This window comes from Humulus lupulus, chromosome 2, assembly GCF_963169125.1.
Source record: "Humulus lupulus chromosome 2, drHumLupu1.1, whole genome shotgun sequence".
Classification (NCBI taxonomy): Eukaryota; Viridiplantae; Streptophyta; class Magnoliopsida; order Rosales; family Cannabaceae; genus Humulus; species Humulus lupulus.
This window is the reverse complement of record NC_084794.1, coordinates 242,634,312-242,706,400: the sequence shown is the minus strand read 5'-3', so window position 1 is coordinate 242,706,400 and position 72,089 is coordinate 242,634,312.

Below are 72,089 nucleotides of genomic sequence, written 5' to 3'. Positions count from 1 at the left end.
TATTTTATTCATTTTAAGAAATAAAATAATTAAATATAATAGTATCACATTCATATATATACAAAAGTTTATAAAAAATAATAAAATATTTATAACTTGATGAATAGTGTTTCACTACATATAGAGAAATACTATTCATTTAGGTAAAAAAATATAACTTTACATCACCCATTGGAAGACTATTTAACAATTTTTTCTCTATATTATAAAGAATTAGACATTTTACCTTCTCTATTGGGAGTGCTCTGTGCTACTTTAAATATTTTTTATTCTTTTTTCTTTCTTTATCTCTTTACTATTTTTTTTATGATTTTTTCTTTTTTATTTGTTATTTTTTTCTTATTTCGATTTATTAAAGATATAATATTTAAATGATGTAAAAGAAAATATAGTAAATTTGATGTATAATATAATATAAAATTATGATGAAAAATAAATAAAGTTAAGTTTTTATGAGGTATTTTAAAAAATAGAGTAGATAAGTTGATGTGAGTGCTCTAAGAGGGGTAACGAGTTGGAGCCTCTCAAAATTTTAAATATTTAAAATATTCTTATAAGTTTGTACAATTAATTTTTTATATTAAAATTTCAATCATAATAATGATATAATCTATTTGAACAAAATAAAAAATAATGTTTAGAAAGTCTTAGAAATTAAAAATTAATCATATGAAATTCTCTCCATAAAAAATTAACATCGTCTTAAGCATATATATATATATATTTATTAGGGGCAAGCATGTACATTTACTTAATTTTATTTAAAAAAATTATTAAATATATTTATTAAGTTTTTATAATTATCATATAAATTTTAAATAAATAAATAATCATAATATATATATATATAAAACAGTGAGATCAACATACTAAAGAAAAATTAAACATAAGCATTGTTTATGATTTTAAAATATATATATATATATGTGATAACATTTTAGATCATAAACTACACTGTTTAATGTATAAAATATTCATGATGTTATTCAAATGACTCATTTATGTTGGAGAAGAAACTTGTTTATTCTTAATAAAAGATAAATGTTATTCTAATTTCTTATGTATTATATATTATTATAATAATGATATTATATAATATTTGAATTTATATTAATATAATGAATAATGTTGATGTCGTTTTTCGTCAACTTAAAAAAGAGAGCAATTAAACAAGAAAATATCAGAGGAAATGAAAGAAGATGAATACAGGAAATTTTTACGTGGTTCAGCAGTTAAATCTGCTTAGTCCACGAGTCTGTGTTATTAGCACTTGGGAGCTTTCTGGAAACTTTTCAGAGAATAGTTGCCCAGGGTTTTTTCTCAAGATTTCAGAATTTATGTCCTTTACAAATGGAGTTTCATGTTTCAGAATTCATTCCCACATATTTCGGGAAGATATTCTGTAAATCAAATAATATAATGTTATTTAATGCATTATTTCCTACGTACACGGAAGCATCCCATAAAACATGGGATCGGATAACAAATTGGATAATATCGCTTAAACATTGGGATTTTACAACAATAAATACATTCATTAATTTAATCGATTATTTCAAATACGGAATTCATTACATCTCTGAGGCTATCAGTCAATCACGAGCTCGTTACCTAACTTCGCCTACACTCAGAACAAGTAACCACTGACGAAGTCATCACATTCGAGTTTACACTTCCCGGGCTTGAACCATCTCATCTGACAAGAGACACCAAGGGAATATATATCAAACCATGGTTTATTGCGAGCTCAAAGCATATTCGAGGCTACACACCTCAAGCTTTTTGAGGTCGTTATTTACAACAAAGCGGTCTGACTGAAGGATCACATGACGATCGCGCATAGTTCGAGCTTACACCTAACGAGCCTAGATTTCGGGATCATAACTTCTCATGTTCGAAATCTGGGTTTAACATTTTGCCCCATCAAAAGTATCAGTTCGAATCCTATGAGAAGGAAACTTTTGAACTGTCCTTCTTGGAAACTGTACCATTAATTGTACTCGAGTGTGGCCACGCGTCAGCCAGGGATTGATTAATCAGAGTACTTGAGTGTCTTTTGTACCATGCCCATGTCCATTCGCCTGCCAACTTTATGCCGCCATCACTTTTTTTGTACCTGACCGTCAGATCAGATACGAAATCTGGTTAATGGCTCAGATTAGCCTGACCGTTGACATTCCTTGGGGCCTATAAATATGCATGTATCATCTCTTTCATCTCATTTTCGTGTCTTGAGTTTTCAGAGAAACCAGAACTTGAAGTCTATTATGTTCTTGCATGTTTTCCAAACCACGCAAACAGTCTACCTCTAATATATTCGACTCGGTGAGGTCCTCCCTGTTACCAACACTTCAGTCAGCGATTTCTTTGTATCCACAAGCTTCATTGTGTAAGTCTCTATTCTTGACCCCATACGTTTATATATATTCTGCTTTTATATTTTTGTGTTCGTGTTGGACCATAAGCATATTTACTAGTTTTTTCACTAGTTTTATAAGAATTTAGTAATCTCAACCACATTGTTTAGCTGATACTACGTAGACTTTGGGTCCAAACAATTTCTGATATCCTGGGTTTCAAACCCAGATTTAGTGTAGAGGATGCAAATGTAGATGTTTTTTATTATTTTTTAGACTACGGATGATGTATTGTGTAGACCAAGAAATGGGGTACTGAATTAGGGTTTTAAATTGCGCGTTTCCCAAAATTAGCACCTTTTTGAGTAATCGTCAACTTTTTCCCTGAAAATCTGGGATTCTTTAAAACAAATCCACTTCCCCTCCTTGGCGTTAAATACACGCTCGAAACCTGACTCTTTCAATAGCTCAGGTTTCTTCCGAGTCCGATCCCGTTCTTTCGACCGAGCTTATTCCATAGTTTTGAGCATTCGAGCTCGAACTATCTTGAATTATACCTTTTATTTCTTGTATGCCTAGCCCTTACCCCTTTCTTTCTTGCTAGATGTTACAGTGAGAAATGGCGGGGGTCAGTGCTCGCAACTCCCTATTCTCCATCAACTGCAAGCCCAGAATCGCCATTTACTCGAAATCAGCGGCTAATTCATGAGCACAAAGTGCGGTGTGACCAAGAAGATATCTGAGCTCACTACCGGCGTCAAATTGATGAGGTTGAAGAAAAGAAAAGGAAGAAACTTGAGGTCACGATTCATCTGGATCCCAATCTTAGACCGATCCCTCTCGACCCCAAGCTCAAAGTAACGGTTGCCTTCAAGCCGGGCGATCTCAAATTCTCACTGATGGAAGAATCATCAAATTGTCCATCCACCTTACAGCCGACTACCATTCCCACCTTGAGATGGGAGTTCTTCGAGGTTGAGCATTATTGGAGCTCGGTTTCTTCGTTAGGACAAATCACAAACATCCTAGCTCGTCACGGCCTAGGATTGTCAGGCTCACTGAGGTGTTAAGCTCCTACCTCGAATGAATGGGGCTGCAACGCCCTGGGAGACGGCCATCCTGACAATAAGCTGAAGCTCGCGGCTTGGAGCCACGAGCATATGATGGCAGGGGCCTTGTTGCCCTTGAAATCCTTTTTTAAGGACTTTCTGGATTTTTTTGGGCTCGTGCCCTTCCAGCTATAAACCAAATCATACACGGTCTTGTCAGCTCTAAGGTCGCTATACCACGAATTGAGGTGGGAAGGACCTTCACCAAGATAGATCCTATGTAACGCCCTGGATAGCCAGGAGCGCTACACTGTGTATTTATAAAGGTGCAGGACTTGCTAATCAAGTCATTTAGTTAAAAAATGTGTCACTGAAACCATTAATGTGCTAGGGTTAAAAGATTTTGGTCTCAAAAGATACCTTTCATATAACTAAACATTTTTACACATGGGATCCCAAAAGGAACCGCGTTTAAAAGTTAGTTTACAAAATTTCCAGAGTACAAACAACTACTAGCCACTCTAAGGGGAAAACAGACGTTTATGGTTCTCCTGTTCTTGTCTCCCCCTCAACCGTGGCGGCTGAGTAGCTGATCATGTACATTTTTCTCTCAGAGCTCTCCGAATCAAGGCTGATCAAGCTTGCCCTTGCCTTTACCTGCACCAAGAAATACCCGTGAGCCAAGGCCCAGCAAGAAAACATAACACTATATAACTAACAATGATAACGATTGAATAACCCTTTAAGCATGATCATACACTTAACATACCACATTAATCACATAGCATGTTGATAAAACCAAAGATTCAACCACTCAACACTCAGCTATTCAGCATGACAAATCCACTAATCAATGATAACAATAAAATCACATGATAATCAGGGTCGACACCTTAGGTCGCACCCTCTGTTTACCCCACTGACTCCAGCCCGCTTAAACCGAGCTCAGTGCATAATAAGTTGTCCTCAGCTACTAGTGACCGAGACGCGCCCTATGCGCTAATGTAAACTCTGGCACTCTTAGGCCGTTTGTCTATTATTTACATGGCACAATACCATCCTTTATAAAGCATACAAAACAGGGAACCCTTAGTCCCATTATAAATCCACAACCGGGCGCAGTTTTCTTACCTTTAGTTTCCAAGTGTACTGGTTACGTGAGATGCTTCTTGAGCACGATCCATTTTCCGAGCCCCTAGATTATACCTAGTCACAACCAAGATAGGGAATGCCATTAATAATTGTAAAAGGGCTTCTAGATAAGGTTCTAGTCTCCGGAACACCGAATTCCACCAAGCACGATAGTAGATTTGATCCCGAGCACCCTAGGTTAAATTCCCATGCTTAAAATCCCAAATTCCCTTAAGGGTCGTGGCTCAAGCTTCCTATGTCGCGGCATGGCCCCCAAAAAAAAGCCCATCCACGCCCTGAACCAGACACGAGCCGCAGCCCTACAGGCCTCATGCCGCGGCCCGCCCTCCTTCCTCAGCATTCATCAGCCTCAGAGGGTCGCGGCTCAGCAAGAACTATGCCGCGGCCCGACCCCTTAGAACCCAGAAAAACCTCCATTTTTAACTCTCAAACCTCACTCAAAGCCATCCAAAACCATCCCAATAATATACCACAATTATCACAAACATTCCTGCATGATTTCAGAAGCACAAGCCAGCAGAAACCTAAGATAGAAACTCATCAAAACACATTTTCAATTGCTGAAACTCACATACTCAAGAACACTAAAACCAGTCATAAAAACTCAAAATTTAAACACTAAATCATGAATTGGAGCTTACCTTCTCTGATGAACCAACTCTCTAAAATATTTCTGAGCTAACTCCCAAGTTCCAAGCTTCAATTCAGTCCTTCAATGTCAAAATCCATAAACACCTCAAACCCCAGCCATAAACACAGAATTAATCACCATGCATAAAGTTTATGAATTACCTTAATTCTGGTTGAAATCCTTAGCGGAACACTAGATTAATCCTCCAAGACTTCAGCTCAATCCACTGAATTCCAGCTGAATTTTTCTTAAGTTCTAGTGGTTTCCCTTGAGAGAAAAGAAGAGTGATAAAACTGATGAAGGGGGAGGGTCGGTTTAAGGTTCTTCTACTGTTTTCTCAACTTTTCCTTAGTTTAACCTTAGTTAATTAAGTCAATCCCGAGGCTCGGGGTAGCGGAAACGTCCCCGAGAGCAAAATGGTAAAATTCCCCAGTATTCCCACCTAAGCTTCCTAACCTCAAATATATCTCCAATTATTGATTTCCATAATCCGATAACCTAAATAACCATCCAATACCTGAAATACCCCTTGACTTGCCCAAAGTCAAGTATTAAGCCCCGTTGTGACTTTCCCACTAACTAGCTCCCTAGGATCGCCTCAAGTCGCATACTGCAGATTTACCCACATAATAATGTGGTTCTCACAATTATAGCATATAATCATATTTACATTCATATAACCATACAAGCATACTTATCATAAAATCATGCATTAAACTTTAATAATTCACACATAAACCAATTATGCCCTCCCGGCACACTAATCAAGGCCCTTAAGCCATATTAATTATTTTGGGTCGTTACATCATGTATCTCTTTTGTCTGAAAAGCAACCCCAACCGAGCTCGGGGAGGAGATGGTTTCTACTATCTGTCGAGCTATCCCAGGGAGAAGAAGATCTTCGAGGACATGCCCAACCATCCTCCTAACTTCAAGCTGGCCTTCTTTTGGACAGACGACCTGGCTCCCTTAAAGTATTATTCATTCAGACGAATCCATAAGTATATGATTCCATTTCCTTTCATGCTCGATTTTCGCTTAGGATCAAACTAATCAGAATGTATTCGACTCTTCAGCCAACTATCACCATCCTACTCCTACAGACGCGATGAATGAGCACAAAGAAACCTTGCTCCAGCTTCCATACGGTAGGCGATCCTTGTCTTATCTTCTTCACGAAGATAAGCTTCGAGCCTACGGTCTTTTGGACCCGGACTAGTCAACAGACGATACCGCCAAACTCGAGGAGGAGAAAAAGGCCACCTCCAAGATAATAGAGGGTGAAAAGGCTCGTCTTCTCGAAGAGTTTAAGCAGAGGAAGGATCGGGTAGTTGACATGGCCATGTACAGGATTTGGGCCAACAACGCCGATCTCAACACAAGCTTCTTGGGTACCTTTGAGGATGAGCTTCTGGCCAAATGGAAAGCTCAGCTAGAGGCGGAGGAAGCTGCTCAGGAGGATGCTGAGAAGGCTAAGGGGGATGCTCCTGCTTCCTAGATCTCGATCATGGGCTGCATTCCTTAAATAATTTTGTAATAGTTTAGAGCCTTTCTTTTTTATGCCCTTGGGGCAAGAACAATTTACAACTTGTAAAAGAGCTATTTACATTTTAACGCCCAAAATGTGACTACCACTAAGCGGTGATTGTAGTATAATTGGGCAGTCGATCCACAACGAGGTAACCTAAAATCAAAAGATTAGTAGAAAATAACACAAAAAGTTAGTAACAAGAAATAAATAAAATTGTAAATGAAAAGAGGGTTGAGATTTTGGTATTGTCTTTTTGATAAAGTAATAAAATGAGATAAGTGAAATAAAGGTAAGATGTAATCAAGAGTTTGAGAAAAGGAAAGGTTTCAAGAATCATCCATATGCTTGTTTAGTTACTTGGTTACTTGATTTACAAAAATACACAAGTAAATAGTTCACATCCCAACATTTACTTGGAAAATATAACATTAAAGTCCATATATTTTTTCTAACAAAAGTCCATTTGAGTTATAAAGTTCTTTACTTTAAAAGCACAATGTTAATCTTATGAAAAATCTAAAAATAACAAAATACCCAAGGGCAATAATGCAATAGAAGATTAGACATAAAATTATGTATCAATATTACTTTTACTAATTAGAAGCACATAGAAAGAGCATGACTAATTCTATTTACTATTAGCATAAGTAAATAAAGATAACAAAATAAAGATATAGATGAAAGAACATAAATAACTCAAATATATTACATTAAGAACATAGTAAATCAAAGAAGCAAAATAACATCACTAGCATATGGAATCATCCCTAACCTTCCTAGGAAGATTAGGTCATTATGCTCATGATTCTCACAAAATTCTAAGAAGAAAATATGAGAAGAAAGTGAGTAGAAATTTTGCTATAGTTTCTTTAATCTCAAAATTACATACATAGTGTGAAAAATGAGTCCCTATTTGTAGAGGGAGAAAATGACTAAAAAGAAATTAAACAACAAAATGGGGTTTACAAAATAAATCTGAAATATTAATAATAAAATATGATTTTGAAAAATCAAATCTTATTTTTAATATTAACCTAGCTATTTTGGTGTATGGTCATTTTTCCCTTTTTTAAAATACCACAAAAACATGGTCTTTAAAGCTCAAAATAGCAATTTTGCAAAGCCCGATACCCACAAAACATGCGTTGAAAGTGGCTGGTGACACAAGAGGGTTTTTACCCATTCTCAGCCAATGGGAAAATGCCACGTAGGCAGCTGGCTGGGAAAGTTGGGTCCTGAAGGAAGATTGGGCCTCGGGTCGTCAGGCCTGCTGGAAGGGAGCTGAAACTCTTGCATTTGGGCCACTGGAGGGTGCTTGGGCTTGGTTGGACTAGTTTTGCTAGAGAAGTCTTTGGCTGTGCTATGCGTTGGAGTGAAGCTGCTACTGAAGGACTTGGAGGACAGTTGTGGACGCGTGGTGCTAGGCGAGTGGCTGGCAGGCTAGCAGCATCAAGCGGCTTGCAGGCTCGGCGGCTGGGCTCGGCTTCAGTGGCTGGGGAGGAAATTGGGCCTGGGCTTCTCCTTTTGTTGGGCTTTAATCTCAAGAATACCATTTTCTCTTCTCTTTTTGTCAATTTTAACTATTTCTTTCTTCTATCTTTTTATTATTGTCCAAATGCAAATTATTTCGTGAAAATTAAACAAAAATTAAATCAAAAATTAATATTTTCAATTAAAACAAATATTACAATAAATTCATGAAAATGTTAATTAAAACTTAATTTCTTCTACACTTTTAAACTAATGAATTCTCATTTTTGAGCACTAATCATAAAGGTTTGCTTTTATGTTCGTTTATTCGTACAAACATATCTGTAGGATTTAAGCTCGAGTTTTAATACATTCATGCACAGTTTATTCGATATATCCACGTCCGATCTCGTTATTTGTCAAGGTCGGAACTTACTTTTACCATGCACTCGAAAGTACCTATATGATGTGTAAGATAGGTAGTTTAGTTATATCCTGTTTTTCTAGTCACTTTTCCTCGTCCTCGAGTAGTTCCCCAAGGTTGTGAGGTCGAAACTATTTTTTGCAAGATATTCCAGCCTCGATCTCGACTTAATTCGAAGTGGGTTTATTTATAATCCATCTTTCTGTCGATAAGTTTTAGCTAGTTTGTTCCAAACTTATTTAGCTCGTGTCTGGTTTATAATCCATACACTTATAATTTCGTCCAAATAATCTTAGCTCGCGCATCTGGTTATATCCAGACTTTATTTTTAATAATTTGGTTATGTCCAAATTATCTTAGTTCCTGCATCTGGTTATATCCAGACACTATTTTTAATAATCTGGTTATTTCCAAATTATCTTAGCTCGCGCATCTCGTTATATCCAGACACTTTATTTTTAGAATACACTTTTAACTTTTATGTCGGGTTAATGGTCCAGACATTTGTTAGTTTTTGTGTATGCTATGCTAGAGTTATTTATTTTTTCAAACTAATGGTATATATACCACTGATGCCCCCATAATATCCTATGAGTGAGATCATAGGTTATTAAATTAAGAGAGTTTGCAAAAAATACAACACACTGAAATAAAAATGACTTTTAGTCAAAATTGAACACTTTATTAACAAGAACTTTGTAAAGATAGACAAGCATGGTTACATGAGACATCATTCCTACACTATTGATAGTAAGGTCATAGATGTTCGCCATTGCAAGCTCGTGGTACCAATTCTCCATTTAATCTCGCCAATTTATAGACGCCAGGTCGAATAACTGACTCGATTTGGTAAGGTCCTTCCCAATTAGGCCCAAACACGCCAGCGGTCGAGTCCCTCGTAGCTAGGAATACACGCCTTAACACCAAGTATCCCAATCCGAACTTCCTATCCTGAACATTTTTATTAAAATATCGGGTAGCTCGCTGTTGATATGCTGCATTTTTCAATTGAGCTCCATCTCGCCTTTCTTCAATAAGGTCCAAACATACTTCGAGCTGGGATTGGTTCGAGGCTTGATCATAAGCATGGCTACGAATAGTGGGTATTTTGACCTCGATTTATAACATGGACTCACATCCATATGCTAGGGAAAAAGAGGTATGTCCTGTGCAAGTGCGAGCCGTAGTTCGATATGCCCACAAAACTTGGGGAAATTCCTCTGGCCATTTTCCCTTAGCTTCTTCCAACTTTTTTTTCATAGAACTCTTGAAAGTCTTATTTACTGCTTCGACTTGGCCATTTTCTTGGGGATGGGCAACAGAGGATAAGCTTTTTATTATCCCATTTTTTTCACAAAAGTGGGTGAATAATTCACTGTCGAATTGAGTACCATTATCTGATACTATTTTCCTTGGCATTCCATATCGGCAGATGATGTTTTTTACCACAAAGTCCAAGACTTTTTTCGAGGTAATCGTTGCTAGTGGCTCAGCTTCGATCCATTTTGTTTAATAATCGATCGCGAACACCGCATACTTAACTCCACCTTTTTCGGTTGGCAAAGAGCCTATAAGATTGATTCCCCACACTGCAAATGGCCATGAGGAAGTCATCATGGTTAGCTCGGATGGAGGAGCTCGCAGAATTGTAGCAAATCGCTGGCATTTATCGCATTTCTTGGCATACTCGAATGCGTCTGCTTTGATAGTGGGCCAGCAGTATCCTTGTCTTATAATTTTCTTTGATAGGCTATGCCCCCCAGTGTGGTCTCCACAAAATCCTTCATGAATTTCTTCTAGGATTTTCTTGGCCTCGGGTGTGGTCACACATCGGAGGAATGGCATAGAATATCCTCTCCGATACAACCTTCCTTCCACAATAGCGTATCTGGGAATCTGATACATCAGTTTCTGAACCTTGTTCCATTCTACTGGGAGAATGCCAGTTTCGAGGTAATCGACTATTAGGGTCATCCAGGTTGGTTATGAGCCCATCATGCATACATCTTCCTGTTCAGGCTCGCTAATTCTGGGAGTCGACAGGTGCTCAAAAGGCACTACATTTAGCTCATCGACCTCGTTGGATGTGGCGAGTCTGGCTAAGGCATCCGCATTTGAGTTTTGCTCTCAGGGAACCTGCTCTATCGTATAGAACTCGAAATGTTCGAGCGTCGCTTTCACTTTTTCTAAATATGCGGCCATCTTTGTACCACGAGCCTGATATTCCCCTAGGATTTGGTTAACAACTAACTGCGAATCACTGTAGCAATGTATTGCCTTGGCCTTGAGCACTTTGGCTATTCAAAGTCTTGCCAATAGAGATTCGTACTCTGCCTCATTGTTAGATGCTTCAAAGATGAATCTCAAGACACAGCGAAATCGACTTCCAGTCGGAGTGATTAATATAATCCCTGCCCCGATCCATTTTTGTTGGAAGATCCATCGGCGTAAAGTTTCCACAGCTCGTGGGCTGGGATTACAACTTTGTCATCAGACACTCCCGTACATTCCATAATGAAGTATGCCAGGGCCTGCCCTTTTATGGTCGTTCTTGGATCATATGTGATCTCGAACTGCCCGAGCTCAACTGCCCATTTTAACAATCTGCCTGAGGCCTCTGGTTTGGACAAGACTTGTCGTAGTGGTTGGTCAGTTAGCACGTGGGTGGGGTGTGCTTGGAAGTAAGGTCAGAGTTTTCGAGATGAGTGGATCAGGCTGAGAGCCAGTTTTTCCATTATTGGGTATCTCGATTCTTCCCCCAGTAACCTTTTGCTGACATAATACACTAGTTTTTTCACCTTCTCGTCTTCTTGGACGAGCACAACATTGATGGCATGCTCGGTTGTAGCGAGATACAAGTATAAGACTTCTCCTGTGATAGGTATTAAAAGATCAGGGGTTCTGGAAGATGTTTATTTAGTTCCTGGAATGCGAGCTTGCCTTCCTCTGTCCATTCGAATTTTTTGCCCCCTCTCAAAAAGTTGAAAAATGGCAGACATCGGTTTATAGATTTAGAGATAAACCTACTTAATGCCGCCATCCGTCCAGTTAAGCTTTGGACATCTTTATGCTTTCGAGGTGAGGGCATGTCGATTAACGCCTGGATCTTGTCAGAATTAACCTCTATTCCTCACGCGTTCACTATGAAGCCCAGAAATTTCCCCGACGATACTCCAAAATAGCATTTTTGGGGGTTGAGTTTCATGTTGTATTTCCGTAGCACGACAAAGCATTCTTTGAGGCCGTCCACATGGTTATTGTTATGTTTAGATTTGACTAACATGTCATCAACATACACTTCCATGTTATTACCTATCTACTCGGAGAACATCTTGTTTACAAGCCTTTGGTATGTCACTTTAGAATTTTTAAGCCCGAGAGGCATGACATTGTAATAGTACAACCCGTTATCTGTTACAAAACTCGTATGCTTTTGGTCCGGTGCATGCATGGTGATCTGATTATATCCAGAATAAGCATCCATGAATGACATAAGACTGTGCCCAGCCGTGGCATCTACGAGCTGATCGATTTGAGGTAGGGGAAAGCAATCCTTAGGGCGTGCCTTGTTGAGATCGGAGTAGTCGATGTAAGTTCGCCATCTTCCGCAAGGTTTTGGAACCAAAACCGGGTTGGCAACCCAATCAGGGTAGAAGGCGTCTCGTATAAATCAGTTTGCCTTTAACCTGTCGACTTCTTCCTTCAAGGCTTTCTTCCTATCATCGTCCAGGAGTCTTCATTTTTGCTGCTTCGGGGGGAAGCTCTTGTTAATGTTAAGTGCATGGCTTATCACATTCGGACTTATCCCTACCATGTCCGAATGTGACCACGCGAAAGCATCCTAGTTCTCCCTCAAGAAGCAAATTAATTGCTACTTGGTTTTTTCTGAAAGGTTTTTCCCCACCTTCACAGTTTTTGGGGGATCAACTTCTTCGAGCTTGATCTCTTCGAGCTCCTCTAGCGGCTCGAGGTCAGCCCTTTCCACTATTCTTGGATCGATCTCTTCGTATATTTCGAAGATTGTCCCATCCTTATTATGAATCACAACAAGTGTTTGTGCACTTGTTTGCTTTTTCCCTCTAACAGAAATGTTGTAGCATTCCCTCCTTCCGAGCTGATCCCCTTTCAGAGTCCCGATGCCACTAGTAGTCAGGAACTTGATGGCCAAATGCCCAACAGACGAAACTGCCCCCAGCCCTACTAAGGCGGGTCTCCCGAGCAGTACGTTATAGGCCGATGGGAGATCCACCACGACGATTTCCATCATCTTGGTTACCGAGACTGGGTAGTCTCCCAATGTTAAAGGGAGTTTGATGGATCCCATACAGGCAATCCCTTCTCCTGAAATGTCGAACAACGTAGTTGCAGAGGATTTTAGGTCGCGGAGCGCGAGTCCCATCTTTTCTAAAGTGGCTTTGTAGAGGATATTTATCGAGCTCCCGTTATCAATCAAGACTCGGTGTATGCTCTTGTTCGCAATCTGAAGGGTGATAACCAGGGGGTCATTATGGGGGAACTGGATATGAGACGCATCCTCTTTAGTAAAGGTTATGGGTTGTGTTTGAACCCTTTGTTGTTTCGGAGCTCTAGGTTCGGGTTCGTAGGGAGAACCGTCACCAATTTTTTACTCATTGACATATCTCTTCTAGGCATTCTTGCCCGAGCTTGCGATGTGAGGTCCCCCCGAGATGGTTATCACATCCTCTCCATCAATCGAAGGGGGTCGCTCATCCTCCCGAGGTCGAGAGTTGTTGTTTTGGCAAGGTGGTGTAGTTGCTGCCCTTTATCACATCCTCTCCATCAATCGAAGGGGGTCGCTCATCCTCCCGAGGTCGAGAGTTGTTGTTTTGGGCAGGTGGTGTAGCTACTGCCGTTTGGCCGACAGAAGCTTGGTTGGGGTTTCGGTTTCTTACATATTGCCCGAAATATTCCCTCGAGATTGTAACGCCCTGGTTACCCCAAGACCGTTACGGTGAACATTGAACCGTGAATTTAACTCGCTACCTGAGTTCTTTGGTTAAAAACGTGCTTCTAGGTGTTATTAATAGGTTAAGGTGAAAACCCAATCAAAAGGAAATGATATATTTTATTTAAAACAAAAAACTGTTCATGGGCCCATAAAAACATTTACAAGTTATTTACAATGCAAAATGGACTACATTATAAAATTTACAACCTGCCGATCTAAGCGGCAAAAATAGGGTAAACCTCCTAGTTCCCCTGAGAACTCCTTGGTCGTGGTGGTCAAGCAGCCACATATGTACACATCACCACCTAAGCTCTCCACTCAAAGCTGGGTGAGATTTTCTTTCTCTTTACCTGCACCACATGGCACCCATGAGCCAAAGCCCAACAAGAAAACACAATATTGCATGAATATAATATCAACAGTGATCATAATAATCATTCAGGACTTTCAGTCCAAAATATAGGAGTGACAGTTGTAAAAGTCACTAAGGTGGGTTCCGTTCCCATTAGCCATGTGACGATAGGGTCACCTGGGCTTTCCAAATAAGTGATCCTTTCACTCGCTTAAACAGGATAGGTGTTTGATGAACTAGTCACCAACATAACCTACCACATGACCATAGAGTCACAACCATGGGATTCCGCTCCCTAGCCATGTGACAAGCAGTCACCTAGGCCTTTGGCCCTGACTCTAAGTAACTAGTCATAGACTAGTCAAGCGCTTATAATTCTCATCGACCTTAGGATTGGTCCAACATTAATGCTCCTAGAGTTCAATTAGATCTAATCTTTTATCAGCTCTGCGTTCATGACGCTTATGCCGTTCCTGACTCCCAGGTCAGTAATACGCGACTAGTGCCGATTCTGAATAGTCAGTGCCATACACAAGTAATCAAGATTTACTAAGCATTTAATATGCAGTCAATGTCAACATTTAATAACCAACATGCCTCAACAACAACCACGCATGTCATATACACAGGGTGCAATTTTCTTACCTCTGATTCGAGCGAGAATGAGTAAATGAACGACCCTTGAGAACAATCTAACTTTTAATTCCTTAGTGGTCACCTAGTCATAACCAAATATGGGATTCCTTCAATAAAATGAATAACAAAGTTTCTCGAACCAAGATCTAGCCTCCGGGACATCAAACCCCACTAAACCGGGTAGTAGGAACGATCCCGAGGCCTAAAATTGAGTTCCCATGATCAAAACACTCATTTAGCCTCAAAAACCCTCATGATTTGCGGCCCCAAAACCTTGAGCCACGGCACACCCTACCCAGCGCTGCAGCCCCCAGCACACACAAGCTTCACCTCCTTCAGTATCAAGCTTGGGCCACGGCGCAAAAGAATAGGGCCGTGGCCCTCACCTGGGAGCCAACCATAACTCCATTTGTCCACATTCTAAACCTTCCAAAAACATACCTAAATATCTCCAAATCCAAAATTCAAAGTTCCCAAACATCCCAATGATCCAAAATCATCAAATACCGAGGCTCAAACGAATCAAAAACTCATCAATACACAAAATCCAAATCAAAGCTTAGAAACTCTACAACTCAAAACTTAAAGCTTGAATTACCTTTGATCGGATTGTTTCTCACTAAATCCTTTGGTCAAGAAGCTTCTAATCTTTCCTAGGATGGCTATGCCTCGAACCTCGCTTGATTCCGACTCCTAGAACTCAAGATTTCTTCGAAATTTCCACGAATGGTCACAAAGGTTAACAGGAGAAAGAGAAAGTGTTTTTTTAACGTACGGTTCTTTCTGTCAGACTACTTCAGGCTTAAGTAACCTCAAATAAAACCTAATGCTCGGGGTCCCAAAAATACCCCCGGGGAAAAAATAGTCAAAACTCCCAGAATTTCCTCATGATCTCAATAACTCCCAATATATCATCAAATAAACACTCTCATTATCCAATATCCCTATAATTGACCCCGTTATGATAAAACCGCTAATTTTCAATGTAACAACCCCAAATTCGCTAATGAGGCTTAAGGGCCTTAATTAGTGTTCCGGGAGGGCGTTATTGGGTTAAATGTGATTTGAATGACTTTACTGACTTAAATGCATAATTCTATGATTAAAATGCTTGTATGATTATATCGGTGTTAATATGATATATATATGGTATTGTGAGAACCACATTATTATGTGGGTAGCTTTGCAGAGCACGACTCGAGGCGATCCTAGGGCTAGATAGTGGGGAAAGGTCACAACAGGGCTTAACAGTTGACTTTGGATAAGTCAGGGGTATTTTAGGTACCGGGTAGTTATTTAGACTATCGGGTTATGAAAATAAATATATGGAGATATATTTGAGGTTAGGAAGTCTAGGCGGGAATATTGGGGAATTTTACCGTTTTGCCTCGGGGACGTTTCCGGCACCTCGAGCCTCGGGATTGACTTAACGGGATAAGATTAGGCTAAAGCTTAAGGAAAACAGTAGAAAGAAATTAGACCGACCCTTTATTCTCAGCCATGTCTCTCTATTCTCTCTCAAGGAAAACATAAGAAGTAAACAGAGGAATTTGAGCTGGGATCTCAGAGGAATTCAGAGGGGAAATTAGAGGCTAGCTCAAGGATTAGTCAGGCAACATTTAATCAAGGCTAAGGTAAGAATTAAACTGTGTTTTGAAGTTAGAAACTTTGAGCTTTTGGCTGAGCAATGAGGTGATTGTGATATTGATGTTTAAGGTTGGATTGGAGCTGGAAAACTTGGGAATTAACAGGGATTCTGCTTAGAAAAGAAGTTCAGCTGAAGAGGTAAGTTTTAATTCATGATGTAGAAGCTTAAATTCGAGTTTTGCATGGTTGGTTGGGTGGTTTGAAGTTCTTGAGTTTCAAAAATTGAAAAGAGATTTTAATGTGTGTTAGGCTGGGTTTTTCTGTTGAATTATGCTGTTTAAGTCATTCTAAAGGTGATGGGATTAATTGGTGTTGAATTGGGGAGCTTTGGAATGGCTTTGGATGAGGTTTAGATGTTGGAAATGGTGGGTTTTCTGGGCATGAAGGGAAGGGTCGCGATTCTGTTCTAGAGCGCTGCGGCCCTAGGATGAAGATGAGCTTGGAGGGCTCGGCCAAGGGTGAGCGCCGCGGCGCGTGTCTCCTTCCAGGCATGCCCTTGGTTCTGTTTTGAGGGCAGGGCCATGGCTAGGCTTCAAGGGCCGCAGCCCTTAGGTGCACAATTGATCGTTTAGGGCTTTAAAGCACAGGAATCTAGTCTAGAGTGCTCGGGATCGATTTCACCACCGTGCTTGGTGGAATTCGGATTCCTGGAAGTTAGTTTTGTATCCGGAAACCCTTATCTGAATATTAATGGAACCCTACACCTTGGTTGTGACTAGGTGATAAAAGCTAAAGCTCAGGAACGGATCGTGCTTGAGGAGCGTTGCTCATAGTCAGTAACCGCAAAGATTAAAGGTAAGAAAATTGCACCTGGTAGAATATATGTAATGGGACTAAGGGTTCCCTATTGTGTATGCTTGAAAAGATGGTATTATGCAATGCAAGCTAATTAGTGAACCAGCGGCCTAAGGGTGCCAAGGGTTACACTAGCACACAGGGCGCGGCTTGGCCACTGGTAGCCGAGGACAGCTTAATATGCATTGAGCTCGATTTAAGCGGGCCGGAGTCAGTGGGGTAAACAGAGGGTGCAGCCTAAGTTGTCGGCCCTGGTTGTTATGTGATATGAATTTTATAAGTGTTTGATTGCATCCATGATTCTGAATATATGCTGAATGATTAATGTGGATTATATGATGAGAGTTCATGCTTTGTGAATTTATTATCTGTTATTACTGCTTGTGTTGCACATCATGTTTTCTTGCTGGGCCTTGGCTCACGGGTGCTACGTGGTGCAGGTAAAGGCAAGGGCAAACTTCATCAGCCTTGATTTGGAGAGCTTTGCGAGCGGAATGTACATGGCCAGCTGCTCAGCCGCCACGATTGAGGTTTAGGCAGGGATGCAAGACCCAGAAATTGTCCATTTTGCCTTAGTATGGCTAACAGTTGTTTGTATTATTTTGGAAGTCTGTAATCCAACTTTTAAACTCTGTTTCTTTTGGGATCCCGTATATATAACTGCTTAATTATATAAAATGAAACTTTTCAGACCAAAACCTTTTTAACCCTAACTCATACTTGTTTAGTGACACGTTTTTAAATTAATGACTTGATTAGCAAGTCTTGCATCTTTATAAGTACACAGTGTAGCGGTCTTGACTATCCAGGGCATTACAACTTGGTATCAGAGCGTCCTAGGTTTAAGGGTTCCTGAAGACAGGTTAGACATGTACATTCGATGCTAGAGACAAGCTCAAATCAGGGTTTGGTAATGTGTATATGTGTTTATATGCTTATATGCTTGAAATGAATCTGAAAGATGTTAAGGACCTTACAGGCTTCCTTTGCAAATCTTCCCAGAGAGGACTTCCAGGCATTACTCCAGCTCGAACAGCCATTAAATGACCACTATCGTCGACATCACGAGCTCGAGCGACTTCCAAGTTAAACCTTGTGAGAAAACCTTTCAGTGACTCATTTGGCTGTTGTCGGACATTGGTTAAGGCAGAAGCCTCGGGCCTAATGTCGACCATGGCTTTGAATTGTTTCTTGAAATCTCTCGATAGTTGATCCCAAGAAGCAATCGAATGTCTTTTGTATTTTTCAAACCAATTTTTTGCTGGTCCCATGAGAGAGGCTGGGAACAGCATACACCTGAGCTCATAGCCCACATTACTAGCTCACATAATTGTGTTGAACGTGCTTAAGTGACTGTAAGGATCTGAATTTCTATCGAATGGCGGGACATGGAGAATTCTAAATCCTTGAGGAAATGGGGTGCTGGAGATATGCGGGGCAAAGGGCTCGAGCTCCTCATCGAACTCTTCGTCCAGTTCCCGGATACATTTGTTTTGCAAGAGCCTGAATGCTCTTTCCAACTGCTCGATCCTTTCTTGGACTGGATCTATGGGAGGTCTAGCCTGAATCTGGGGGAACTGGTTATGATTGATTACAACTCCAGTTCCCTGCCTTGGCGCGGGATGTTTGCACCCGTTGAGATGATATCTCAGGTCTGGATTCGGGGGATTATCACGTCCCCGGTTATGGTTTAAATGTTCCCGTAAATCTGGGTGATCTCCTCGATTTCCAGTGTTCCTGGGCTCCTAGTTATATATACTCACGGATCTAGTATCACCCGAGCTTTCGCTGACATGGCTCGTTGCATGATTATTACGAGATGGGTTTCCTACTGGTCTCCTTGTCTTAATAGTTTGAGATCGAGACACTTGGCTCCTCGCGGGATGGGGACCCCTATGCTCCCTAGCAATTTATTCATTCCCATGTCTTTGCCCAGCTCGCCTTTCCCTATCATGATGGGCTGGTTGCGCATCCCTCCGAACTGGCGAGGGGTGCCTTATTGGCGATGGTGGATGCCTTATTGGAAAAGGTGGATGTCGTCCATTATGGGGCCTAGAAGGCTCTAAAATCGCTCGATCAGGCTCTGACACATTCTGCGTGGCCCCAGGACTTCGGGTTCGAGCCTCTGAGGGGGCTCGGTTATTCCCTATTCCTGCTGGCGCCTCTATAGTTGGGTTCGCAGCACCTTCAGCCTGGTTACCTCTCCAGGGTCTTGGTTGGACAAGCTGCTCTGCTGGTGGCGGAGGTTGCTTCGCTCTTCATGTGGCTGCGTTTTTACGTGGCTATCCTCGAGGCCTATGAGGTGGGACGTGAACGTCCCGCGGAGGCGGAGCCTGGGCATCTTGCGGAGGTGGGGCCTGAGCCGCCTGCACTTCAGCAGCTAGTCTGACTTAGAGCTGTAAATGTGGGCCGGCCTGGCCTCGCCCGTATTCAATTCGTGCTGGGCTGGGCCGACCCATTTTTGAAAGAGTAGGCCCAGCACGACCCATGGGCCCATCCCATGTCGTGTCGTGCTCATGTCGGGCCCACGTCGGGCCGGTCCACTTTCTATATTTGGGCCCACTTTATTATTGCCAAAAAATGTGAGGATGGAGAATTGAACCCTCCACCTCATCTTTAACCATCAATGGACTTACCACCAAACCAAATACATTTCTTTGTTTAAAATATAATTTTAGATATTTTTATATACTTTTTAACAATATTTTACACAAAATTATATCAAAGATAATTATTAGAATTTTAATACTTACTAATAAATGCTAAAAAAATTAACTCACAAATCTTAAAATAAATTAATATATTTATAAAAATATAAACATTGAGAAAAATAAGACTTCTATTATCATTTTAATTTATTAATAATTGACAAATAAAAAATTATTATGATTATTAATGTCAAAATATCTGGTTTTTTATTGTGTTGTGTTTTCGGGCTAGTTTGTTTGTGCTTTCGTGTCGTGTTTTCGGGCTTGTCGTGTCATGTCGTGCTCAGGCCCATGTCGTGCCGTGCCGTTCCAATTTTCAATTCGTGTCGTGCCTGGCCCAGGCCCATATTTTTTCGTGCTGTGTCGTGCTCGTGCCTCCCGGGCTCGTGTCGTGCTAGAAAGCCCGGCTCGTATTTACAGCTCTAGTCTGACTAGCTCTTCATTGCATTTTTTAGCTTCTGCCAACTGTTTATGCAGTTGGCGATTTTCGAGTTCCACGATTGTGATATATCTCTCGAGATTGTAGTACATATCATCGTCGGCCCTGGGAGCAGGTGGTCCCCGAGAGTCGGATGAACCACTCCTCTCATCGAGATCAGGACTCACCATAGGCTGATTTCTAGGGCGCCGGGGCTACTCATCTTCATCTAGGATTTCCTCCTGAGGAATATTAGGATTGTTTGCAGCCATTGCTAATTCGAGAGGCTTTCTGACTAAACAGACTCACACATACACTGTTTAATGGCTCTCAATAAAAGTATCAAACTGTTGACGCCGTTTTTCGTCAACTTAAAAAGGAGACCAATTAAATAAGAAAATATCAGAGGAAATGAAAGAAGATGAATACATGATATTTTTACATGGTTCAGCAGTTAAATCTGCCTAGTCCACGAGTCTGTGTTATTAGCACTTGGGAGTTTTCTGGAAACTTTTCAGAGAATAGTTGCCTAGGGTTTTTTCTCAAGATCTCAGAATTTTTGTCCTTTACAAATGAAGCTTCCTTCTCTATTTATAGAGAAGGTTTCGTAATTCATTCTCACATATTTCGAGAAGATATTCTGTAAATCAAATAATATAATGTTATTTAATGAATTATTTCCTACGTACACGGAAGCATCCCATAAAATATGGGATCGGATAACAAATTGGATAATATCTCTTAAACATTGGGACTTTACAACAATAAATACGTTCATATATTTAATCGATTATTTCAGATATGGAATTCATTACATCTCCGAGGCTATTAGTCAATCACGAGCTCGTCGCCTAACTTCGCCTACGCTCAGAACAAGTAACCACTGACGAAGTGATCACATTCGAGCTTACACTTACAGGGCTCGAACCATCTCATCTTACAAGAGACACCAAGGGAATATATATCGAACCATGGTTTATTGCGAACTCAGAGCATATTCGAGGCTACACACCTCGAGCTTTCTGAGGTCGTTATTTACAACAAAGTGGTCTGATTGAAGGATTATATGACGATCGCGCATATTTCGAGTTTACACCTAACGAGCCTAGATTTCTGGATCATAACTTCTCATGTTCGAAATCTGTGTGTAACAAATAAATATCTACTTTTAATAACATTTAAATGTATATTCTGATAAATATTAATTATAATATTTCGTTAAAATAAACATAAAAAAAATCATTAAAACCACAAATTTATGTTATTTACGCATTTTTTTTTATATAGAATAGATATATAAATACGCATAAAAATAAATCTATAGTGTTTCTTTTAATTAAATCTATATACAAATAATAAATAAATAAAAATCGTTCTATTAATAAGGAAAGTTCCGAATTAAGTTCGGATAGACATTCCATAAAAAAAGTCAAAGCTTGGGCCAACTCTGCAAGCTGGATTATTTATTTGACTTAATGTTTTTCAATAGGTAAGGCATAAATTAATAATAATAATAAAAACATTTACAAAAACAAATAAATAACGAATAATGAGAACGATTCATGGAAATCCATAGATTTACCATTCGAATATTACTAATACAAGTAATTGGTGAAAATATAAGCACTTTCAAAAGTTATCAAAATAATTTCCCACCCAAAAAAATTATCAAAATAATATTATTTTACAATAAAAAAGGATTATTTTAGTTTTTCACATTTTAACTAAATAAATTTATTTTATAAATGATCAATAATTTTTATAAAATATATGAATATTAACTTTCTACTTGATTTTTGTTAAAAAATTAAAAAAAAGAAGACATTTTTATCTTGTATTATTACAATCAATCAAATTTTAATTTTAATTTTTGAAATCGGAATTTAATTAATATATTCAATATTTCATTTTTTAATTATTATTTTAATTTTAGATTTAAATAAAAAAAATGCAATAAATTTATTAAATCATATAAATTGAAATAAAAGTAAAATAATTTTATCAACTTTTTTAATACTGAAATCATGAACAGAGTTGATTTTGGTATATTTTGTCCAAAAAAAAAATCATTATTAGTAGAAATTTAAAAAATACAAGTTAAGTTTGATAATGAGCTATTTTGTCAAATATCTCATATTTTAAGTAATAGTGTAGAAATTATGATATATATTTTTTATAATTCTTTTATTTTTAAAAAGCCTTGCAAATTGGGTGGTGGAGCCAAGAAGAGGGGACCATAAAAGAAACCTATGAACTGTAACCATCTCTACAATTCAATGAAAGTGGGTCCAATAGGGGATAGGGCAATAGTTTTATTAGTAATAGTCTTAGGGGTCTGGTCCGGTCTGATCATGGAAAACCTGATAAAGAGGTAAAGCCATCAATGAATGGTGGAGATCAATGATTGGGTGTCACACCTTCCACATGCATCGAATAAACCCCTTTATGTGACATTCCTATTACTTTGATAGGAATAATATTAATCTCTAATCTATATTAGGCTATTATATGGTACATTCAATTATATTTGTGTGTCCCTTTTCTTTTCTTACTACTTTTGATATTGATTAAGGTATCATCACTACTACTCTTCACTTAAAGATTGTGATATCATCACTTGTAAAGGCAATTCTACCAACTATAAATTCCTAGCTCCTTTATAAATATATATATAACAAATTTTATTTTTGGAAGAAATAAAATGGAACACTATACCAATTACATTATTAGTTCTCCAATATATAAAGCAATTGAAATAATTCTCCTTCACATTTTATAAATGTTGACCGAAGTATTTTGCCAACATGGTAATTAATCTAAATCAATCAAGTAAATAATAAAATACAATCATTGACAATATTTCTTAACATGATTCAGCTCGAATTTGGCTTAGTTCAATTTAACATTGATTGAGTCTCACATATTTAAATTTATATTAATATATGCGAGATTTGATATTAAATTGTATTTATTATTTTATTATTATACACAAGTGCAAACAATTTTAGTCTATTGGGGAGGTAAATTATAAAATTATATAAAATATGTGCATAAAAAAAGATGAGGGCATATTACTATAAATATAAGAGTACAACATTCAAATAAAAATAAAAAATTGAGAAGGGGCACCAGCCTCTTAGAATTAGAGGAAATTACACCAATTATTAGATTTTTTTTAAAACTTTAAAAATATTATGATATATTTTTTTTGTTTACATTTTCATGGGAGTTTTTTTTCCTATATGCTTGTAATATTTTATTTGTATACCATAATTTAATTTTATACAATTTTAGTAACTAGTTTTAATATGTTTTGAGGTTATTTTTATAATTTTAATCTATTTGTAATATTTTTCATCATTTATACTTTATAAAAACGTTTTTTTACATTATTTTTTCAAACATAAAAACTAAGACATTCTTCACCATGTTTTTTTATTTCCATTTATTCTTCTTATTTTCTTCCATATTTTATATTCATCAATATTTTCTCCGCAGTAACCGGTTACCACTGTCAAAACAATTTTGAATTTTTTTTATTTGATGTGGTTGTAATCGTAGGCCACTGTCAATTTTTTTAGTGATGTGTGATGGCCGGTTATCACTATCAAAGCCATTTTATTTTTTAAGTGATGTGGTAGTAATTGGTTACAACTATAAAAATAATTTTGATTTTTTTAGTAATATATTTGTATCAAAATACCAACTGAATTGTAACTGGTTACTTAATCAAATCTATAAAAAAAAAACATATATGAAAAAAATAAATTAAATTAATTGCGATGGTAACTGGTTTCAGCTAAGTTTGAAGAAAAAAAATGAAAAAAAATGAACCAGTTGCGATGGTAACTAGTTACTTATCAAGACCTTGAAAAAAAAATCAAATCCTAACATAAAATCTAAACTAATCATAATCATAACTGGTTACAACTATGCTTGAAAAAAAATTAGATCTGAAAAAAATAACCAATCGCCATGGTACTTGGTTACTTATTTACGTGTGAAAAGAAAATCATATCTAAACAAAAAAAAAAAACATAAATTGATCGTTATCGTAATTGGTTCCAGCTAGGCCTGAAAAAAAATTCAAATATGAATAAACAGAATTAGTTGTCATGGTACCTGGTTACTTAAACAAGTTTGAAGAAAAACAAAATCAGATTTGAACAAAAAAACTAAACAAATTGTGATGGTGACAGTTAGGGCTCGAAGAAAAAAAAATCATATATAAAGTACAAAATCATATTTAAAATGCAAAATTAGATGTGAAAAAGAAGAAGAACAACTAAAAGAATAACATTAAAACTAGAAGAAGAAGAATATAAGAAATAAGAAGAAAAAGAAGAACCAAAAGGGGGTGGAGCTGTATCATCGTTGTGGGGGTGGGGGGCTTCGTCGCTGGCAGAGGGCGAAGGTGGTGTCGCCGGTGGAGGGCTGAGAAGAATGAACCAAGTGGGGGAAGGGGGAGAGAGAGGGAGAAATGAGAAAATGAAAAGACATGAGTAAGGAGAGGACGAGAGAGTGTGAGAGAGAGATTTGTGTAAAAATATGGTAATTCATTATTTATATTTTATAGAATTCTCATGCTTTAAACTTTTTTTTATTTGTTGCAAAAATCACCATATTTTGTGGCATTTTTTTTATCCATATTACTTAAGTACCCCTATAGTCATATGCCACATATATGATGTTGGACATAATATGGTGTCCATAACAATATTCTATGGAGATAACATCAGTGTTAACTTTCATACAACAATTTTTAACTTATAGTAAACAAATTATCTATTTTTTAAAATTTTGATAAAGAATAATACGTAAAACAGAAATAATTATACTTAATAAATTGAATATAACTAAATAATTTTTTTTTTAAAAGATAACTACTTACATGAACAAATTGATAATAATTACATATAAATATAAAAAAGCAAATGTGTAATTACTAGCCTTGTAATTACACTATATTTTAAAATATAAGTTATGTTTAGATATCAAATGATAATTACATATAAATTTATATTGTCATATTTTGTAAGATATTTAGTCATTGCATAATAAAATAATATTATATAATAATTACTATTTAAAAATGATTGTATTTAGTAATTATACTCAATTTTTAAAGTGTTCAAATTATATAGAAACGGTGTAAATACCTGATTAAATAAACATGCTAAATTATATTCAATTCTAATTTCAATGTGATCCAAAATATATTGATAAATACGTGTAGTTCATTTCAATTATTTTCCAACTGAATCATAATGCATATAAAAAAGAAAAGCATATAATGAAGAAAAATCATTAAAATTAAACGGTAGAAATAAAAGGGACATAAAAAATAAGGATATATATATAAGACAGAATATTTGATTGAATTATTGGATATAGTAATAGTACAAAGTGGGAATCTGATGATGATGCATGGTCAACACTGTATATAACCAAATGGAGACCGAGTGGTTAAAATTGATATCGTACTTGGACACTTTTACCGAACTAGCTAGTGGTAGCTATGTATCAAGTATCAATTCAATTGATATGTGAAGATGTTGTAAAATTTTGAATGTGTGTTAGTTAAAGTAATTAATGGTCTGTGTTTTCTTCAACTGCGCTGTGAGACTGAAAAGAGAACATCTCAGCCCCACTACCAACCACCATTTTGGTTATGCATACATTCTCCCACTGCTCTCTGTCTCTCTTTCACTGTACAAATTATATGTGATCATTAAAATAAGCGCAATGCAAGCTGTTTGTTCCAAAGATGTCACTCTTTCATCATATAAGCCAAATAAAAACACCCACTTATTGGTATTATAGTCTTAACTGTTTAAATAAAAATGAATATTTCTAAGAGAAGCTCAATGTGTGTTTTTAAACTTGATTTATTTATAAAAATGAATTTACCTATGTATGTTTATGATAAAGATTCAACAAAACAAGATGCATATAAATTGTTCACTTAAAAAACAAATTTCTCCTAAAGCAAAATCTTGTTAAAAATAAACCATCCAAAATTTAAAATAAATTAAATCCAAAATAAAAATTACAACAGACCCACTGGAAAAATGAAACAAATAAAATGAAAGTCAATGAAATAAGAGGAAGAATGAAATGAAATCATTATATATAATTAAATAGTTTAGAACATGCCAATAAATGTATAACAGACCCACTCGAAAATAAAGAAAGCTATGAACCAGAACAAGCTCATGCTAAATATTATGTCATAGTTTTATCAGTTTAATTCTGATTAAGTCTAACCACCTAATTAATACGTTATTAGAGCACTCCCAATAAAAAAAGTTATAATAGCTACATACTTATAGTACAGCACAAAACTCTTAAAATGTCTCTCACATTAGACGAGCTATAAGGCCTCAATATATTACCTCATAAATAGTACGTCGCTAGATATAGCTAAGCTTTAGAGCATTCACAACTTGTTATATTATTTTATATAATATAATGTTAAATTAAATAATGTTACAACTGAGAAATGTCACATTTTGTAACATTGTATTGAGAGTTACAAAAATTGGACAAATGTGTATGTTCAATTGTGTAACATATTTTTTGAGTTACAAAATCAGTTACTAATTTGTAGCTTCCCAAAAATCATCCAATAATGTGTAGATTGATAGTTACACATTTCAAAGATTGAATTTCTTAAGCCATAATGTGATATATGGTTGTTGAAGATATGGTTTTAACTTTCATTAGGTGTATGGAGGTTACAAAATTATGTGGGAAAAATATTTGGGCGTTTTGAGAAAATGTGCAAAATTGGGAGGTTACAAAAGCCTCCAGGCTGCAGCCTAGAGCATCCCAGGTCGCGGCCTGGAATATCCAAGGCTGCTGCCTAGGGTGCTGACGGTCAAATCCCATTTTGCTCTTTGATCAAAATGAATGTTTTGAACAGCTCAAGTAACTCCCAAATCTTCATTTTAATTTCATAAACACTCAATTAAAAATTGTTAACAACCAATGGGTTGATGGAATTTTAAATTCAAAAGGTGTCTCAAAACATTATAAATAAGAGTCTAATGTTCACTTGTAAGACACACTATTTCTATCAACTAGAACATTTCACTAGAAATACACCAAAAGACATGATAATTCAAAAGAGTTATTTCCCAATCGAGAGAGTTCCCTTAGTGCTTAGAGAATATGAGGAAATAAGCTTTTGGACAAAGGTCTTGAACCTTGTTCAAGTTAGTGATCATCACTACTCTGTTGTGTGAGTGTTATAGTTTCTATCTTATGCTTTGTTCTTATTTCTCTCTTCTAGTCTACATATTTCTTTGTATTGTTTATACTTTGAGTTGTATTTATATATATATCATTGTAACGCCCTCCTAATCTAGGACAGTTACATTGTGTACTTTAAATAGTGTACTTGCTAATAAAGTCATTTGGTTATAAACGTGTAAGTAGGGTTAACGTCAAGGGTTAGAGTTAAAATTTTTGGTCAAAGGAACTATAGACTATTCATTCAAAAGTTTCATACATACATGGGATCCTAAAATATTACAAATCATTGTTTAAAAGGGTATATCTATATCAAAAGTTACAATTGGCCGACCTAAGCAGAAAAATAAGGGATACAACCCTAGTTCCTCTGAGATACCATCGGCCGTGGTGGACGAGCAGCCGCATATGTACACGCTACCATCGAAGCTCTCCAACTCATGGCTGGTCAAGCTTTCCTTTCCCTTACTTGCACCACATAGCACTCGTGAGCCAAGGCTCAGCAAGAAAACTTAAACATGTGCATGAACAAAAATACAGATTTCTAAATACTTATCTAGCATGCCAAGCAGTAATAACCTACTCATGCATTCATGCAATTACAAATAAATGATCGTTGGATCATACTGGGGCCTGCTGCCCTGAATAGTTGACCATAGAGTCAATATGGGGCCCTATGCCCTAGTTATGTGACCATAGAGTCACCTGGGGCCCTCGCCCTTAGCTTTGAGTAACTAGCCATAGAGCTAGTCTAGCGTACCTAGCGCTTTGCCTTTTCATTGACCATAGGGTCGGCCAACATAATAGTACGTTCCTGATTGGGCCTAAGCCTTTCGACCAGCGCGCAGCGCGCTATTGCCACCCTTGACTAATAAGTCAAGTCCTGAGCTAGGTATTCAGATACAGATACAGATAAGCATACTTCAGAAAATACAAGTATGCATACATATTAATCATATAATACCATCAATTAAATGCAAACATAATAATAACCATGTTCCTTAACGGGGTCGAGCCCTAGCTACGCAAAGCATGCGAACAATCATATAACACTTAGCCAGAAACAAAATATTCAAGTATGTTTAATCAACATGCACAAACATAACTCAATCACATTCATTGTCAAGGGCTTGAGTCCTAATCATATTTGTGATCAACAATCGGGCCAAGCCCTAATAACATATATCACGTATTAGGTGCAGTTTTCTTACCTTAGGTCAGAGTATAGCGTAATAATAAGAACGACCCTCGAGCACAATCCTGGTTTCGAGCCCTTAGCGGTAACCTAGTGTAACACCCTGGTTAACTAAGACTGTTACACTGTGTGTTTAAAATAGTGCTTAACTCGCTAGGCAAGTCATTTGAACTTAAATGTGTAATTAAAAACTAAGTCAAGGTCAAGTATTAAAAATTTTGGTAAAAAAATGATTATTTTTCATTGAAAATATTAAGTTTATACATGGAATCCTAAAAATCGGTTATAGACTGATTAAAGATAAATGAAATACAAAGTAGTCATCCTAAGCGGCAAAACAGAGTTCAACCCTAGTTCCTCCCAAGCTACCCCGGCCGTGGCGGTCGAGTAGGCTGCATATGTACACATAGCCCCTGAAGCTCTCCAACTCATGGCCGATCCGACATTCCCGTTCCTTTACCTGCACCACATAGCACCCGTGAGCCAAGGCTCAGCAAAAAAACTTAGATCAGCATGCACAACTAAGCAACAGTATAAAAGCAGTAAACTTAAACCAATAAGTTCAATCAACAACAGGATACAAGCAACCATCTTAATAGTAACATTCGGTTCAATCAAATGCATCAACTAAATTTATAAATCAATACAAATGGTTAAGTACAGACAACACTTATGTTTATTGTATAATGTACAGGCCCGACGCCCTTAGGCTGAGTCCTCTGGTTTTATAGTCGACCCCAGCACCCATAGGCCGGGCTGCGTTCTGCTTGCTTGCTATTGGCTCCCGACACCCTTAGGTTGACCTTTAAACAGATATAATCACAAATATACATTGTACAACAAGCAATCAGAGGCAGCGTATACAAGCATGCCTATGCAAATATTCTCAGATATGGATGTATTCACAATCATAACATATTCGTTAATAAGGGTCTAAGCCCCATTCACAATCCAGGTGTAGTTTTCTTACCTCGAGTCCCGAGCGAAGGATGTAGAGCGGTCTCGAGCACGATCCTCAACCCCGAGCCTTAGCGGTATAACCTAGTCACAACACATTCATAATAACCATCCATTAATCCCTAAACCAAATAAGAACTTTAGAATATTAATCTAGCCTCTGGGTCCTTGAATTCTACTAAACTGGCTAGTAGAATCCTTAGAACCATCAAACAACCAATATTTCACATTTGAGTCGCGACCCAGCCCTTAAGGGCCGGAACGCACTTAAGTCAGAGGGCAAAGCCCTCTCTGCTAAAGGACACAGCCCGCGGTGCACTATACCCTGCCTCGCAACGCCTAGGCAAAAAGAATGAGGCTCCCAAGCCTCGAAATTCAAGCGGGCCGCGACACCTGATGAATATGGTCGCAGTGCGAACCCCTGAAAGCCAGAAACATGCATATTTCAGTATATTTTTACTCAGCCTAACTCATCAAAATCCAACGTAACATGCATCAAAATAACAAATTGAACATCTATACCACAGTAGTCTACTCAGAACAACACAACCACCTAAAATTCTAACCAAAATCCTCCTAGGTACTCAGAATTCAACCAAACCTCTTGAAACTTAAAAAAAAAACTTAAGAACACCTACATTAACAACATAATTCCACCATATAATCACAACTTAAACCTTACCTTGATGATGACTATGACTCTAAGCTGCACCCTAACCAGTCCTACCTTCAATTCCTAAGCCTTTTCTTCAAAAACCCTAAAGTCCTCAAGGCACAAGAGAGGGAGAGAGAGAACGTGAGAGAGAGTGTGAGAAATGTTCTACTGTGTTCTAGTTATTTCCTTAAGCTTAATCTAACTATATCCTTTAACCAAAAGACCAAAAGGCCACTGAAGATATCTTAGCCCCTTTATTGCCCTTAAGGGTAAAACGGTCATTAGCCCCGATTCCTGCTAATTCCTCGAGTCATCTTACAAATTCCAAATTAATCTCGACATGCCCAACTAGTTACCAAATACTTACTCGTTAACCAATAAATCCCAGATATTCACTAAGTTTCCCCGAATACCCCTGGGCTCACCCCGAGTTGGGTATTAAACCATGTTGTGACTATTCCGCTAATCGGCTCACTTGGATTGCCTCAAGTCGAATACTGCAAATGTATTCACATAATAATGTAGTCTTAATCATTTACACACATATAATCACATTTATGCCATCAACGGGCGAAAATCACAAATATGTCCTATTTAACAAGAACGGGCCCACATGCATATTTATGTAGAGTCTTAGAATGTTTACTTAGTTAGCTAGCTAGTAGTAGTTGTAGTATTTTAAATTTCATGGATTTTGGTTCAAATCGGGACTTAGTTGGAAACTCCTAGCAATAGTTATGGATTTTATAAGTTTAACCTATAGTTTAAGAATATTAATTATAACATAAGGTTAGATTAATATTGCTGGTTATAAATATGATAATTATTATAACCTAAGGTTTAGATAGAGCCAATAGGATTATGACACTTGTCATAAGCATGATTATTAAGGAATTACTATTTTAATGATAAAATAAGGGAATATAAGACTTAGTCTTCACCAGAAACTGTTAGAATCGTAGTTTGACTCAGTCAAAGTAGTTATCCAACCTTAATTATGCTGAAAAAGTACAATTATGTGTTTAAAATAATCTCGTATGCCAATATATCGCCTGACGCTGAATACGGAAAACACGTTGACGTTGCACGATCGTACGAACGAAAGCTCGGGATTAGGGCCAAGCCGATATATCGCCACATAGGGGCGATATATCGCCCATATTTATTTATTTATTTTTAATATTTTTTTAATTCTTAAAAACCACCTTTGACTCCTTAGACCTACCTCTGTTAGTTTTGACCAAGTCTTCAGCCTCTGATTGACGAATATTCAATTATCTTCAATTAAATTCATTATTTTTATTCAAATCAAAATGGGGTTAGTTTCACTCCTTACCTCTATAAATAGGACCTAGTACCCAGCCCTTTCACTTACTCTTCAGCTGTGATCAGACTCCAAGGTGCTAGTGAGACCATAAGAGTGATACACTTGGGTTGGGAAAGAAAAAGCTTTACCATTCTTAAGCTTTATCAAACACTTAGGAAGTAAGGATTAGAGTATTTCAGTATTGGAGTTAGGCCTATCCATAAGGTCAACAAATGTACCCTTATTCTTAAGTTCAATTCTGTTTGATTCCTTAGTTTATTTAGTTTTCATTTAGGTTCTAACTTTTGTTATGGTTTGTGGTTAGGTTTTTAAGTTCTTTGAACTTAAGGTGTCTTTTCGGTAAGTTTTCTCTTGGTGGTTTAGTTCTATTCTTTTCATCTCTTTCCTTTAGAAATACTCACTATTCTATAGCTGGTTTTAGGAGTGTTCTACGTCCCGCATTTGTTCTCATATCCCAGTTTTGGTAAGGAAAATAGGCTAAATCTTGTATGTTTGTATGATATGTTATGCTATTATTTTATGTTATGTTATGTATAATATGTTATGATAAGTTTATGTTTTAATATGTTATGTTATGATTTACCCTACCTCAAATATTAGACAGGGGACGTAGATGGTTTATCACATGTCATAATGGCCATTATTAGTATAGTCTTATATGGTGTACGTTTTTATAGTCATATATTTATAGTATATGTATGATATGTTTATAGTATATGTTAATGATATAATATTATGTATGTGTTTTATGATGTTAATAGATTTTCCTTGTTGGGCATTAGGCTCACTCCTTTTCTTTTAGTGTGATGCAGGAAAATAGATGCAAAGGCAGAAGGATTCTTGAAAGCTTGGTGTGTGTGTGGAGATGAATGGAGTGGATGGGCTGCGTCTCGATTCAAGGACAACGTTTTTTTTAGTCGCTTTAAATTACGTTGTTATGTTTTTTTTTTCCGCATTTAGCTTTGTAAACAATTTTATTTAAAGTTATGTTTTATTTTAAAACAATGAGCTCATTTATGTATTACAAATATTATTTTTCAATAAAGTTATGAATGTTCTTATGTATGTTCTCTTCAAAGTTGTAGTTATGTCTTGTAGGTTTAATGACCTAAGTCTCATAGATAGTTGGGTCGTTACAATTTAATACTCATAAACATGCATATATATATTCATATTATCTTATAAATCTTGCATGCCACGTAGTCACACATTTAATCAATTATTTCCACATATAGACCCACTTATGCCCTCATAGCACAATAATCAAGGCACTTAAGCTTAATAGTAAATTCGGGACGTTACACCTAATCACAACCATAATATAGGATCCTGTCAATAACGACCACATAAAGGCTTCCGGACCGAGTCCTAGCCTCCGGGATGTCGAATTCCACTAAAACTAGTAGTAGAATCAATCACGAGCCCTTAGGTTTGAGTTCCCATTATTCAAGACCTAAGGTGGCAAAAATAGCCTAGGCGGGCCGCGATTTGCCCCTAAAGGTCGCGACACGCCTCCCAAGTCAGAGGCCCCTCCTGCCTGGAACCAAGATATGGCCCGCGACCTACCCTAGAGTTTTGCGGCGCGCCTCCAAAGCATAAGCCCCCCACTTGGCCCTGGGTTCGCTGGGGTTGCTGCGTGTGGCGTGCTGCCCCTTTGGCACACCCACATGGGGCCATTTTGTAAGTGAGCATGCCTTGGTGCTTGATCATTAGTCAAGTCTTGCGCCAAGCAACCTCATGGGGTAGGGTAGTTGCAATTTGTAATTATGCATATGTCTCCCAGACAAAAATTATATATGTTACTGGGAAGACCTTGTATCCTTTAGAAGGCTCCTTAGGGGGAGGTGACCTGGTGACTTAGGGAAGCACCATGGCCACCAGGGGATAGGGGCCAAAGCTGTGTACTCCCTTGCCCTATCAAGGCTATATATTTATAAAATGATGGTTATCCATACTTGCCCTTGTATGCTTCCTTATTGCCTATGTGCTTCTTGTTTGTCGTCTTCGTTGGGCCATCGCGTGCCACTTCCCTTGTTGTGTGCTTTGTGTTGTGTGGACGTTCAAAGGAATGACTTGCTTTATGCTAGCTCATACTTCGTTATTGCTCATTGTATGTTTGAGATGTGTTTGTGGCTAACCACTGAGTTGTTTGCCCATAGATGTGTGTTGTAGGCTGACTTGCTAGCTTGGAGTGTTCGCAAGTACCGCACATTCCATCTACTTGGAGTACCTAAATAGCCGACCTGTGATAGTTGGTATCAGAGCCAGGTTAGAGAAAGCTTGGAAAAACACACAAATTGTGAGTAACACTCAATGGATCGAAGCGCTTGAGATGTGCGTGGGGGAACTAGATGGCCTGGACGACAGGGTCAGAGATCTTTCCTCTGCAACCCGTAACTCTAGATCGTTAGATGCAAGCAATCACATAGCTGCGCTAGAGAAGGAAAACGATGTTCTACTATCCAGAATAATTGCATTGGAGCAAAGAAACACTCCAACAAGTAGTTCTGTTACCCTTCGGTGGGAAGAGCGCATTGCGACGGTGGAGCGCATGCTGAAGGAACAGCAAGTCTCCATAAATGACACCATGGAAGACTGCAGGGAGGCAGTTGGCGTGCTCAGAGAAGAAATGACTGAGCTAACTGCAAAGGTAAACCTAACCATGTGAGCGGTTGGGAATGCACATGCAACGGGGTCGATAGGTATGGAATATGGCCGAGTTAAAGTGCCTGGGCCAAGGTCCTATAACGGGGCTAGAGATGCAAAGGTCTTGGAAATTTTTCTCTTTGACATGGAACACTATTTTAGGGACGTGCGGGCTGATTTTGAAGAAGGAAAGGTCGCCATGGCTACTATGTACTTGTCTGTGGATGCCAAGGTGTGGTGGAGGACAAAGTATGATGACATTGAGAATGGTAGATGCACCATCACATCATGGGGAGACTTGAAGAGAGAACTGAAGATACAATTTCTGCCAAAAAATGTCGCCTACATGGCTCGACGCCAGTTGAGATAGCTTAAACAAGTCGGGATAGTCCGAGAATATGTGAAGAAGTTTTCGGGACTGATGCTCGATATAAAGGACATGTCCAAAGTAGATAGGCTCTTCTGCTTCCTCGAGAGATTGAAACCGTGGGCCAAACAAGAACTTTAGAGACAGCGTGTGACTGACCTAGCCACCGCTCAAGCTGCTGCTGAACGCTTGACAGACTACACTCCGGAGAGCAGCCTACCGAAGAGGGCTACCCCTCCAATCAGCTCAAGTAGCACTGGGAGTAAGAAGTCTATGAAGTCATGGCAGGGCAAGAGTGGGGGAGAGAAGAGGACAACAGAGTCCAGTTCTTCCAGCTGTACAAATGCTGCTGTAGGGAGGAAGCTGCTAGCTTGTTGGCTCTGCAAAGGACCACATAAGTTGGCAGTTTGCCCTTATAGGGGCAAGTTGAATGCCTTCATTGGTCAAGAAGAAGAACGTGAAGGAGAAGAGGAGGATGAAGAGCACGCGCACATGGGCACTATCCGCCTGTTGAATGCTCTCAAGAAGCATGGCGGAAAAGGGAAGAAGACCCTGGGGAAGGGGCTAATGTTCGTGGATTCCACCATCAATGACAAGCCGACCAAGAGCATGATGATTGATACTGGCGCCACCCACAACTTCATCTCAGAACTCGAAGCCAAACGACTGGGACTAAAACTGGAGAATGATGCAGGCCGCATGAAAGTGGTCAACTCAAAGGCCTTGGCCACAACTGGAGTGGATAAGGGAGTAAAAGTTAAGATTGACACGTGGGAGGGGCAAACTGACTTAGTGGTGGTTCATATGGACAACTTTGATGTAGTTTTGGGAATGGACTTCCAAACTGAGAAAGGTGCCATCCCGATTCATGCTACTGGGAGTTTGCTCATAATGGGAGAGACTCCTTCAATGGTACCTGCAAAGGTGATACCACCCTCTGGTGTGAAGCTTCTATCAGCTTTACAATTCAAGAAGGGTGTGAAGAAACAGGAGCCCACTTATGTAGTGGTACCCACTATGTTCAAAGAAACAGTGGAAGAGATTGTTCCACTTGAAATTATGAGGGTCTTGAAGATGTATGGGGACGTGATTCTAGATAAACTCCCCAAAGCCTTGCTGCCAAGAAGGGGGATTGATCACCATATAGAGATGGTGTCAGGAGCGAAACCACCAACGACAGCGCCTTACAGAATGGCACCCCCTGAACTAGAAGAGTTGAGGAAACTACTAAAGGAGTTATTGGAGGCATGCTTCATCAGGCCATCAAAGGCGCCATATGGCGCACCTTTGCTATTCTAAAAGAAACATGATGGGAGCTTGAGACTGTGCATTGATTATGGGGCTCTTAACAAGGTGAAAATTCGCAACACCTACCCCATCCCTCTGATCGCTAATTTGTTCGACCAGCTAAGTGGAGCCAAATATTTCACAAAGTTGGACCTGAGATCGGGATATTATCATGTGAGGATCGCAAATGGGATTGAACCAAAGACAACGTGCGTTACTCGATATGGAGCATTTGAGTTTCGAGTAATGTCGTTTGGGTTGACGATGCACCTGCCACTATCTGCACACTGATGAACCAAGTAATCCACGAGTATCTAGATAAGTCTGTGGTGGTGCACTTGGATGATATCGTGGTTTATAGCGCCACGATTGAAGAGCATCAAGAGCACTTGGCTCAAGTGTTTCAGAAGTTGAAAGAGAACCAGCTATATGTGAAGCGCGAGAAATGCTCATTTTCTTACCATGATGAAGGATCATGTTCTTACCCTGCCAAATGTTAGCAAGCCCTTCGCAGTACAGACGGATGCGTCAAAGTATGCTTTGGGAGGGGTACTGGTACAAGAAGACCACCCAGTAGCATATGAGAGTCGCAAGTTGTTCGAAGCTAAGAGGCGGTATACTGCCTAGGAGAAGGAACTCCTCGCAGTTATCCATTGCTTGCGAGTGTGGAGACATTGCTTGCTGGGTCGAAGTTTATGGTGAAGACGAATAATGTAGCGGTTAGTCATTTCCTTACCCAGCCGAAACTGACCCTGTAGCGTTCCAAATTTTCTAATAAGGCTTAGGGCCTTGATTAGTGTTACTGGATGGCAATAAGTGATTTATTATTTTAATATGTTAATTTAATGAGTATGTGATTAGAAATGCATGTTTAGGTAAATTAAATATGCATGTCGGCCCTGTTTGGTTATTAGGGGCATGTTTGTAATTTTAGCCTGGTGAGGGCTTAAATGTGATTATTATGATATATTTGGGATATATCTGTGTTGCACGATCCGAGATAGTCCTAAGGAACGATTTAGTTAGAAAGTCACAACGGGGTCATATACCTGACTCGGGACGAGTCGAGGGGTATTTCGGGTATTAGATATTTTATTGGGTTATCGGGTTATCAAAATAAATATTTGGAGATATATTTGAAGTTAGAACGTTTAGAAGTGAATATTGGGGAAATTTACCATTTTTCCCTCGGGGACGATTTTGGTACCCCGAGCCTTTGAGTAACCTTAGAGACTTAAGTTAAATAAAACACAATTGAGGAAGTATTCAGAAACTAGGAAACCGACTCTCTCTCTCTCTCTATCTCTCGGTTCTCTCTTCTCTCTTAGAAGCTTAGAGATTTTGGTGAAAAACTAACCAGAGACTAAATATTCAAGCTGGAACTTTGGGGGCTAGAAGGTTGAAACTTAGGGGATTAATTCAGAGATTTAATTAAGCACAAAGGTAAGGATTTAAACTTGATGAATTATGTTGAATTTCTGCTGGTGTTTCAGACTTATGCATGTGAGCTAGGTGAAGAATCATTCTTGATTTTTAGATGAGGTTTGGGGTTAATTCTTGTTAGGTTTTGTTGCCGAGACAATAGTAGAACTCTTGTGATGATTAGCTTGAATTGTTGGGTTGGTTTTGGGGTAAATTGGCTTGGTTTTGGTGGAGAAAATGGAGGATTTTTCTGGGTTTGAAGGGTCAGGCCATGGCATTGTTCTTGTTGAGCCGCGACCCTTTAGCACATTTTGGTGGCTAGGAAGAAGGGCGGGTCGTGGCACACCTTGGCTTGGGCCGCAACGCGCATGCCCTATTTTGGGGGTTGGGGTTTCTGGTTGAGGCGGGTCGCGACATGGGTTCATGGGGTCGCGACACTTAGTGTGTTTTGGGGATTCAAGGAGGTTTTAGGCTCGGGAATCCAAAAGTTAAGGCTCGGAATGGATTTTATCACCCGGATTTATAGAATTCAAGGTCCCGAAGACTAGAATTATGACCTAAAGTTATTTAATGGATTAGAACTTGATGAATGGATGTTGTTGATACGTTGTGACTAGGTTTTCAGTGAGGCTCGGACTAGGGGACTATGCTCGGGACATCGGTGCTTAGAAAGCTCGGGACACAGGTAAGAAAACTGTTGTACCCATAGAGCAGGGCGAGGCCCTATAGTTTGTGTTGCTGGGCACGACCCTATATGATTGTGTTGTAGGGCGTAGCCCCCACTGATTATGTTTATACGTGTTTAAGTATTTGTTTAATTATGCTATGTGTGAATGAATGGCAAAAGCCGAGAACGGCGAAGGCCAAGAGCGACGAGGGCCGGGAACGACGAAGGCCGATTACGACATGGGTCCGGGAGCAGCGTTAAGCACGCGGAGTGCGAGTTGCCAGGGTGAGACCCTATAGGATACCTGGGACATCCTCATGGTGTAGACCGCGAAACCAGGGCCTGGTAAAGCGCCTAGGACGGCATAGCCGTATGTGTTTAGCTTGTTGGCGGTTTTATTATACGCTGATTGATAGATATGCATATGTTATTTTCTTGTGCGGAGTTTTCTTGCTGGGCTTCAGCTCACAGGTGCTCTATGGTGCAGGTAAGGGCAAGGGGAAAGTCGACCAACCATGAGTACGGAGAGTGCAAAGCGACGTGTACATGTTTGGCCTGCCTGGCTACCACGACCAGGGTGTTTTTGGGAGATGTTTGTATTAAACCTAATTTTGTCATTTAATCGACTTTAATTATATTTTTGAGTTGTAAATATATCTAAAACAGTATTTTGCTATCCCAAATGTTTAACGCTTTATAATTTTTCAATGGATGGTTGCATTTTCAAATTGTATGACTTTTGTTAATGGTTTAGCTACACTTTTGTCTTAAAACCTCGATTAGCGAGTTATTTGCACATTCTAAACTCACTTAGTAATGGCTCTAAGGAAGTAGGGCGTTACAGACCCCTAAGCAGGCTCGATGGTAGGAGTTCGTGGCAGAATTTGACTTTTGTTTTGAGCACAAGGCAGGACGCTTGAACCAGGTAGCTGATGCCTTGAGACGCAAAGTAGAATTGGCGACTCTAAAGATCTTGGCTAGTTTGTCGGCTAGCGTGGTGAACACTCCACTCAAGGAGCGCATCAAAGAAAACTTGGAGAAAGACCCGGTTGTCGTTACCATCCTGAAGCTCGTGAAAGAAGGCAAGACTCGGCAGTTCTGGGTGGAGAATGATCTTCTGTGGGCCAAAGGAGGCCGCTTGTATGTTCCGAAAGCTGGAGATTTGCGGAAGACATTACTAAGCGAGTGTCAGGACACCTTGTGGGCAGGTCATCCAGGGTGGCAGAGAACGCATGCCCTTTTGAAGCAGGGATACTACTGGCCACAGATGCAAGATGATGTAGTGGAGTACACCAAGACTTGTCTTGTCTGACAACAAGACAAGGATGAAAGGAACAAGATACTTGGGTTGTTGGAGTTGTTGCAAGTCCCAAGTCGACCATGGGAGAGTGTGTCTCTTGACTTTATAACCAGCCTATCGAAGACAGGGGATTTAAGTGCGATCTTGGTGGCCGTGGACAGATTCTCGAAGTACGTAACATTCATCCCGGTGTCGAAGTACTGTTCGATAGAGGAGACAACACGACAATTCTTGAAGCATATTGTCAAATATTGGGGAGGGCCCCAGAACATTGTTAGTGACCGAGATGGGAGATTCACTAGGACCTTTTAGTTCGAACTATTCAGCCTCTTGGGGTCACAATTGAACATATCCTCGAGCTACCATCCACAGACAGATGGGCAGACAGAAAGATTCAACAGGATGTTGGAGGAGTACTTGCGTCACTTTGTCAATGCCAATCAGAAGAACTGGCCGCAACTACTCGATGTAGCTCAATTTTGCTTCAAATCTCAAAAGAGTTCTTCATCGAATAAGAGCCTTTTTGAAGTTGTTAATTGACAGCAGCCACTGTTGCCCCACACAGTGGACGAATACCGCGGTCGAAACCCGCGAACCTTTCACTTCATAAAAGACTGGAAGAAAACGACAGAGATTGCCCGAGCTTATTTAGAAAAAGCATCAAGAAGAATGAAGAAGTGGGCAGATCAGAAGCGCAGACCACTGGAGTTCAAAGCAGGTGACTAAGTGTTAATCAAGCTGAGGCCCGAACAGTTGAGATTCCGAGGGGACAAAGATATCAAACTCGTTCGCAAGTGCGAGGGTTTAGTCTCAATCATCTCAAAAGTTAGCCTAACTTCCTATAAAGTCGACCTACCAGCATGGATGAAGATACACCCAGTCCTTCACGTCAGCAACTTGAAGCCGTATCATGAAGATCTAGCAAATCCAGAGTGCAACCAGTCAACCAGAGGAGGAGTCAACACTCAGCCAAGGAGCAAGCGTCAACCTAAAGAAATCCTGGTGGAGAGGACGGTCACCAGTGATCGTAAGAAGCATAAGGAATATCTGGTAAAATGGAAGGGGCTCGCAGATGACAAGATAAGCTGGGAGAGTGTGGAAGACTTGAAGAAGCTCACCCAGAAGATTAAAGATCTATAAGCTACTTCGTCGAGGACGCCGAAGAATTGAGTGGGGGAGAGTGGCGTGCTTCCCCTTTGGCACACCCACATGGGGCCATTTTGTAAGTGAGTATGCCTTGGTGCTTGATCATTAGTCAAGTCTTGCACCAAGCAACCTCATGGGGTAGGGTAGTGGCAATTTTTTAATTATGCATATGTCTCCCAGACAAAAATCATATATGTTACTGGGAAGACCTTGTATCCCTAGAAGGCTCCTTAGGGGGAGTGACCTGGTGACTTAGGGAAGCACCATGGCCACCAGCAGATAGGGGCCAAAGCTATGTACTCCATTGCCATATCAAGGCTATATATTAATAAAACAATGGTTATCCATACTTGCCCTCGTTTGCTTTGTTATTGCCTATGTGTTACTTGTTTGTCGTCTTCGTTGGGCCATAACGTGCCACTTGCCTTGTTGTGTGCTTTGTGTTGTGTGGACGTTCCAAGGAATGACTTGCTTTGTGCTTGCTCATACTTCGTTATTGCTCGTTATTTGTCCGAGATATGTTTGTGGCTAACCACTGAGTTGTTTGCCCGCATGTGTGTGTTGTAGGCTGACTTGCTAGCTTGGAGTGTTCGCAAGTGCCGCACGTTCTGTCTACTTAGAGTACCCAAATAGCCGGCCCGTGATACGGCGCCCCAAGAACAGGGTCGCGACCTGACCCTACAAACCTAGAATTCCTCTGTTTTTCTCCAGCCAAAACCTACCAAAATCTTCATTACCAACATCAAAACCCAACTTAAACTTGATTAAAAATGCATCAAAACTCACAATTCAACACTTGAGCTATAAAGCTCAAGAACACCTCAAGAACAACCAAACTAAATAGAATTTCAATGGAAAACAAGGTTTAAAGCCTACCTCAACTGGAAGTTAATTTCCCCTAGCTGCAACAAATCCAATCCCCTAAGTTCATGCCTTCAATTCCTAAGTTTACAGCAAAAAATCTCTTAGTTTCCTCGAGTAGTTCACTTAGAAAAATGAAAGAGAATGAGGGAGAGAGAGAGAGTCGGTTGGGTAAGTTGATAAGAGTGTTTATTGTGTTTGTGTTTTGTTTGTTTTGTTTCCTTAAGGCTTAATTCACTTAAGCTAAACCCGAGGCTTGGGATACCAAAAACGTCCCCGATGGCAAAATGGTCAAAGTTCCCAGTATTCCCTCCTAATCTCGCGAACTCCAAATATATCCTCAAATATCTATTCCTGTTACCCAATAAACCGTAACGTACTAGTTACCCAAAATACCACTTGACTCGCCCCGAGTCGGACATGTCTCGTTGTGACTTTCCCGCTAACTTGCTCCATAGGATCGTCTCATGCCGAGTAACCCAAATAAACTCACATAATAATGTGGTCTCTCACATATATGCACATATATACAATTATGTATATAACAGGCCAAATTACGAAAATTGCCCTTCTATTAAGAAACGGGCCCACATGCATCTTTAATACTAAACATGCATATCTAGTCATATTATCATATAACTCACATAATCATATAATTACACCCAAACATAACTCATAAACACATAATTCCATAAATTGTCATCCTGACCCCCTAATCAAGACCTTTAGCCTTATTAGGTAATTTGGGACGTTACAATCATCTTCTATTTCTATTTGCTTGTATTATTTATGATTTGAGTTGTATCTTTCTTCTTCTACATCTTTCTACGGCAATAGAGTTGTAACACTTATTTCATCTATTATCTTGTACATTATATCTTTTTGTATAGAATTGTACTTGATTTTCTGTTTCCATTGAAACTATATTATATTCTCTAACATAGATCTTTCAAAAATATTTTAATAATTTTTCCTTTACTTTCTTTCACCATATATATATATATATATATAGACAATTCTCATGTAGGGGCTTCACTTTAAGCCCTACCGGTAGGGCTCTCAGTGTTTCTCGACCCGTGAACAGTTTTCGGTGCGAATTTTTTTTATGACCGTATATATTGTAGCTATTTAGAGCATCCTGCAAAGTTTCAGAAAATTCCGAATAGTTTACAGTACCGAAAACTAGGTTCAAACATGTTGATTTTCACGCGCATAAAAAAATTAGTCATGCGTGCAACAACATGTTTGAACCAAGTTTTCGGTACTGTAAACTATTCGGAATTTTCTGAAAATCGCACTGATGCTTTAAATAGCTACAATATACACGGTCATAAAAAAAAATCGCGCCGAAAAATGTTCACTAGTCGAGAAACACTGAGAGCCCTACGGTAGGACTCTTTTTGGAGGCCCAACCAAAGAAATTTCCTATATATATATAACTTTTTATTCACCGTTTCAGTCTTTGTTTTAATCATATTCTCCCTCTTTCTTTCTTTATATCTCTCTCCATATAATTCTCTTTCTTTTCATTATATTTACATATATATTATCTCTTTCTCTATATAAATATGGCACATCAATTTTTTTTAATATATTATCATTTTAAAATTTAATTTGACAACCAACTATATATACTTTATGTAATATATAAATTAATTCTATCATAGGGAGATAAAAAATGTCCCTACCGTCGGGGTGTTTTTTATTTCTGGCATTTAGAAAAATTATAATACATTTTTTTATGAGAGTGTATATTATAATTATAGCAAATATCTAACTAATTTTTAGAAAAAATCTGAATATTTATGGTACCAAAATTAGAGTTTAAACAGTCAATTGCACGTGTGATTAATTTTTTATATGCGTAGAAAATAGACTAATTAAACTTTGATTTGGGCACTGTAAATTTATCGAAATTTCCAAAAAATTAATAGGATGTTTGTTATAAATATAATATACATTATCATGATAAAATAATTAGATTATAATTTTTTCAAATACAAAAAATAAAAAGTAACCCTGCAGTAGAAGCATTTTCTATGCCCCTATTATATAATTATCCTAATTTATATTGTCATAATATTACAATATTAATAGTTTGAGAAAATATATAAATAAATATTATAGATATATTAAAAAATACAATGATATTATTAATAATAAAAAATATTTAAAATAAAAAAATATAATATTTAAATAATATAAATAAATATATATATGTGGTATAATGTAAAAGATTTAAAGTAAAATAGCTAAAGTAGTGTATTTGGTAAATTTACTAGTTCATAAAACCGATTGGGCAATAATAATTAACTAACGATATGATGTGAATCAGTATTTCTAACAGTGAACGAGCGATTATGATTTTGTTGATCTATACCTAACACTTTAAATGCATTAATGATTTTATCTTTTATAAAAGGAGAGCATATTTGTTCTGACATTTGTTTTTTACTAGGTCATCGATTTGACATATTGTTTTTAGCCTTCATATTTTTATTCATTATGGTATAAACATAGATTCTTCGAGTTGACTCATCCAACTATTAAATTGGGTTTAATTGTTTATATTAAATTTTGACCAAATTCTCTCAAGCTGCACAAGAACAATGCTAAATAATTCAATTCAATTATTGAAATTAGAATATAATTCATGAAATCACCTTATTACATTTATTCAATTAAGTATATTGGGTAGTTCCTTGAAAAAAAGACGTGGTATAAATTTTTTACAAATGAAACCTCATTAATGACTCATAATGACGTGAGATGGTACCTTGATTGTTTAAATTTTGAGAGTATAATCAATGAAAATGATAAAATCTTTTTTTTTTCTCTCTAATGTTGATAATTAATTAAGGATGTTGTTTGTGATTTTATCACTGTACATATGACAATAATTAAAAAAGTAATTAAGCTGCTTGAGAGATAATAAAAAGTTTTGTAGAGCTCGCCCAGAGCTCTTTGGGGTACAGCATTTCCCAGCGAGTCGTGTTTCATTTTTTAAGTGTGGGTGTCTCCAAGTGAGGCCACATCTCGAAGATCACTCTAGTGATTCTCCTGTCTTGTTGATCCGATAGTCATCCAAGTCTAGAAGTTTTGTCCTCTGGCTTGGAGGGAGCACCAGGTGTCAGTTACGGTAGCCTTGGGCCACCACAAGATCGTCTGACAACATTATGGGCGCCTCGAGTAGTGGTGTAAAGTTCGCACACTCGACAATTGACATTTTACACTACGCCGCCTGACATAGGAAACTATGCAGTTGCATTCTGACAAGGTCAGAGGTGTGTCTCCCGTAAAGTTGGTGGGCTGCAGCCTACGAATTGGGTCCCGTGCGATACGCACGTGCCCATTGTCTTAATTAGAACATTCAGATGGATTGAATAGCAATTAATTTCCCAAATAATTAGGAAATATGTAATAAATGAGATTAATGACCATCAACCTCTATGAGTACCATTGTAACTTTTGTACTCAGAGCAATATATAAAATGCTTGAGAAAACCTCCATTGAAGCTTTCTATCTCATGCTTCAAGAACATTAATAGTAAAGATTCGTGAACTAAGGTTGTTTTATAACCTGAGCCACGTAAACTCTCGGTGTTTATCTTCTTTATTTTCTTTAAGTTCTATTATTAAGTTGATAGCGAAAAAAACAGTTAACAAATAATAAAGTTGTTACATTATTTATTGGAACAAAGTATTTTTTAGCATTATCCAAAAAATAATGAGGAGTGCTAATAACAATGTCCTATTTCAACTTCTTAGTAAACCTTCACTTCTGAAAACACGTGTTGGAGTATTTTTTTTTCCATTTTTTTACGATGGTGTTCGTTGTAGTTACAATATATATCCTGCAAATTTTTCAAAAAATTCCGAATAGTTTACAGTGTTAAAAACAAGTTTGTATTTTTGCGAACACGAGTGGTAACTGGAATATCAAGAAATATCTGGAACTCTGTTTTCGGCACTGTAAACTATTTAGAATTTTATGAAATTTTGCATGAAGGATATTATAACTACAACGAACACTGCCATGAAAAACATTAAAAAAAAAATATTCCGACATTTATTTTTGGAGGTGGAGATTGAGTAAGAGGTTGACCATATAAAAAAATAAACAATTGATAGTTGTCACGTTGGAAGACTTCACCAATCTAGTTCTTTCTTCTTGTGTTAAATAAGTATTCCTAGTTATTTGTTACTTTTCTTTTTTGTTTCCCCAAAACTCTCTTGTCTAAGTTTTGGAAATACACTTGATTTCACCAATAATTACTGTGAACTAACAAAGTTTTTTTTTTCTTTTCAATTTTACGTTTTAAAGAAATTTTTATATTTTTATGGTTATGCATATTGTTTTCTTTTGTGTTGTTTAGGTTTATGTATGGTTGTTTTTGTGTTATTTTTTTTAGTTATTAGTTGGTTTTGAACAAATAAAAAAATATTTATGAAAAATCCCTAATTTTTTCACAAAATATAATATAAGATATTAAAAATCTACCAACTTGGCACATTGAGTTGAAACACTTTATGGTGCTTGTTGAGTTACATTCTCTCCAAATGATGTGATCTAGTATTGCGGTTTGAAAATTTAAATATATGGTTCAAATTTGCATCACATCTACTACAATATATAAAATATTTCAATATTTTATAATTATACCATAAGTTTTATAATCAAATTATCTTAAAAATAAATGGTTAATTAGATTTTACATTTAAGAAGCACATGAAGTTGAATAAAACATAAATAATGATCCCAAATTTATTTTGGCTTAATCTACTTACTTTAAATCCTAAAATATTTATACTCAATAAGAAATCATTGAAAACTAGTTAAAATGGCACTGCAAACAGTCCTAATGAGCTAATGAATAAAGTGAAGGATGAGAGTTGAGCAAAAATATATTATTTGGTCAATATAAAATGTGGAACTATCATTTATATGTAAAAGTGTGGATTTAAATAAATATGTAAGGATATAATTTGAGGACAAAAGATTAGGAAAGAAGGAATATATGGATGCAACCAAAATAAATCATGAAAAAAGGAATTAAACACCGTAATTATTTAATTTTTATTCATAGATTTTTTTTAAAACTTCTTTTATCATATTCTTTAATACACTTTTAAAATCCTTCATCTTTCTAATTTTCTTTCCCTCTTATCAAACTGAGCTTTGGTATAAATTAACTATTAAAATAACCACTCGTTATCCTAATTTGCATATGAATTCATCCGAGAACATATAGTACACAAATCTCTTGAAATGAATGATACACTACTAATTTGGCCAAAAAACCAACAATTCAGGCTCAAGTGATTGATAATATTAAAGGAAAAAAATTGAAGAGAATTGATCTTAACAAAAAGTGACCAAAGGGAATCACAACTCCAACCCAACTACTAGTACAAAGCAAATCATGAAACAAAATCTTATCCGTCTAAGTAAGGTGGGGACAGGATGGAACAAAGCCAACAGATGATTGCCAAGTGGAATGTAAGGATGTGGGACCTAAAAAAACAAATGAGATGTTAAATGTAAACCAAACAAAACAAAGGCCTCAGCTCTTGGTTCTCACAAGAGTAGACAAGAGTAGTAGAGGAGACCTTGCCTGACATTGACATGATTCACTGCAGAGCCCTTTTCTAAGCAAAATGATATAATGAGAATCAGTAGAAGTACTCACCTCACCTCAATTCACTCGCTCTTTTTTTATTATCACTATTTAAAATTTACACAAAAATAAATAAACACAATTTTATTTGAAATTTGGCAGTGTCTGTGGGAGGATTTTGTTACAGAGCAGAGGCAGGAGGGGCCTTTGGCAGAGTCGGCAGAGGCCCCGGAGTGCACATCTGCTGCTGCTATTCGGCGTGGAGGCGTGCCTCACTACGTCATCATCTACTTTTATTATTATTATTATTATTTTCTAAATATGAAAACGTTACAGGCTTTTATCTTTCTATTTTTTTTGTATGAAGATTTTTGAAACGATTGAAAAGAAGAAAAAAAAAAAGCATTTTAACAGGCATTCGTGTGATTCTTTTACCTGTAGAATTCCAGAAGTAATTATTAAAAGAAGAAGAAAAAAAAAATTCAAATACTTTCTTGGAATTTAAGAGAATGTTTTGGTTGATTTGTTTATAAAATTACTTTGTCTGACAAGATTAGGCTTTGGTTATTGGTGGCATTATGGGATGTATCTGATTTTGATGTTATGCTTGTTAATAAACTATATAATAATGTAGTTTAATGTGGACAAATTGTAACTAAAATAAAGTGTTCCAATGTGGTCAAATATGTGGGGCTATTTTAAGTGTCTTGTTTTTACTATATATATTATTGGAAGAATTAATGTTTCTTGCTTCCTTAATCCAAGTGCTATAACTCTACTAGCACTGACACCATTTATATAAATATAAAAATTAATTAAAGTAACACTAACAGCATGTTTCATGTTTGGTTTGCATGAGTGTAGATTTATTCCCATGTTTAGTTTGGAGTTTAATGTTTGGTAATGTAATTTCATACAAATAATAATTTCTATGTTTAGTGGAATTTCCATTTCACTCCCAAACCATTGGAAATCATTGTAAAGGAAAACTTTCCAAAATAATATTAGAAAAAAAAAGGTGAAAGACCATTTTGTTTCAAATCTTTTTATTGATTATTTTAAAAAAATAAAGTAAGAATATTTTTATCAATATATAATTTAGAATGAATAATATTTTTGCCCTCTAAACTATGATTACTGTATGATTATGCCACTTGAATAATTCACGATGTTAAAAATTCTCCCCAACTATGCACATTACTAAAATATGTGACTTATGTTAGATTTCGTCCTATGTGGCAAACAGATTGATGATGTAACATTTTGTCTGTTAATGTGTCAGTGCCATGTGTAGAATAATTATCAATTTTGCTCCATGAACTTTGACCACTACCAAATTATACCCCTTTTATAAAAAATATATATTTTCTTAAAAATAATAATTAAATCCTTAATAAATAAAAAATTTAATTATCAACAAATAAATATTTTTTGCTTTTTCTTTTACAATATTAATTAAAATTATTTTAGAATGAACATTTAAAATAAATACTAAAATAAAGAAATTTTTTTAATTAAAGAGGTGGATGAAATACTTAAATAAATAAATAAATAAAAATTTTAATTTAAGAGGAGGAGGACAAAGGAGAAAAGATTATGTTTTAGGATTTATTTTTTAATTTTTATATTAAAATATATTTATTTTATATTGTAAAAGAAAAGAAAAGAAAAGGTAAAAAAAGTTATTTGTTATTAATTAGATTTTTAATTTTTGAGTATTTGAATTTTATTTAATTAATTTGAAATTTTTAGTATTGTTTATTTTCTTAATTTTTTAAAATGAATTTTTTTAAAATTTTTAAGGATTTAATTATCATTTTTAAAAAGAAAAAAAATAGTCTTAATAAAAAGGGTACAATTTGGTAGTGGTCAAAGTTCGAGGGGGGGGGGGAATTTCGTCCTTGGCCACATCAAGAGACAAGCTACATCATAAATTCGTTAGCCACCTAGGACGAAATCTAACAGAAGTCCCATATTTCAGTAACGTGCATAGTTCAGAGAGAATTTTTAACATTGCGAATCATTCAGGGGGTACGATCATATAGTCATAGTTCGGGGGGCAAAAATGCTATTTATTCCATTTCATTCCTACACCAAACTAAATAAAAGAATTATAATTCTAATGTTAATTCCAAAACTAAATTAAACATCGTAATATCATTACTATTATTCTTTTTATTTTATTCCATTACCATTTTCATTATTATTGTAATTTATTCTACTAAACCAAACACCACCTAAGATTGAGAGGACTCCACTTTTAATAATTGTTATTTAAAATGGAATGCCCCCCTCGACGAGTTTTGTGTTAGATTTTTTGTTGTTTGGTCTCCGATGACTTTGTGGCCTTTGTTGTTTAGTCGACGTTGGGGCGTTGCATGGTGGATGGCTGCAATGGAGTACTCCCCTCAATGAGATTCTCTTTGGTTGAATGGAGGTTGGCCTAAGTGGTGCCTTTGGGGCCATCCACTAGTTATAGGTCATTTGGCTTTTGTTTTATGTTTGTTTCTTTGTTTTCATTTAAGCTTTGTCTAATAATGGTGTTTATTATTAGTGTCTCTCAAAGACTTCGAATTTTGCAATAATTTTGGTATGATATATATATATATATATTTATATTAGAGTAAACGTACGGTTAAAATACTCAATGTTTTTAAAATGTTGCAATTTTATAACTAACTTTTTTTTAGCGATAAATATAATCAATGTCTTCAAAATGTTACACTTTTATACCAAAAATTTTTTTAGCCGTAAATATACCTAATGTGTTTAAAATATTGCACTTTTATATATACCTATTTTTTAAATTTTTTTTTAGAAATAATAAGAAAGTGAAGGAAAAATATAAGATTTTAGTTATTTTTAAAATTATTTTCACTTTTAAAATAATAAAAAAAATTAAGATTAGTAAAATTAATTAAAATTTATATATATTTTTAAATTATATTTAAATTGATGAAAATATATAAGTTTTTAATTATTTTAAATTAATTTTATTAATTTTAATAGAACATTTATTAATGTTTAATTTAAAATAGTTATTTTGAGAAAGAATAAAAAATAGAAAATAATTTAAAATTTAAAAAATAATTAAATTTTATATTTTTTATTAACTTTCTTATTATTTATAAAAATAGTAAAAAATAAGTATAAAATTGTAATATTTTAAAAATATTAAGTATATTTATTGCAAAAAAAATTTGAATATAAAAGTGTAATATTTTAAAAATATTAAGTATATTTACTGTAAATAAAAAATTAAATATAAAAATAAAATATTTTAAAAATATTAGTTATTTTAGCTGCTATTTAATCTATGTTTTAAATTTTGATTATATATTAGGTATTTTACTTTTTTGATTTGGTTTCTTCGATTCACCAAAATGTTTATCTATGAGGATTTTTCATGCGGAAAAAAAAAGGTTCAATAAACACACACATACGAAAAAAGAAACAATTAATGATGTTCTTTCATTAATTACTAATTACTGATTAACTTTAATTTTATGAGATGATATATATATAGGAGCCTATAACTTTAATTACGGTTGTCTCATCCGAGTCCCATCAAGATATGACGCGAACTATACTTATAAATATATATTTATAGTTAGCTAGGGTTTTTCATGTGAAAAAAAAAAGTAGTACAAACACAAACACTTGGCAGAATTAGAATAGATATCATGCAAAGACTAATTAAATGCATATATACCAGCTATACATATCGATATTATTAATTATTATTATTATTGTACTAAGGTACCTTTTTATTTTGTATGTAATTGTTAGTGAGATTACACTTTGTTGTGGCTCTCTGCAGAAACTTGTCAATCGGTGCAGTTGAGCTTAAAGAGGAAACAAAAGAAATAAATTGATGGGAGAGAGGTTGTTGGGTCACTTTTACTAATACAAATCCTTTTTGGCCTTATTATACATAAAAAAAATATCTCCTATTACTGAGCGGCGGAGACAACCATATTAAATCATTTCTCTCATCACAGTCAGTTTCAGAGAAGATTATTCATATTTTTTAATTTTTATTTGACAAGACTAAATTGCTTTTCCTATGTATTTTTTTTAAAAAAAAAGTTAAGCTATAATTTAGAAATTTTTTTGAGTGGCCGGGCCTATTCCCTCATTACTAGATTGCTGCGTACATGATTCTGACGATGTATCCATCAAATATCAAATTAAGTGGAAATGGATATGGATAATTATAAGAGTTTTTTTGGTTGAGCACTTTTTATTAGTATTTATAAATTTTTATTTATGTATAAGTAATTTTTATAATAACTATCTATTAGTTTTTAAATTTATTTTGTGGATTTTTTATTAATTAAATTTATTATTTAAAAAATAATAATTAATTAATTTTTGACATGTGACCCTGTATAGTGTTGACACATGTATCTTAGTTAACACTTAACTTATTTATATATTTTACACATAAATATATAACTTGCAACAAACCATTATCAGAAGAAATTTTGCTACCAAATTTTTTAATTGGGGGTTTGTTGCAATTTTTGTAATAAAAATAGGTTGTTTTGACACAAATTACTCTATTTTTTTTTATAATTTTCTTTTAATATATTTAAGAGGATATATTTATAATTTTGAATATTTCGATTAAAGAAAATAATATTTTATCTTCTCTTCTAATCTCTCTCATCTCCTCAATCTACCCACTTCTATCTTCTACCAAACGAGGTTAAAAGTAATTCAAAGTATAAAATATGCATGGTTTTGTATAAATATAAATAAATTTGACTAAAATTAGTGATAATTTATGACTAAATTTTAATAATTAAAATTTGATTGTTTACTAAATAATAACTGCTAATCTAACACGTGATAAACTTAGAATATTACAAATATAAGAGAATGAATCTCGTGAATTATTTCAACGCATTACCTTTGGCCAATTCTTATAGTTCCAATCATATTCCAAATTTTTTTATAACAATTCCATTAGCTTTGAAAGAGTATTCCACAACTACCAACAATTGTTAGGAATGAAATCCAAAGTAATTTAGATCCTCTTCTTCTTCCATTTGTGTCCCCCACTTTTAATTATTCATTATATATAGGTCTAAAAACTTTCAACTATGATACTAAAATTTAATCAATAGAAGATATATAAAGACTTTTATCACAAGATATATTTATATAGAGACTAATATCCGGTATATTGTATGTATACATATATTTATATATGGTAAAGTAGTACTCATGGGGTATTTTGGCTTGAGTCAATATATATTGCATGGTGGAAAATGATGTTCATTATTATGATATTAACTTCAATCTTTGAACATTTTTGCTCAACTGTCTGCCACTTATAAATTGTTGAAGAAACGTGTGCATCGATACAATATTATATATTTAGATATCTTTATATATATATATAGATATATCATGACCTATTCATTAAGAGTTTATATGATGTTGATAGCAATAGAAACGTACGCCTCAGCTATGATTTCTTGATAATTATTTATTGATTTTGTGACAAAGTTTTATTTGGGCTTTGTTTGAGTGGGGCACAACACACTTGATATATAATACGAATATATTGAGTAAAATTATTACAGATAATTAGTTACACAGTACTCGTATTTTATTTATTACCTATGCTTTAAATTATTAAGAACGGTCATAATAACTGATTATATAAATAAAAATAAAATATTATTTGTATGTAGCAATACTATATATAGTGGAAAATAATGGAATCAAAACTTTGCTATTAACTATATAATAATCTAATTTGAACAATTAGCTTTAATATTTTGACCGGATAATTAATTAAAATTAAGTATGAATAATATGTCGTACTATGTAGCTCTTGAGTTCAAACTTTAAAGATTTAAAATGAGAGTACTTTTGTCATAATAAATATTGTACTTGTTATTTTAGGACACTCTTCTTCTATCTATATATGGAAAATCATAAATTGTTTATTGGCTTTCAACTTTCCCTAAAATCGTTCTCTTTTTTCTTTATATTTACCACTTGCCCTGGATTTGTAGATAATTTGGGTAGATAGTTTACCAAAAAAAGAAAAATTGCCGTTGAAATTTATATATATACATGAAATTTGCAAAATTTGAAAGATTTAATCGTAATGCAACTTTAAAATATGATATAATAAGTTGGTCCCTTTCTTATCGAAAGTTATGGATACAGCATTATGTCTTCTGGTCCCATTTGAGAATTGAGATATCATTTAAAAAAATTGTAGCTAGAAAATTAATTAATTAGCCTAAAAAGATTTTGGATTAAGGACTAATTAAGCTTTGATTTGAAGGAGGAGAGGTGGTGAGAGTGAGTGATTGTAAATATTATATATAAGATATTATATTAAAGGGGGTGGGGTGCATGGTTGGTATAGGAGAGGAGGATCTCATTTTCATCATTAATATCCACATATTACGTGGACATCTGGTAACCCTAGTTAGACATGAGCTAATTTTTTCTTTCCTGAGAAACAAACACGACCTAAGGCTATAGTAAAAATGGACCTGAAACTTGAGGTTGAACTCGTGCCATGTCTCGTGTCCCTACCTACCCACTCTGTCATTTGATGTGAGTAACCTTAGCCTTGGCCATTCTTGTCATAAGGTGTCAGTAATAGTTTATTTCTATTCTATTCTTCATCACAGATCTGATCTACTACTCATGCTCATCATTTTTATTGTCTTGTGTCACAATTCATTTATTTTTATACTTTATACCATATTAATTGGACCACATAATTCACAACACAAAATTAAATAGTAATTACATGTTCATGTTCCCTCCTCCTCTCTCTCTCTCTCTTGATATTTTGCTGTGTTAATTTTGGCCCATTTTAATTTTCATAATGTAGCTCAATTATATCTTTAGAATTTTATCAGATCTTAGTGAAAATGAGATTTGGTGTTGATTTTTTTTTTTAATTTTTATTTCCTTCAGAATTGAACCACTACCAACTTGTTTAGTTCAAAGGAACCCTAATAATAAGTAACCCTACCATGCAAATAGTGCCATTTTATAAGATCGTGAAAGAAAAAAAAATCAATACATAGGAATTAATTGGTTCGATCCCATCCACAGGATCGATCTCATAACACATTGACATTGTAAAATAATATATATTGGCATGTAGATTTCAAACCCAAAATTAGTGGAATCTTTGATAATTTCCACCACCATTACCATATCGATCTCTTGATTGATAAGGTCAACGAAACTGCTCAATAGCCTCTGCGAATGATAAAAATCATCACTATATGAGATGACATATCATTTCCCTAAGTTGTTTCATACATCTAATCTCACATCTCACCTTGCCTCCCCTCCATACATGTGTGTATCAATATATACATATCAATGGTCACCAATAATAATTCTTATATAGATCCAACTCCTATACTCTTCTTTATTATCTTCTTAATTATATAATCTATATATGTATATATACATACCTAGAACTTACATTCTCATGATGTGAATATGCCATAGCTATTAAAAAATGGGCCCGGTCCTAAGTATAAATAGTTTTATTTTATATCAATATGTACAAATTTTTTATATTCTCAGCTTATACTATATTTATATGCATGAAAATTATATTTTATTTATAAAGCATTTGCCCCTACATATGAATATGTCATGACTTTTTTTTTTCTTTCTTTTTTTGCTTATATAAATCATAGATTCCATCCTAATTTGTAGTGAACATATATAGATCTAGATATAGGACTCTTCTCTCTCATTCATTATTTTATTATTATTTAAAAAAAAAAAGAGCTTTAGCTATATAACTTTGGGTTACTATTTGTTATTGCTAGTGGATGACAGCCACATATACCCTACCAAACAAAGTAACAAGCCCATGGAATTTCCTTAATTAAAGGTAGGAATCAACCTCTAAATGGATACTAGGTTCTCCTCACTCACTTCACTTCTCCATGATTATTTCTTTATTAGCCTAATCATACCATGTATCAGTATATATACTCTTGTTAATCTCTACTTAAAAAAATATTACTTTTATATTAGCGGGTTTCAACTCTCAATTCATGAATTGGACCAATTTAGTCACTGTACCAAAAAATCTTAATTTATTACTACATCTCTCGAAATATACTACTTATTATATATCTACTTCTACTTAGAATTACATTCTTTTTATATAATGATGTAAAAATTGAAAGTAAAAATATAATGAAAAGAAAGAGAAATATATGTAAGACCATTTGTGACGTTGAAAGATTTACCAATTAACACAATGGTAGATGAAATCTTAACTCGATCGCCTAAAAAACTAGTAAAGACATCAATGTTAATGTAATACTCCATTTTCCAAGACGTACGATGTCGTATCAATCAATATTGTCTAGATATTTGCCAAAACGAGAAAATAATGGGAAAAAAACAGAATATAACACAAGGGATATAATTGAATCACTGGAACTATTTTGATAAAAAAAAAAGGGTAGTAATTGTACCGTAGATGTCATGTTTTGCCAAAAAAGAAAAAAAAGGGTCCTAACCTAAGGGGAGAGGCTCCATTGATGGAAGTTGAAAGAAGTAAAATAAAAAGGTTATATTATTATTAAATGGGAAAAGGGGAAGAAATAATAATGCATACACGAAGTTCAAAGAAAAATGAAAGAGAAAATAGACAAAGAGTACTAGTACTACACACACTATACAAATTCTTCTTGGCATTAAAGTTGAGAAGGCTCATGTGACTTTAGTAGGTGTATATATTCAAATTCCAAAGGGTCCGGATTTAAGGAGTTTAACCCTCAAATAAAGCCCCGTACGCCGCCGTTTCATGCTATTTATTTATTTTCTTACACAGAGAGAGAGAGAGAGAGAGAAAGAGAGAGAGAGTATGAGTCAGCAGCATAGGAAAAGAGGAAAGGGAGTGAGAGAAAGAGCAGTGAAGATTTGGTAATCAATGAGATGGGACTGCTTGGTTTCTTAGGCTATAAAGCGTTTTTTTTAATTTTTAGATCTTATTTTCTTAAGATGCTTATAGCTTGGTGACTCACTTTTCAAGTGAAGGTTTTGATGAGGGATTGATTGGCAAACTTTAATAGTAAGTTATTCAAAATGCAATAATAATACACTAATTATACTTGAGTTGTAAAAAAGGATGAATCATTTTACCTACTTGTTTAATTAGAGCTTTTCTCCATCGTTAGGCCCAAAAAGAAAAAAGTGAAAAAAAATAGCTGGCTTCACTCTCTCTTTTTTTGTATATACTAAGTGGTTTACACAGTCTGCTATAACCCTAGTTAGTTTGTTTGTGTTCCTAATCTGGTAATCCTAAAAAAACCTCTTGTTTGATGGCACAAAGCAAAAGCAACGTAAAGGTGATGCTACCTATAGATTTATACTCCAATGATGAGTACATCACTGTGGTTAAGAGTATAATATTACTTGTATCTCTTGCTTAAAGGAAAAACTTCAACTGTAGTAAACTCATGGTTCAATAATGATTAGTCCCTTCCCAATGTATGAGAGTTTTATCATTATGGGCCAAGGCTACAAAAGTGTTCTTTATTATAGTTTGAGTAAAATACATTTTATGAGATTTTTAATAGTGTGCAAAAATATGATTTTTTTTTTTCAAAAAAAATTAAATCTGACTTTTTTTTAAATAATTTTCACCTTTATGAGTTTATTTTATCTTATTTTTGTATAAAAGTTAATTTTTGCTATAGTTTTGCTCTTAATAAAATTTTATTAATTTGGAAGGGTATGTTTGTAATTTGATTATTTTTGTAGCTTATTTGATTTTTTTATATTAATTTTATATAACTATTTTTATATTAAAATTTTCTTTGGTTTTTTTTCCAATTTTTTATTTTTTTTGTAATATGAATTGTGTTTATTATTATTATTTATTTATTATAAATATTTTTTTCCTTTTTTTTTTTTTAAATTGTACGTTTTTTTTTTCAAAGCCTAGGTAAGATAACCAGTTACTAATTGATTTTTCATAGTTATATAAAAAAAATCCTAGAACTAGGTTAAATAACATGTATCAGGAGAGGTAACCAATTACTTGTTTGATTTTTCATAGTTATGTAAAAAAAAGTCCTATAGCCACGTTAAATAACATGTATCAGGAGGAGTAACCAGTTATCTTGAGAGAAATAACATTTTTCCATAAGAGGGGTAACCGGTTACTATAAGAGGGGTGACGAGTCACTCATATTAGAAATGAAAATAAACATCAAATTTGAAGGAAAAAGAGGAAGAACAATTCATTAAAAAATGAAGAAGAAGTAAGTATGATTTTAGTAACATAGGTAACCAGTTACCATAAAGAACTCATAAATATACACACATCAGAATGTGAAGGTAACTAGTTACCCCCAGAAATATACACACAAAGAACGTGAAGGTAACCACTACCACATACCTAAAGATAAAATAAAAAACAATAGATCTGACCATGAACTGACCTCCTCCCTCGCCTCTAACCACCACCAGAGCCCCCTATCTCCTGTGCCCAGAACCCGGTCGCAACCCCAGCCACATCATTTTGCGCAGCTCTGAGCACCACAGATCGTACTCAGCCCAAACACCACCCTTCTCCCTCACCTCCGACCACCACTAGCACATCCCTCGCCTCAGCCTAGCCCCGACATTTTGGATTTGGGGGCTCACGAATGGAATTGCGCAGAGATGCACGAATTAGGGTTGTGTTCATCGTGGCACGACTGAGTGTTCTTGGCTGGGTTTCATGGAGGTGCGCGCCTAAGGTGAATCACAGGTGGTGAGGCAGGCGAGTGGAGGACAAGGGAGGTGGTGGCTAGGGCAAAATGAAAGAGAAAAGAGATGGGAGAGAGAGAACCGTGCGACTGGATTTGGAGAGAGAAAGAGTTTGTGTGGCTGGGGTTTGAGAGAGAAAAGAGTGGAAGCTAATTTTACAATAGTAACTCTGTGTTGGCTGATGTGTTTGGTTTAAAATTTAGCTTCCATATTTTAGTTAGCTACTAGTTATGTTTCTCATATTTTAATTTTTTCTTTGATAAATTTTCCAATACAAATTAAAAAAATATATAATTCTCATATTTTTACACATTGATGGCATAAAAGACATATTTTTTTTAAAATTCCCTTATACTTTTGTCATACTTTGACAACAGTGTTCAGCCCTAAAAACTGACATGGGCTTTGGGGTGATAAAAAAGACTGGGCCTCACTAATGGCCCATCAAATCTCAGGTATGTCCGATCAAAAAGTGACATGGGCTTTTGGGTGATCATACATCTGGTAAGCTATTTAATCGTTTCCGGTTACCTAGTTCTTCTTCTCTTATTACCAAATTCAACTTGCCCACTAATCGCTGCGACACCGTGAATAGAGGTCCAATTCTGCTGCCTCTCCCATCAATGTGTATGCCGACTCTGGCCCTCCGAAACGATCTCGCCATTGGCCCCCTGGTCTCGAGCCTTGACGTTCAAGAACAATCAGCAAAAATATCAGATCAAGACACCAATGTTTTTGGAACTCTGAACTCGGCAATTGATCTTGGTGATCGTACAGTGCGTGAGATGGTCTGCAAAGATTGTTTGAGAGCCAATAAATTGGGTACTGAAGCTATCTATTTGTGAGTTAGCAATAATCTAATATGCCATATGTTATTTTGTTAGTTTTGCATCAACTTTGAAATTGATTTTTGAATATATTGTATATATAACTATGTCTTGTGTACATATAAAATTGAGATTTGATAAACAGGCTGATTTGTCATAGTTTGGGATGTGTATTCTTTTTTATGATTAGTGTATTGGATTTACTGCCTTCCTTTTAGGCGGTAGCTTTTGTTTTTATGCATTGATTCATATTCATATAATTGGGTTGGAATCAGCTGAGCAATGTTTTTACGCGATATTTAATATCATATATAAAAGCTCTCCCTCTTCATACTAGTAACAAATCAAGCAGAATTCGATTTGTGATTCGGTTTTGTTTAATTTGTTCCCTATGAGAACAGGTTCTTGGAAAGATACATTAATTGTTAATCAGTTCTTATTTATCAATGTATTTATGCAGTAAATTTTAATCATTTGAAAAAAAAAATCCCACGAATCCAACTGGTTCATAAAAACCATCACCATCACCATTTCCTAGTTTGTTTTAATCTTACATCTTCTACGTTTTATACTAGGTTACTTTCGATTCTATTTTTTTTATGTTCAAGTAATTATGTGTAGTTTGGCGCCTATATAAATCTTGAAATATTCTTTCTACCAAATTATTTTCGGTTCTATATTAATTTAATAATCAGACTATTAAAAGTAATTTGACACTAAAACACATAAATAAGATGAGTGAAACATATGATTTAAGGTACTAGGTTACCTCAATCTAAGATTAAAAAATAAATAAATAACATTTTTGTCTATCGAATTATGACCACTATATGATCGTGCCCCCGAATGATTCGCGATGTTAAAAATTCTTCTCAAACTCTACACGTTACTAAAATATAAGATTTCTGTTAGATTTCGTCCTAGATAGTTAATAGAATGATGATGTGACATTTTTAGCATCAGCAATCTAACACAAGTCTCATAGGACAAAATCTAACATAAGTATCATATTTCAGTAACATGTATAGTTCGAGGGGAATTTTTAACACCGCTAATCATTAGAGGGACACAATTATATGATGGCCATAATTCGGGGGACAAAAATGCTATTTATTAAAAAAAAAGACATAAAAAAGTAACTTGGCACTTTGTAATCAATCAAGCCAACAAAGACAACAACAACGTGATACTTTTTGAACACCATATAAGTAACTTATAAAAATTAGGATAATTATGATTTTTACTCCTGAACTATGACATATACTTTATTGTGCCCCCTGATTTGTTTGGGCTGTTAAAAATTCTCACCGAACTATTCACACTGATGTAAAGTGAGACTTCTGTTAAATTTTATCCCATGTGGCTAACAGAAGGTTGATATGACTATTTACTCGTTGATTTGTCGCTGATGTGTCAATGCCACATCAGCGCCACATGTGTAATTCAATTTTTAAAAAAAATCTATTTTCTTATTATAAATTAATAAATAAAAAATGAAAAAAAAACCCTTTACAATATATTTCAATTTGAAATCCATTGCCACATAATTAAAAAATAAAAAAAAAATCCATTTTCTTTTTACTTAAAAAAAAACCTAATTATTTTCTTCCTTTTCTTCCGATCTTCTTCTTCCTCTTCTCCCAATTTTCTTCTTCTTCTTTTTCTCTTCTCGATATTCTCTCTCTCTCTTCTTATTCTTCACAAGTGATGTTGATCTAATGGTCGGATCTTGGGCTATGCTTGCGGACAAAGATGGTGGTCAGATCTAGGGCTTTTGCTGCTGAACGAAGGGTCGGTTCTAGGCTTGGGGGTCACAGGAAAGGCAAGTGGAGGGCTTGAGTTCTGGGCAGAGATGAGGAATGGGCTTCGGGGTGACAAGGTTGAGGGATTTGGGTACGAAAGCACTTGGGTCCTCCTGGGTGACGAAGATGAGAAGATGGCTTGGAAAGGGCAATTTTTCGGAATGTAGCAGGAAGAGGGACGAGAAGATGGTAATCCGTGTTGTTAAAATATTTGAGATTTTGTTTTTCAAATATAGATTTTTTTTCTTCGGAATTGGGCTTTGTTTATCAATTTTTGGATTTGGTTTTTGTATTTTTGTGAGATTTGTAGATTTTTTTACCATTGTATATCTAGATTTGAGAGATTTTGAATGAAAATTAATATATTTAAGTTTATTGTGTTCAACATTATGAATGGATCTGTATTTATGTCCATTCATAATTCATTAGAAGAAAATGATGAACATGTTTTTTTGAATTGGTTGCATGTTTTTACGTGTTCTTAATTTTTTTTCAAATTTAGTTTTTTAAATGAATTAAAATGTAATTTAAGTTTTAATAATAGTAATAGCACGGTTGAATGGTATTTTATTTTAAAAAAATTGATTTGTTTTGTTTTGTTTTAATTTTGAGAAATAAAAAATTTGGTTTATATTAATTTTTGTATATAAAATTTTAATTTAATTTTAATTTTAGTTTATTTTTAGGGATTTTAATTATTTAGGTTTATTTTGATAATCTAAATGATAATGTTTAATTAAATCATATATATTTAGGATTTATAAGAATTTTTTTAAATTTTAAGTTAACAAGAAATTATATATTTTTTTAATTTTAGATTATTGTTTATTTTAAATTACACGCGTAGCACTGACGTGACAATGACACATCAATAACTAAAGAGCCACGTTAGCATTCTGTTAGCCACATGAGATAAAACTTAACAGAAGTCTCATTTTACAAGATTGTGAATAGTTCTGGAGTAATTTTTAACGACCTAAAAAAATCAAGGGTACAATAATATATAAGTCATAGTTCGGGAGGCAAAAATCATAATTATCCTAAAAAGTATAAATTTTATAAAGTCAACAACAACAAAATGTAAGTTGATACTTTGCAATCTATAAAAGTAACAAAGAGAATAACAAAAAGTCACTTGTTAACATGTTACTTTATTTGTTATTGGTTTTGATATGGTTTTCAATGTACTAGGTTACTTTTATGTTATCTAAACAAGTAATCTAGTACTCCAAATGGTAACCTAATTTAGCACAAGGTAACAGATTACTCCTCATTAGTAACCTAATCTAGAATCCAAAGTGATTTGCAAAATCGACGTTTAGAAAAAAAAAACTTTAAAAAAGGACATTAAATATATATAAAAAAAAAACACATAAAATTACACATACTTCCTTAAAAAATGAAATGACAAAAATAACAAAAAAAAAAAACACAAAACCATAAACACTTTATTAACAATTAAAATATGCAATTAATTTAAACAAACACAAAATATTTAGAAATATTTATCCACATAATTAAATTTATTTAGAAAAAGTCATAATTTATAAAAAAAAAATCTAAAAAAATCCATATTTATGAAAAAAAATTAAAAAAAAGTCATACCACACATAATTTCTACTAATAAAATCCACTAATAAATTGAATATTGCTATGGAACACCGCTTGATTTAGACATAGGGTGATTGGAAGTTTTAAAAAAATCAATGTATAAAAATATGGCTTACCATATGTGTAAGTTTTGCTTAAATTAAAATTAAAAAATCTCATATGTGTAAATTTTTTGTTAAATTAAAAAAAAAAATTCATATTCTTACATATGTTAACTAACCTTTCAAAAAAAAAATTAAACATAAATAATTAATAAACTATTTGTTATACACTATTTTTGAAATAAATAATTATGCTCGAAAGATCAGCTCAGATATCATTAAATTAAGCTCGATTCCAAATATTATTGTCATTAAAAATAATGATATAGTTAGTAATCAACGAATCTTCTCGACTTGGAGATAGAGAATCAAGCCGAAAGCTTTGTTGAAAGATTGGCTTGAGCAAAAGACAATCATGGTTCTAGCTCAAAGAGTATGGGAGATTAGCTCCAAAACATGTTGAAAAAGCGTTGGAGAGATGGAAAACAGTATTTAAGTAAACGGTTCCTCTTTTATGGGGATTTGTTTAGATATTTACTCATTAACTAATTTATTTATTCAAATGAGATATTTATGTAACTTCTTCCTAAAATCATGGGAGTAGAATCTAAAACTAGGTTTATAAATAGTTTAGACTGTAGTCATTTATTTTTCACCCACAAATTCTGTATTGAAACTCTGGGAAATTGATTTCTCAGTTTTAACGCAGAACCAATCAATAAAATTATTCGTGGACTATGTAGATTTAACTACTGAACCACATAAAAATTTTATCTTCATCTTTAATTCTCTGAAAAAATATTAGCTTAATTACTCTTGTTTTTATTTGAAGAAAATCTACGTCAACACTATTTATATAAAATACTTTCAAAATCAAAAAGTTATGTGTCTCAATTTTTTTTTCTATATAAATAAACTTTGTTGTTTTTGACTACATATTCATGTATATTTTTTTTACTCCTATGTAGCTTTTTATATGTTTTTTATTAGGTAAATATCTATTTGATACCATGTATTTTTATCAAAATTAGGATTTGGTATCCTATATTTTTAAATATACTTATCTGATATTCTGTAATTTGAAATCATATATATTTGGTACACTAAATCCAAATTTGATCAATACGACTAAATTGTCCTTAATTATATGAGTTTTAAATTCAAATTTAATTACTTAATTAAATGGAGTTTCGTCATATTGATAAAAAATTAATGATAAAATTTATGTTTAGGGTAACAAATATGTACGATTTCAAATTACTTAGTATCAAATGAGCATTATTGAAAACATAATAATATACAAAATCTGTATTTCGATAAAACATAATGTACTAAATGAGTATCTACCCTTTATTATGTTTTGTTATATATATATGCATGTCAATTGTGGTAGATAAAAATATTAAATGTGAGAATGATTATATAAAACTTTATATTAAAATTTGAATAAGATCCAAGTATTAGAATATATATGGATATGAGTAATATATATATATAGAAAAGTAAGTAATATTTTTATTTAACTTGTATAAATATACCTTGTTTTGTTATGTATATATTTATATAATTGTGTGTATCTTTTTTTCCTTATTATAAATATATATAATTATTAATTAATTTTCATATGTTTTTTATAAAGAGAGACACTAGTGTAAAAATATTCAAAAAAGAATTGACTCACTAGCTTCATATATATATATATATATTCCCAATTTTTTTTTCTTGCTTATACACATTGTCAATGATAGATTTTCTTTTACTTAATCTCAATCGACAATTTCATTAAAATAATCGAAACTAACAATTGAAATATTTAAATATAGGTGGAATTTGAATTTGAATTTGAATTTGAAATTGTAATTTTTCTTTAATCTTGAAATCACATCATAATAACTTGTTATAATAAAAAAGTTATTTGAGTTATAACTGATTCTATACATGTGATATTTTTTTCTTCTTTTGGTTCCAGACTTGTAACCGGTTACCATTCTCAAATTGAGAAATGTTGTAACTAGTTCCAAGTTTGCCAAAAGAAATTCTTTTCATTTTAGACTTTTAATCGGTTACTATTCTCAAACTGATAAATATTGTAACTGGTTACCAATGTAAAACTGAGGAAGTGGTAACTGATTACAAGGACGAGATTTTACATAAATACTTTTATCTCACTTGATAAATATTTTATAGTTTTTAAAGTTGGTAATCGGTTACAAATATGATATGTCACACTAATTACAACTTTTAGATTGTTAATTTTTTTGTTTGTTTTCTTATTTTAATATAAATTTGGAGTGTAAATCCTCTTGCTCTAGACTTTACTTTTCTCTGAATTTCTACCTATACACAAATACAACTAGAAACATTTCATGTGCTTTTAATATTTATGAATAAATAGATTGATTTGAATTTATATATATATATTTATATATAACAATGTGTATAACTTCACACTATATTGAAAGTATTCTTCTCTAGTTTCTTATTTTTTTTCTTTCTACTCTAATATTTAACTCAAGATTTCAGAAAACCAATTTCATGTATATTTTTATACGATATATTACATGATCAAAATAATTATAATTCAATAACATACAAAATAATAAAAAACTTCTTATTTAATTATACTCCCATTTATCTTATTATTACGTAATTATACTTATTATATTTATATATCTAATACAACTATTGATATTGTTTTATTTTCCTAGTGTTATAGAATACTAATTGACAAGAGTGAAGTAGTGGTAGTGACTTATTAAATAATGAAACTGATTTAATATTGCTTCAAAATAAAAAAATGATCAAAAAGATTGTAAAATAATTTTTTTTTCTAAATTTAAAATATAAACTAAATATAAAAATACTTTGAAAATAATTTGATTATTAAATAGTTATTTATGTAAAATTTAAAATTAAAATATGAACATACATTAAAAAAAAAGCTTGAACAATAGTTTAGAAAAATGTTTAAACAAAAAAATATTTAAGTTAAAACAACAAAATTAAAATTATAAAACTACCATTAGAAAATAATAGAACTTAATTATACAAATGTCACATTAATAAAAAAAAAACTATATATTTTCAAAACTAAAAAAAAAACATGTAAACATTAACAAAGTGAAATTTCACATAAATAGTAAGTAGCAAAAAATGTCGATAGAACTTCTTTCTCTCCATTACAATTTTCTTCCCCATCTTCTAATTTATTTTTCTTTTTTCGATGCTACGTACTGATTCATTTGCACCATCTTATATTGAGAAATATTCCATTTTCTTTTTGTGGTTTTTGTCCTATGCTTTTTCTCACGTTTTACCAACAATGGATAAACTTGTTGATTCTTAACATATGAAGACAACTCGACTAAAAAATGATACGATTTTTATGGGTTATAATTAAAAAAATTAGGTGTAGGTTGAAAATGAGTCGAACTTGTTTAACAAGATATTTATTTAGGTCGAGTTAGGGTCAACTTGTGTGACATGAGATTGACACGAATTAGCCGGTTTAGTTCAGTAATAGTTAAATTTATTAATTTATAGCTAATATATTATATATTTTTCATAAAATAAAAGTCCAAAGTACAAATAAAATTTCTGGAAAAAAAAAGTGTAGCATAACTTGTTGATTGAATTGATATTTTGTGATAAATTATTTAATTCATAAATTTTGTTTATTTGAAACTTTATATATTTTCATGTGAAGTACTAGTCAAATGAGTAAAACAAAGTGATACAATAAAAAAATGTAAAATAAATCAAATATGTGATATTAATCATCCCAATCAATAAGTAGTATGGGAGGAAACCAGCCGACACGCGAACACGACGGGTTGACACAAGAACATGATGAGTCCAGCTAGGGTTGAGATTTATTAACATGAAATATAAATGAGTTGGTCTTTCCCTAAAAAAAAAGATATTTGGGTACTTTTTCCATCAAAAGAAATAAACTTAAGGGTCGTTTGGTATGCATGAATCTGGAGACGGGAATGAGAATCTGAACATTTTCCCATGTTTGGTACTGGATTTGAGTTTTTCTAACCTGAGAAATTGTACTCCAGGTGTTTTAACTTTTCAGGATTCTTGGTTCAAGTGAAACCCATCTGACAGGTGGTTTTTAGATACCGAGGAATGTGAAACACTTCAATATTATTATTTTAAAAAAATCTAAAACCAATATTTTTTAGTTAATGACTGTACGCCCTGAATATCCGCACACACTTTGGCGAGCTAAAACAGGGCCTTAATCGATTTGCCACGTGTCAACCGTCCACCCGGAGCTGATTGTTACGGACCCCTAAACAATCAGCCCGAGCTGAGGGATCATTTAGCTGCTCCGTGCGTGGAGCCATTGTGACGACATAATAGAAGCCACGAGTTGGCGCCACATTAAGCTCGTGGTGCATCAGAGGTCTGACACCCCCGAATCCTTATAAAATCAACCATGCAATATAAACGTGCACATACCAGACATCACATGTTTGTTCCATTCCTGAATTCTTGAGAGCGCAGTATAAACGTGCGTATTCAGACGCACCACGCCTGATTTGGGCCATGCGGCCCAAATCCATCTTTACCTATTGATTAGACCACACTTCACCGTAAGGTTTAGGAATTAATCTTCGGTGTCACATAAATGACACGATGGATGAAGAGATCATGGGATGACCCCAATACCTACTCAGAGATCAATCTCCTATAAATTTCGAAACCTTGGGTAGTGCAAGGGGTTGGCTTCTTCTTGTAAAGCAAATACTTTGTGAGAAATAGTAAGGAGATATCAATAATATCGACTGGTGGAACCTCAACCCCGCAGGGATAGTCGGCCCAGACCCAATCGTTCGGTCAGAACCTCAACCTCGAGTTCTGCGCCCATGTCGCACCATCACCAGGAAACTATGTTTGAGGAGTTTCCCACGACCAATCAGCAAGTCAGCCGATCAGTCAGAACTTCAACTCCAAGTTCGGCCCCACCATCGAACGCACCCAGAAGGGCTCGTGGCAGCCCGCGGAGGAGGTCCGGGGAAAGCTCGCGTAGACAGCCTGCCCCGACCAGCCCTCCCGCGCCGCGGTCAGACCGCCGGGCACAAGAAACTGGAGGTGGTAGGGTAGAACGACCGCGAGCTAGTTTGATCCGGCCAGACGGGACTAGAATCGCTTCACTAGTTAGGCATCCCCCTTCGCCGATAAGATACCCATCTCCTCCTCGTCCTACTCGAGATATTCTGGCGCACAGGAGCAGCAGAAGGAATCCTCCTCCTGCCGTTCCTACCCATCGCCCGCGAGCGCGCGGAAATGTCCCAGATCCTCATCCCCAGCAACAGGCTATAATCTTTTCCAATGGAACTATTGGACCGAGAGCCACCGAAGTGGCAGATCCGGTGGATACCTGCGCAATCATCTAAGTTCGGAGCATATCCTTCGGACCGCCTCGAGAGCCGACCTTCGAGATCGTCTCAACTCGCAGAGGGGGGATACGACCAGAAATCAAAGCCATACTGGTTGAGAGGATGGTCCTTCCGAAATACGTGACAATGGGAATATCCCACCAAACCAAGCTCAAGCTTGGAGGGATAATAACCTGCCTAACACGTACAATGGAACGGGAGCTGTTGAACAGCCCCCGAACAACCAGGGGATCAAGGATCAGACCCTCGAAAGGATAGATCAGATGGAGGAGCTAATGAAGAAACTCTTATCAGAAAAAGGCAAAGACGAATATGACTCGGGAGATGAGCTCGAGCTTTTTGCCCCCAACATAGCAGCCACAGCATACCTGCCTGGTTTCCGGATGCCCCATCTATCCAAATTCGATGGGGACGGGGACCCGTCGGATCACTTTGGGATGTTCAATACCCTGCTGATGGCCCATAATATCGGCCCCGAGCTAAGATGCCTAATATTCCCTTCGAATTTGATCGGGCCAGCTAGGCAGTGGTTCAAGCAGTGTAAGAAACAGTCGATCAGCTCGTGGAAGAATTTCTCTGTCGATTTCAAAAGGGCATTCCGAGCCTCTCAAGCAACTCGCATCAAAGCGGACACCCTTGCGAACGTGAAGCAACAGCCCGGGGAACCCTTAAAAGCTTATCTGAGCAGGTTCGCAAACGTTGCAGCTCGGGCTAGGGACTCGGATGATAGTTCCAAACTCATGGCTATGAGAACTGGAATCCTTGTTGGGAGCGGGCTGTGGAAAGAAATCCAGAGGAGAGGTGTCAGCACTGTGGATGAATTCTTGAACAAGGCCCAGGAATGGATAAACTTGGAAGAAGCGCAAGCATCGGTCGTGGGAACTAGGCAAATCCCTAACCAGCCTGGTGGAATTCCTGGAAAGGCCAAGCGTAGAGGAGACCGTGAGAGAGGTCGAGATGATCGACATCAGGCCAACTTGGATGACTCCCATAGTCGAATACCTCACAACAAGAAAGTTACCTGAAGAGCGGAGCGACGCGAGGAGGATACTTTACCAAGCTCCGAGGTATACAATCTTAGACGGGACGTTGTACCGACGTGGTCTTTCTTTGCCTCTTCTGCGATGTGTTCTGCCAGATGAGGCCAAGACTATTCTGCAGGAGGTGCATGAAGGCTTTTGTGGGGATCACGCTGGGGGGCAAAGCCTGGCCTTGAAGATATTGAGGCAAGGATATTATTGGCCCACTCTATCAAAGGGCTCGATTTCTTACGTCCAAAAGTGTGACAAGTGCCAGCGGTTCACCACGATCGCCCGAGCTCCACCAGTCGAGCTGATGATGATCTCGTCCCCGTGGCCATTTTCGGTCTGGGGGATTGACTTAGTCGGTGCCCTACCCACGGGAAAATGAGGAGTTCGCTATGCGGTAGTAGCTATTGACTACTTCACGAAGTGGGCAGAAGCGGAGCCCCTGGCGACAATAACATCAAAGAGAGTCCTCGATTTTGTGGTTAAGAATATTATCTGCCGGTTCGGGCTACCGAAGAAGATAGTGTCAGATAACGGAACCCAGTTCGATTGCGACCTCTTCACCGAATTCTGTGGAAGGCACGACATACTTAAAAGTTTTTCCTCCGTGGCCTACCCCCAGGCTAATGGGCAGGTCGAGGCTGTGAACAAAACGCTCAAGGCGAGCCTTAAGAATAAGCTGGATGAAGCTAAGGGAGTTTGGCCCGAACAGCTCCTTCAGGTGCTATGGGCATACCGGACCTCACACCGAACTTCGACGGGGCATACTCCTTTCTCCCTGACTTTCGGAAGTGAAGCCGTCCTTCCTGTCGAAACAAAGATAGCCTCGCACAAAGTCCGGGCGTTCAGCCAAGAACAAAATGATAAATTGCTTAGCGCGTCCCTCGACCTAATTGACGAAAAACGAGAAGCTTCACAGTTGCAGCTCGTGCATTATCAACAAAAAATCACTCGTTATTTCAACTCAAGGGTCAAGAGACGCATCTTTAACTTAGGCGACCTGGTGCTCTGAAGGCTCTTTTTAGCCGGTAAGGATCCCAAGGATGGATTTTTGGGACCAAACTGGGAAGGACCCTATCAAATAATAGAGGTTGTGAAGGAATGGACCTTTAAACTAGCTCGGCTTAATGGAGAAACAGTCCCACGGACATGGAATGGTGTGCACCTAAAGAAATATTATCAATAGACATACTTTTGTAAGGCTTAATTATAAAATCCACCCTTTTTTATTAAAAAATGAAGTATATTTCTTGTATCATTGTCTGTTTCCATGTGCGTATAGGCTTACAAGAGCGTGTTCAAAGTAACCGAGAAAGATCTCTTTCTGATTACTTGGGGGGAATATACCCCGAGAACCAGGTCCTAAAACTTAGAAGTTAGTTAAATTGAGTAACCAGTGATTTTACTAAAAAGCACGAGGTGTCGATAAAACTAACGCAAACTAAGTTTTTAAAACTAATATCCTAGACGCAACCAAGTCCTAAAACTTAGAAGTTAGTTAAATTGATTAATCAATGTTTTTTTCTAAAAAATCACGAGGTGTCGATAAAAATAACGCGAACTAAGTTTTTAAAATTAATATCGTGGACGCAACCAGGTCCTAAAACTTAGAAGTTAGTTAAATTGATTAACCAGTGTTTTTTTCTAAAAAGCACGAGGTGTCGATAAAACTAACGCGAACTAAGTTTTTAAAGCTAATATCCTGGACGCAACCAGGTCCTAAAGCTTAGAAGTTAGTTAAATTGATTAACCAGTGTTTTTTCTAAAAAGCACGAGGTGTCGATAAAACTAACGCGAACTAAGTTTTTAAAATTAATATCCTGGACGCAACCAGGTCCTAAAACTTAGAAGTTAGTTAAATTGAGTAACCAATGTTTTTACTAAAAAGCACGAGGTGTCGATAAAACTAACGCGAACTAAGTTTTTAAAACTAATATCCTGGACGCAACCAGGTCCTAAAACTTAGAAGTTAGTTAAATTGATTAACCAATGTTTTTTTCTAAAAAAGCACGAGGTTTCAATAAAAAAAACGCGAACTAAGTTTTTAAAATTAATATCCTGGACGCAACCAGGTCCTAAAACTTAGAAGTTAGTTAAATTGATTAACCAGTGTTTTTTTCTAAAAAGCACGAGGTGTCGATAAAACTAACGCGAACTAAGTTCTTAAAATTAATATCCTGGACGCAACCAGGTCAAAAAACTTAGAAATTAGTTAAATTGATTAACCGATATTTTTTCTAAAAAGCACGAGGTGTCGATAAAACTAATGCGAACTAAGTTTTTAAAACTAATATCCTGAACGCAACCAGGTTCTAAAACTTAGAAGTTAGTTAAATTGATTAACAAGTGTTTTTTCTAAAAAGCACGAGGTGTCGATAAAACTAACACAAACTAAGTTTTTAAAGCTAATATCCTGGACGCAACCAGGTCCTAAAGCTTAGAAGTTAGTTAAATTGATTAACCAGTGTTTTTTCTAAAAAGCACGAGGTGTTGATAAAACTAACGCGAACTAAGTTTTTAAAATTAATATCCTGGACGCAACCAGGTCCTAAAACTTAGAAGTTAGTTAAATTGAGTAACCAGTGTTTTTACTAAAAAGCACGAGGTGTCGATAAAACTAACGCGAACTAAGTTTTTAAAACTAATATCCTGGACGCAACTAGGTCCTAAAACTTAGAAGTTAGTTAAATTGATTAACCAATGTTTTTTTTCTAAAAAAGCACGAGGTGTCGATAAAAATAACGCGAACTAAGTTTTTAAAATTAATATCCTGGACGCAACCAGGTCCTAAAACTTAGAAGTTAGTTAAATTGATTAACCAGTGTTTTTTTTCTAAAAAGCACGAGGTGTCGATAAAACTAACACGAACTAAGTTTTTAAAATTAATATCATGGACGCAACCAGGTCCTAAAACTTAGAAGTTAGTTAAATTGATTAACCAGTGTTTTTTCTAAAAAGCACGAGGTGTCGATAAAACTAACGCGAACTAAGTTTTTAAAATTAAAAATCCTGGACATAACCACGTCCTAAAACTTAGACTTGGTTAAAATTGACTAGCTGTACTTTGCAATCTCAAAGAAAGAAAAAACGGTCGATAAACTAACACGAACTAAGTTTTTACCAAACACATCATATTAACAAATAAGATAGATTGAAATAAAACTTGGAGTAACTGAAATCAATCGTCTCGAGGAGAAAAAACCTCGTGGTGGATAGTTACAGAGGTAAATAAAAATGAAAATACAAAAAATTCTAGGCCCCCCTAGGTCGCTCCGAAGATGTCTCCCCCTTGGTTTCTTGCTCGCCGGCAGCGGAAGTCTCCCCAGTCTCAGAAGGTGGCTCCTGTTGAAGACAGGCCTTGAACTTCTCGAGGAACGACTCCCACACCTCAGGGGCTAGAAAAGAGAAGTCACCATCCTGGTTGAAGGCCCAACAGTTGTAGAGCATGGCCTCCATGGAGGAGCTGGAGGACGCCCTCTCTGCCACGGTGGCGGTCTTGGCCTCCAGCTGCTTAGCCCTGGCCTCCTTGAGCTCGGCCTTCGCAGCAGCCAAGGCGGCCTGCGCAGCCTTTTCGCCTTCTTTGGCAGCCTTCAAGGCAACCTTGGAACTTTGCTCTTGTTGTTGAGCAGATGTGAGGGCGGCCTGAGTAGTCTGGAGCTCACCCCTGAGCTCGTCAGTCCTGGCCCTGGTTCGAGCTATGCTGCGGTGTAGAGCCAAAGCCGCCTGCAAAGAAATGAAGAGAGTAAGGC